Consider the following 70,268-nt stretch of genomic DNA (forward strand, 5'->3'; position numbering starts at 1 on the left):
GTGTAAGCAATGTCACTGCGCATGCGCTGCCACGTGCTGATCGTCGATCGTGAAATCGTCTTGTACACACATCTCGATCCAAGTTCTCGCGATGGATATGCATAGTGCATGCAGCTAGCTGTGTAGTAGTAGCGGAGCCGATAGCCAGGGGGTTTGCCTGCACTGATGATCCAATGGTGTGCAAAATGTGATGGTATTCGACACGTCATCCTCTCTGAAGTTGGGTAAAGTATTTCTTCTCCTTTGCATGAAGTTTCTATCATTTATTGTAACCGGAGTGCGAGCGATTATTACCCATTAAGAGCCACCTACACAATTTCCGAATGACAAATGAGACCTGGAATCTAGATGATAGATATCTCAGTAATTGTCATTCATTGTGTACTGTATATTGATCATGTTGAGGAATTAGCCCCGGAGACCGCCGCCTCCAACGCTGTACGTTGTACGTTGGGGCTGCTGGTCGCAGTTAGTTGAGGAATATGCTTGCCAAGCAGTTAGTAGCTTGGATTTTTGCCGCATCTTTTTGTAGATCTATCTAACTTGTACGAATGAACGATGTTTTAACTTTCAAGCTACCAGGCAGTAATAAGAAATGGGTCACATTGGTCATTGGACATTCATACAGTGTAGTTTATTGGCAATCAATATTAACTAAAGACGATTTTCATATCTGCAAGATAACGTGTCGTGTCCTCCGGTGTTTCGAAGCCCAGCAATTGAATCCAGCAACATGCAGCATCAGTATCACATCAATTTGCTTGATTTTTTTTTATTTTTTTTTATTTTTTGTTTTTTAGATTTCAAATGTTTTGTACTGGTCTACAGCAGACTACACTGTACCCTAAGGTCATTTACTTATTAAAGCTACTGTTCTTTTAAAAGTAGAGAAAAACATTAGATTTGTAGATCGATTATACTGTACTTATTTATAGACGTCTATACAGTGTAGTATTTGCATGATCTGATTTCTGTTTTATAGCATTTACATGATCATGGGTTATGTATTTTGGAGCATTGAAAATACTAGATTTCAAACAGTTGCTGGTGCAGTAGTAGTGGGGTATTGATGACAGTAGCCTAGTACTATTAAATCCTACTGGTACCTCTCTCTTGGGCAATATAGCATGCAAACAAAAAGTATTTAAGCAGTAAACCCAGCTACAACAAGTAGAATCTGTGTTCTACAAGTCAGGGAATGGAGGATGAGTTCAGACCAGAGTAAATTAAAAAGATGATGCTGTGAACTATGGTATTAATTTTCATACTGTCAGTATATTAAAGCAGACACTTTCATTTGAGTTCTATTGTCAAAAGAGCTAGCATACCTGTGACATTTCCAGAAAGGAAGAACGAATGAGAGGAAAAGAAGCTTTCAGATTTCACCACTGAATTACCTGACTAAAGCCTCTAAGGAGGCCAATTTGGAATACCGCTAATTCATTCAAAACAATTAGTGCCACCACCAATTAATGTCAGATGAAGAAAATTCATTGATGTTCTTGTAGAGTTTATTATACTGTGCTTTTGAGTATACCACAAAGAGATACATTTCATTTGTAGCTCACCTAGGAGTAGTAGTAATTCTCCTACAGGTCGTACCTCATTGATCATAGTCCAAGACTTGTACACATACAATACAACGTAATGATGATTTGAAGAGTGATACTTCCAGTGGTAAAATGTGGTACTATTTGTGATGTTATTATACAATATGTCTACACATCAATCTGAAAATTGTAATCATGAAATATATCAGTAAAAGTTCATCCTCTGACTGTTTCCTTGATCATGCAGATTCCATCTGAAATGCTGAAAGCGATGCAAAGGACTGTCGTGGCACAAGGGAATTAGTCTCATACTCTCACATAGTCATGTGTTAGGATTGTGATTGTGGGAAGAGTGAAGGACCATTTTGTCAGTGGAAGACATCATTGTTTGACCCAGAGAAGGACTGGGCAGGAGGAGAAGAAGAGGAGGAGGAGGAGTAGGAGGGTAGAAGTGAGGGAGCTCGTAGCTCTGTCTGAGCTCTTGAGGCCATTTGGGAAGGGGTGGGCTAGCAACCGTCCACCATTGATCAAACCGACGCGCCCCCTTCCTTTGGTGTCGCTGATCACTTTCTCAAGATGGGGCAAACGCCGTGGTCAGCCGTCATCAACCTCAGCAACAGCATCATCGGCGTCAGCGTCCTTGCCATGCCATGGTGTTTCAAGGAGGTGAGTTTGAGTGGACACTCCACGTTCTAGAATACTTTGATGTATTAGTAAAATCGGGCTAATAAAAAGTGAAGGTTTCATTCTCTCTAGTCAGACAAAACAAATATTGTAGTAGAAATGATTTCCACAAATTTTCAGGAAAAATATAATTCACAAACGTGCATTTTATTCAAAGTAAATGAGATAGCATTGTTGTATCAGTCTTCCCATTAGTTTTACAGATGAATTGCTTATGAATTAATTGACTGTTCAAAATAAATATATAAAAAAAAACCAGGATAGACTTACATTCTTATCACATCAAGAGTATATAGAATGTCCAAGATTTTGCTAGCTTCTCTTTTTCTTTTCTTAACTCAATGCAACATCAACTGTTTCTCTTCAGTCTGCTCTTCAAGATGAACTTGACCATATTGTTGAGATGTTATAGATTTAAAGTCGTAAATAGTAATTGATACTGTTATGATTGGGAAATAGGCCCAAATGACTTGGTGGAACCACAGCCCTGTGATAAGTGAACAAGTTCTGTTCCTCTTTACATCATTGTACTCCTCTGTTATATTTTAGTAGATTCTTCACATCCCTTTTCCACAGAGGATTCTTAATCAACTATGCCAAAGATAAGATTTAGGTGTGACCACCATAACAGCCACTGATCTGCAATGCTTCTCAACTGAATGCTTAAATCAAAATGCATCACATGATATATGACTGAATTTAATGTACAGGTATAACCAGCAAGAGCATCTAGCATGCCCGAATTGAACAATATCTGTCATAATTGTAGCTTTTAAAGCATTGTAAGAATTAGCATAAGATCTGAAGTGATATTTGACTTGATGATTGTGATAATAATTGTTGTTAAAATGCTGTTATTGTGATTATCATTATTATCATTATCATTGTCAGTGTTTTAATCATCATCATTTTCTTGTTGAAAGAAGACAAATAGAATGACTAACTTTAATTCTTATCAGAACTTTAAATCCATACTTTTCAAGGCTGTGGGTTGACACCCCTTTTGTTATGACCAGTTGCCAAAAAAATAATCATATTTTAAACATTTTGAATATAACCTTCTAATCCACTGGCCCTTACTTGTCAGTAGAAAATCAAGGAAAAGTGTATTTCAGATCTCCAGCTGATTTGAATGATAAGAATAAGGGCAAATAAACAGATCAGAAGAAATTAAATTGAAATCAGATAAAATATGAGAAAGCTGGGGCCCCAGTTTTCTTGTTTTCTTCTGCAAACAGTGATACTGGTCACTATCACAAATGATTGTTACAATGTACTTAAAACACATGTCATAAAATCAAAACTTTACCACTGGTTTGCACTTTCATCAATATTTTGGGATTAGGCAACTATTAACTCGTATCTTGAAAATTCAGCATTGATAAATAATGGCATGTTTAGAATTATGGGAATAGTTTTCGTGTGAATTATTTCAAAGAAAGTCTGAAGTCACCCTACAGCAAACTAATAATGATAATAATAATAATAATAGTAATAATAATAATAATAATAATACAGGGTGGTCTATGAGGGGTTTCAGCATGTCGCTGCAACATGCCCAAACTCCTGTGCAACATCCTCAAAAGCTAGCAACGTTGTGCACAGCGTTGGTTGTGCAACATCCTCAAGAATTTGCAACAAGCCCAAAATAAAATGTATTCAGACATGTGAAAAACATGTGCAAAACATGACAAACATCAAACCACCTAGTACTTTGATGTTTGTGTGCAAAACATGAGAGAGAACATTGAATGTAAGCAGCACAAAGAGAGATAAGCTGCGAAATATTGCTTACTGAGTGCTCGTGATGTGCGCTCCGCACACGTACATGTATCAGTTTCTGCAATAGTCTCAGATTTTGAGCTTGCAGCATGCTCAAATTTCAAGTTGTGGACCACCCTGTAATAATAATTGGAAAAAAAAAATGATTGTACTGAAAGCTGACATTTTTACATTGCCTTTTATTATCAATATACAGTGTGGTATCATTTTGGCCATATTGCTGCTGCTTTTGACTGGAGCTATCAACAAATTCAGTGGAAATTTGCTCCTGAGGTCTGCCAAAGCAACTAGGAAGAATTCATATGAATTCCTGGGTAAGCTATATTTCTTATTTCTTTGTCTTTATTCCAAATCAGAGTTGAAGTACTAAAAATAAAAATATTGGAAGTGGTGGTGGTTAATTGTAGTGATTTGTTGTAACTCACATATTTATAATATTGATCACACAACCATACTTATCTATTTTATTTTTAGGATATTGAAAGAATTGACACTTTGTATTTCAAGCGAGATGTTATCTATAGCTACAACCATGTACCTGCAGTAGAATTTTAAATCATATGATACATATACCAAACAAAATCTTATACAAAGTTGTATTTCTTGTCTTTTCACAGCAAACCACACATTGGGAGGTTTAGGAAAAATTACTGTGGAAGGGAGGTAAGTGAAAGATGTCTTCTTTCTTTTCTTTTTTGTCAGGTACAGATTTACATGCATGTCGTATGATTAAAAATCTCCATGTTCGCAATTTACTATATAGGCCTGTTTGCAAGTGTGATATGTGATGACTTTGCATATGATAGGTAATGGAGATGTGTCTATTGTATCACAATAAGAAATGACTGTAAAAACCAAACATGCTCACACTGTCATTGCAGGATATTGTCTGTCCTGAATACATACATGTGCAGTATGCCATTTGTTCCTATTTAATAAAAGCACCCCTGTTTACTTTTGTTGTGGTTTTCTCGGGAAAAGAGGCATTTTTCAATCAAGAATTATTTTGAAATCTCATAATAGTGGAAATGTGGGTGATTGATGAAAATCTTTATTCTATGCAAATCTTATGCCCAGTTGAGTTCTTAGTTGTTGAGCTTCTGGTTGGGCAAGGAAGTGGATGTGTGCTGTAGCACTCTGTAAAACAGAGCATGCATTATATCACTTGACATTTTCATCGATGGAGTGCAGGTAGTATACGATATCAGTCGCGGCAATAATGATGTGATGTGAATATAAGAGTGAAATATTATATGCACACAAGAAGGGAATGTTTCATCAGAAGTCTATAATCGGGATAATTTATCTTTACTGTACCTGGTAAGCTATAAAGTGTTAGCTGGTGGGTGCAGGAATAAGATTAAAAATTCATATCGAGAAGTAACAAAGATAGAGATCCCTGAGTAGCCATGAAATGAAATGCAAGATGAATCATGATTGATAATGGAATTCTAAGGCAGACTAAATGTATTGATGGCAACTGCTGCACAAAGTGATAATGTACAAAATACAGACCACAACTTTTGATAGATTTATTTGACTTTTGAATGTTTCAAATGATTTTACTAGTACAGGCAATTTTAGCTGTAATTTGAACATTTTGTTGAACTCACACTAAACCATTTCAAAGCAGGGGAAATTTACTGTGTCCAAAATGTTGTCATATATATGAATGAATTAGTGCCCCCCCCAAAAAAAAAACAAACAACAACAACAAACAAACAAACAACAACAACAACAACCCAAACTAATAATATTTTTGTCTTATGAAGAACTAATAGCAAAATAATGGTGTTTCTTCCTCTTTAGTGTGATTTTACTGCTGTTCGCAACATGCATAGCATTTTTTGTCATCATCGGAGACCTTGGGCCGTCACTGGTGTCAAAATTTATGGATTGGGAAGTAAGTATCAAGCATAATTTTTTTCTGTGTTTTTGAAAGTAGAGTTAAAGATTAATGTCCATATTATGGTTACATTTCTTTATTTAAAAAAAAAAGGAAAAAAAAAAAAGGAAATTGTGAGCCAGAGTCACATGCAGGATGTAGCCTTTTAATTTTTTTTTTGACATTTAAAAGGACTCTACGGTGCCAGTGTACAATTTGTATGCATTTGGCATCTTTGCTTAGCTGACATGGAGAAGAAACCATAACTGTAATTAACGCTAATGCTAGACATTTGTTTGAATGTGTCGCTTGTGTATCACTGATTGATTTCTTGTACATTTGATACTCGTGTAAGATTCTCTTAGTGTATTTTTTATACTCATGTAAGATTCTCTTGGTATATTTTTATAGACGACTGACTGCTGCATTGTAAAAACAATAAAAAAATACATTTAACAGAATCAGTAAACTTTCTTCGTTTTAGGGACATTGTGGTGGAAAGAAAAGAGGTGCAGTGTATCTATCCCATCTCACGAGGAATCCTGTTGATTGCGATATTTTGGTAGATTAACTGGTTGACAGTGTAAATATATTTTGGTACAGTGTAGATATTAAATTCATTGATTGATTGGTAGATGCATGTATGTTGGTATGTAGGTAGGTCTATAGATGGGTGGATGGGTAGAAAATTTGGCATGCTTTTAGTCAGTCATGATTTTACCATATTGTAGCATGTTAGCATGTTGTTGTTGTTTTTTTGACTTGATGCATGACAATCCCTCTGAATACTCCTTGTTCCAGAACACAGAAAACCTGAGAAGAGGTATCCTACTGGGAACTGCTGTCTTTATCATCCTACCATTGACACAAAAGAAGAATATTGAGAGCCTCAGTGGTCTGAGCACAGTATCAATCACTTTCTACCTATTTTTTGCAGCTTGTGTGAGTAATTCTTCTGTCTCGGAATCATGTTTAAACCCGTGTGAGTGCCAGTTTGTGCAGAAAAACCTCTAGCGTTGTACACACTGTCCAAAGTCTCTGGTACAGAGAGGGTTCATGTAAGACGCAGTCACAATATAGGACCAATGCAAATGTAATATGTATTACTCTTCAGTGGTTATCGCTTTGAAATATCAATCATATCCCTGATGATGCAGAATTTAGTATTGCCAAATGCTGCTGCACATAGGATGTCGTGATCAGAAATGCTGGCATGTGAGTCTAGTCGATAATTAATGATGAAGAGTGGATTCCCCTCATGTGAAAACTTGTTGCTATCATGGTTGAGACAAACTGTTCAAAGGTCGTGGTGGGGTGAAGCATTTATTGTGGCGTAATGGGTCCTCAGAATATCTGAATCTCTGATGGGGAAAGTACAATACCACCAGTGTTTCATGTCAAAATAGTTTTCATTCCTGCTTTGATGAATGCTTAAAATGTGACTGCCCTGCCCAAAACTCACAAAAAGTGGGCCAAAATGAATTTCTACTTTTCTCCATTATTATTAAAAAGAATAAGCTGTGGGCATTGAAATGATGTTGATAAAATTGGTCCATCGTATCCCTTTCAAAAAGTGATTGAAATGAGAGAGTGTTAGGAGATGCAGTTTCATAGAAAAGGGAGAAGAAGATCTAAAGATTGATGTCTCCTTTTTGGTTTTGTTTCAATCCGCCAAATTTTGACAGTGGTTAGAGAAAATATTAGTCTCCCAGTTAAGATCAGCTTTAAAAATTGGAACTGGTTGACCCAAATTACATATTTTGGTCCATTACAGAGAACATGGTTTTTTAAGCTGGGCAGTCATGGGTACTCTTCCCTGCATACCTGTCATTTCACAGCTGATGCACATCGTAACATCTTATTGAAGTTTTTTGAAAAGCTGATTAAAATAAGATAAGATGAAATGAAATGAAATGAAATGAAATGAAATGGAATGAAGTGAAATGAAATGAAATGAAACAAAATGAAATAGGGAAGCCCAATGTACTGAAGTCTTTGTTTGTTTCTACCATTTCAGATATGTATTGGCAGTATACCCAAACTGAAGACACTTGACTGGGTGAATGAGGTGACCTTATGGAGGCCCATAGGAGTGTTGAAGGGAATGTCCATCTTTGCCTTATCTATGTGCTGTCAGCCGTAAGTGTGCACGTCTCCCTGTGGTGCTCTTGCTCTAGTCTTACTTCAAGGCAGTCCTATTTCTCTCTCTCTATTCAACATGTATGCGCGTTTGCGTAGCCAACACCACGCTTCCGTCAGCGTGGAATTGAGGAGTGCACAATGATGGTGTGTTTGTGTGTGTGTGTTATGTTTTAAAAAAAATGAAGTTATGTTTAAAAAAAAGTGATTTAGCAGCACAATTTCTTTTTGTATGTGTATGTAATAAGGCACATTTGGATTGGCTTGATTAGGTTAATCAAGATAGCTTTTTCTGAGAGTTATGCAGAATTTCATGTCATTTCTCTGATATAAACATGGTATGATTTGGAAAAAATAAAAATGTACTGTATGTTGGAAAAATGATTCAGCAGCGCAAGAAAGAAGAATACAGCTGCTTTTTGTTGTTGGTGATATTAATTTCATTGTCAATATGGATTTGATAGTGAATGAAACTCTAATAAGAATATCACAAAACAAAAAAGTGTGTGTGTGTGTGTGTGTGTGTGTGTGTATCAAACTCAGTGCAGTATACATGTATTTTGTGTGCTCCTTCTTGCAGAACCCTCTTCCCTGTGTATAATTCTCTCCAAGAGAGAACCCCCAAACAGATGGAGGATGTTGTTTCCAAGGGAGTCAACCTGGTTGCCGGGGTCTACATCACGGTGAGTGTTTATGTACACCTGTTGCAATTTGGTCATCACACATCGTCTGTTGAGAATGAGAGTGGTCTTGAACACTATGGGTTTAGTGACAACTTAACACCCTTATCATTCTCAACCGACGACATGTGGTTTCAGATATATTGCGATGTTGACACTATTCTGCCATTGATATGTGTGTGTCTGTGCTGGGTCAAATTCAGTGAACTCTACCTTAATTTTGCACATGAGAGCTTTTTTGTTGTTGTTGTTGGTTGTTATTGTTGTTTTTTAATGTTATTTGATATCCCCCAAAACTGGGGATTGACTATCAAACAACATGCTTCTCTGCCCACCTCATTTGATAGATTTATCACCATCTTCATCTTCCTCACCAGTGTTGTCATCAGTATCGATGGCAACAGCATCGTTTCCATTATTCTCTTTCTATGGGATTTTATGTGTCTTTACCTCTTTGCTTGCCTTCAATTTAGTCACTGCAGATAATTCACTGGAACCAGACAAGCCATACCAGTATAAAGACTGATACGGAATTAACAATTATTACTTAACTGAAATAAAAATTCAATGAACGTTGTTCATCCTTGTTCACCCCAATGCAGATTGGCCTCTTTGGCTACATCACCTACTACCAGGATGGCGTCAAGGGGGACGTCCTCCTCAACCAGGCCCCCTCCCTGCTCGCCGATGTCCTCAAGCTCCTCTTTGCCCTCTCCGTGGCCATCAGCTTCCCCCTCGTCGTCTTCCCCTGCAGGGCTAGCATCTACTCCCTCTGCTTTCCCAATGTAAGACATTTCACTTGCTCCACCTACCTTAGTTTGCAGGCACAAACCCTTGTTGGTCGTAAAGGAGTCTGCGCCGAGACTACTACATGCACCATCCTGGCACTTGCAGCCTCTCACAACACACGGCCTATGGGACAGTGCCAGAGTGGTGCATGTAGTAGTCTTGGCGCAGAGCCCTTTACGACCAACAAAGGTTTGTGCCTGCAAACTAAGCTCCACCTGCCCATCAGGTGGTGGCTGCACCTAGAAGAGCAGTTCCTCCCCCCCCCCCCCCCAACCACCATCACCATGTTCGCATTGATTATGAGAAACAGTAGAATCAGACAGGCAGAATTGTCTTAGTCCATTCAAAATTGGAAAGGAAATGGGAAAGTAAATAGATTGTTTCACATGTTTCAGTTGCTGAAAATGTGATTTCATAATAACATTCATATTTTCATGTATGTGGTTTTGACAAAACTCCCATCATGCTGTTGATTTTGTGTTGAATTGAGAAACAAAAAATGATGGCATATTGAAACTTCGATTATATCTGTCCATTTCTTACATGAATGATGATTTGTTGGAATGGAGAGGAGGATTTTGAATTTGACACCCCTCCATATTTGGTACTGGAAATTGGGTAAACTTCGCCACTGCCAACAAAAGTTGATATATTGGTTACATTAGTGCCCATGTGTCAAACTTTTCCATCACCGTTTGCTCCCCCATCCTGCAGACAGCTGATAGCAACCCTATAGGAGGTGTCATGTACATCCCGCCAGTCATGTTCCGAGTCATCACATTGTGCATCCTGGGATTCACACTCTGCATCGCCATCCTCATTCCAAACGGTAATCATTGTGCTCTTTCTCTCTCTGAGTATTAACGAAAATGCAACGCTGGAAACAATTTGAATAACTTAAGAAAAAAAAGTACATCTTGTAGATAATCAGAACAATATTTTTAGACCTGTGAAGACAGATAAACAATTCTTAATCTGCTGAAAAATTATGAATTTAGACTCGGGACAAAAAACAAAAACAAAACAAAACCAAATAAACAAACAAACAGAACTTGAATCTAAGGACAAAAGTTGAATGGAGGCCCTGTTAGAGACCTTTTTGGAGATAATTCATTGCGTCACTCATGCAATTCATGATACCTTTGTTTTTATTATTATTTTTCTTTTTTGTCATGCCTTAGTTGAGGTTGTACTGAGTCTGACAGGCTCCACCATGGGTTCAGTAGCTTGCTTCATCATGCCGGCACTTATCTATCAACACACTGTGGGTGTTCCCGCAAGGAACTTGCCAAAGGTAGGACTTTTTTGTTTATTTTTAATTTGTTTTGTTTTGCTTGTGAATATTATTGCCATATTTGTTGCTTTTTCCCTCGAGGTCGAATCTGGTTTGGAGCTCAGGTAAATGTTGAGCCCACTCCCCACACATGCATGCTCATTGTTTTTCTTGTTCCATTCCAGTTCTCTAGCCTCTGCATTGATTGTTTCATTTCATTATAGTTCACTCTGTATTCATAAACATTTCTTGTTTTCCCCATCACTCTCTCTTTCCCCCCTTATCTCCTTTCTCCTGTCTTCTTGTCCTTGTTCATTCATTTTCTCTTTTATCATCATTCTTTTCTCTCTCAAATACATGACGCTGAAACTGTATTTTTCAATAGAAAAAGATCAAGTCTTTATGTGTAACGTTCGCACACCTGACTCAGTCAACAGCCTGCCAAGATGGCATATTTTGCTCAAACTCACAAACCCGCCCAAAACTATTGATAAATTGCCAAATGCCACAGTACGATTTCATTCCTCTTACATACATGCAGCTTGCATTTTGTGGTGATTGAATATCGAGCAGTTTTCCCTAATGGATTTTGGAGTAAATTCTAAGTTTGTGTCATTGTTTTGTGTGCAAAACTCATGCCCGTACAATAATGTAGCTGCTGATCATTTGAAAGGAAATATAATCACAAATTTGTCATAAGATTTACATTATAGCAAAGCTTGGAATTTACTCTACAACTTTGGTCATTGCATTTCCAGCATAACAAAAATGTATAAATTTACTTGGATTTGAAAAAAGAATGTTTTCCTGTAGCATACCTGCATTGCAGAATCAGAATGATTTGGCACACAGGAGTTAAAACCGTGTTGATTAAGGAGTTGAAGAAGTTGAGAGAGCAAATATCTGGTTTTAAGTACAGTTGAACCTCTCGTATCCGGACAAGTCGGGACCGGGGCTCATCCGGATAAGGGATTTGGCCGGATACGGGAGACTCAATGCTTTATACATGTACATATACATACGTGTACACATGTACTGATGTAGCCCATTGTAGTACCACATGTAGTAATGTGTATACTGCAACCTTTTCATTGTTACACTCAGTAACAGACCCCAAAATAGAGGTGTATGTTAATGTTGGAAGTAATATGTAATTCATGTGTGTTTGTGTAGGAGTTCTCAAGGAGTTGGGAATCCCCCTTTCCTCCCGTAATTATTAAAAAAAAAAAAAAAAAATCATGGCGAGATTGCGTCCGTATAATAGAGATATCCGGATAAAGGGAGGCCGGATAAGAGAGGTTCAACTGTAACGTCTTTGCAAAGAAATGTGGATATGATTCCTGGAGCATTTGTCATCTTTTCTCTCTAGGTCCTTTTGATCTTGGGCGTGGCGTTTCTCCTGTTCAGCACCTATGACAACCTTCACCCCAGCCCCGTGGACAACCCCATCCCCGCCCCCAAGCCTGTGGATCACCTTGACAAGCTGCAGCAAGGCGGCGATCTGCCGGTCATAGGGAAAGAAGGCGCAGCGGACAGCCAAGAAAAGATATTGGGTAAATTTACTGGTCTGAGCTTGAGCTTTTATAAATCTAAATAAAAAAAATTATGAATAATAAATAAATAAAAGTGTTGGTTAGTTGTTACATTATTACTTACATCTGTAAGTAGAATATTCTGGGATGCTCTTCCCTGAGGAAGCATTTTTAAGCGAACAACCAACAAATGTTCTATGATAGAATGATGATTTACTGCATTCAATGGAATAGATTTTCAAAGTCTATGCAAGGCTAAACACTACACAATTAATGACATGCAACATGTAAGGACTGTGGTTGATGCAAACAGCAGGTAACAAGCTAAGATGTGCGATGCTCACATAAGGTGTAAGAGCTTCGCCGCTCATTTGGGCTTGATGGTAATACCACACAAATAAGGATACATAAAGACCTTCAATTCTAATAGCCATTATGTAATCATATCAAGGCAGAAAGTATGAGATGGCATCGTATTCAAAACAGAGAAAATCATTCCAAATAAAAAATCATCCTGAGGGTTGCTGTGTTTGTACATGCTTGCTTAGTTGAGGACGTGACTGATTTTGCAAATGTTGGTTGACAGATGACAATGTCATCAAGGACCCAGGTGGAGGAGGTGACGCTGGTCCCGGGGACAAGGCAGAAGTGCAAGTGGAAGGGGAGCAGCGAAAGCATCAAGAAAGTGAGTATGAGTCATATGATAGTCCTACGTTTTCATTAAATGCACTTAGTCTTTGTGAAAGTGGCATGCTTTATTTTGGGTGGCATCAGTTCATGACAGTGTTTTGATGCAGTTGTTGTAAATTTTCAGGAGTTATGCGACTTATCTGTGTTTTGTTCCTGATGTATGGGACAGCTGCAAAAAGAATGGAAGTGATGGGTAAACATTTCTTGACTGTTTCTGTGTGTTCTCTGTATTTACTTCTTATTTTCCTTCCTTCTTTCTTCTTGTCAATCAAAACCATGTCTAGTTGAAGCTGCTGAAGACAAAAGGCAAGAGCCTCCTATTCCTCACGCTCCGGTGGATGTTCCCAATCAGGTAAGATACACCTTTGTAGTCATTCACAAATCTTGTGTCCGGCTAATATGAATGTTAAGCCCAATGCCCACTGTGCTACCCAAGCCTGCAAGCTGGTGGTGAGCTGGTGCGAGCTGTATGGGGCGCTAAGTGTCCCATGGCCTATTTTGTTACAAAATCAGTCATTTTTTGAGCGCATAGGAACATTATCACTTTGTGTTATGCGCTAAATAAGCACTGTCAATTATTATTATTATTATTATTATTATTATTATTTCATTGACGAAATGACCATTTCGTTAACGAAAGATGCAATATTGTCATTTCGTTACGAAATAACATTTCATTACAAAATGACTGATTTTGTAACAAAATAGGCCATGTGACACTTGGCGCCCCATACACCTCTCACCAGCTCGCCACCAGCTCACAGGCTCAGGTCACAAAGTGGGCATTGGGTTTTAGTCAGTCTCTATCTATATGTAGAGAGCTCTGTGTTATATGAGTATCTCTTGTCCTACCTAGCTAATATTTGAAGTGTGCACAAATGTACCATAGCTAAGGAAGTGAAATCTTGGGGAATAAGATGCCATGAAGTTACCATCGAGGAATGCCTTTATCAGATCTTGTGCTTATGATACAAGTGCAAGTTGATATGATCACGGTGTATATCACATATTTCAGAGACTGCACTATCAATGTGTTTAGGACTAGTGCTGAATGGATATGCATACAGATACGTTTGGGTGCCTAGAAACAAGATATTTGAGAGAAATTCAAATGGGGTACTTATAGTCGATATTTGACCAGTCATCGAAAAGAAAAAAATTCCAGATGTGGCCACACAAGCTTATATGAATTATCTGAGAATAAAACACTTCCCGAGTTTCAGCCTATGTTTCATCTGTGTCAATTCAAAATGACCTCATGCTTTTAAAATCATTATCTTTTTTTAAATCATTATAATATAATGATTATATGAAAAGTAAGGAAAATTAAGGAAAATTACAGTCACAGCCTTCACCACATAACCATATTTGTCAAGGTACATAAAAGGTGTTTTGTTTTTATCTTTAAAACTCTGAAAATGCTGGTGGGAGGGCAGAATCCATCCTCTGTGGTTTTTCCGTGATTATTTTCCGAAGTGAAGGAAATGGCACCTTGGTCTGTCACAACTTTTTCATGACTGTCGTGCGCTCCATCGCTGAGTGTGGGGGATCAAAGAAAAAAAGCCCTGTTTGATTACAGTTTATATATTAACTTTTTTTGTGTGGCTGAATGTTCGATGTTAGAGTTTGCAAATGTGCAGTGTCATGTTACCTTGAAGAAAATAGTGAAAATCTTTCTTTTATCTGCTTCTCTTTTTTTCATCAAAGTTGTATCACATTTGTGAGAAGTAAGCATGGTAAAGCTTTCAAATGAAGTATCTCCTTGCCAATGCTCATGGTGTTTTTTGCTTTCTCGCAGCAGGCGATAGTAAAGGAACCCGAAGAAAGGGAGAACAAGGAGGAAGAAGCAGAGAAAGAGGAAGAAAGGGAGAGACCGAAGGAGCAGGAGGATGTGGGGAAGGAACAAGGGGAAGCAGACGAAGGAAAGAAGAAGAGGAAAGAAGAAAAGGAGACAGAAGAAAGGGAAGAGAGAGAAGTCGGAGAGGGTAAGCTGGCGTCGACTGCGATAAAAATGTATTTAGGAGTCTTTCGTATGTGCCCTCCTTTGAGCTTTGAAGGTCCTGTTTACCTTTGGGAGCAATGATTTTAAAAATTTTCAAGATATCACATTTGATGCATATGTGTAGGTCAGTTGTATCACAAAACATCCTGTCATATAAAATTTTTGCAATAAAGCCTAAAATATAAGGAGATATCAGTATTTTTTTCAATAAACCATAACTGTAGACGGTTTAGTCTGGAAACATTTTTATTATAACTATTGTTCACATTTTGTGTATTTAACAATACTTAACATCGATTATATGGATTCAAATTTTTGCAGTGGTTATTCTATCCCTAACTCACATTTTAGAACTATTTTAAAGCATCAATGCTGGTTTTTTGTTTCATCTGCAAATGGTAAATTATGCCTTTAACTCAGTATTCTACCAATTAAGAAGCAGACAAAAACACAACAACAAGATGCTCCCACTCTTTATGTTTTCTTCCCATGTATAAAGTTTCATATAATGGAGCAGTTTGTTATAGGATTCAAAGGATGTTATATGCACCATGGCGATTGTCTGATCGTCAGATTTTTATATCTAGTCTAATCCTCAAGAACTGGCAAACTAGTAGAGAGGTGATTGCCCCTGACGTAAAGTTATTTTGAGTGAAAACAGGGAGAATCAAAGGGAAATTTGTAAGAAAGAGCACAAAGGATATTTTAGAGCTATGAGTTGTTGAAGTGTCAGCACATTTGCCTTTGCAGCCACCTTATGTGCATTTCTCGACATAACATCTGAAGTACGCTCTAGGCAGGGGTGCCAACTGCTATTTTTTGCAGTATTTCATACTTTTTTTCTTTTTTTCTTTTTTGCCAAAAGTACTGTTTTTCCCAAATACATACTACTCATTTCTGTTAAATGGAAATGTAAAAATACTGTCTTCATGTATGATACAGAGATGTCCTCCTTCATCCACAGGGGCCAATGATGAAGCAGCAAAGAAAGAATCCAAAGAGGTACACACCTTATTTCTTCTTCTTATTTTTTCCAATGTTTATATTCCATATTATCTTTACTCAGAGAGGTTAGGAGAAAAGAGAAAGTTCAGCAGTAAATTACTCAATTTTTTTTTCTTTTGTACATTCAAGCACTGCACATATACCATAATCGGATTATCCAACTTAGTAGTATTTACATTTGTGGAATACAAGCTGAATTCCAACTTCTGAGGAAAGGCAATGAAATATGACATTGATTTTAGAAGAGGAAAATGGGAGAACAGGACCTAACCTGGTATGAGATATTTGATATTCCATCCATTGTTTTTGCAATTTAGCTATTTGTCCAAGATTTTATGATTCAAATTTATCATATGTGATGTTGACAGTAGTGACCTATTCTTTTCACTCTCCACTTTTTCTTATATTCTCATCATATTGTGTTCATGTGAAGCACAGAAAATGCTTGGGGTATTAAGACTTCTCACTGACCAGGTTTAGATTTACTTGCCAAACTGGGAAATGTCTTTAATATCAACTGCTCTTTCAAAACATTTTTGAGCTATTCTTTGTCTCAATGAAATATGTATTAAAGTGTGACAATGATGAAAATATTGTTTCCCCTGTCCAGTTTCACATGGCAAGTAATTGAGTTGTCTGCTGAGAGGTGGCTTGAAGATTTTGAAAGTTCCGTCAACCTTGCCTATGTCGACCTCGCATGTTAAGTTGAATATTTGCTTAAGTTGAAGGTCTTTTCATGTCCTCTTGTCTTTATATTCTATTGATTTTTACCTCTCAATAAGTCGAGTTCTGTCTATGTCAAAGCTATTTCCTCAGTCCAAATACATTCAACTTAGGCAAGGTTGACTATGCATTTTCAAAGTGACAAATACCATTTTGCTGAAGTCTGTTGTCAAGACTTCAGCTGTTGAGAGACGACTGGTTACAAGTCTTCTTGTCCCCATTTCTTGTCAGAATGATGAAGAGGCAGAGGAGAAGTTCAAAGTTCAAGAACAGAAGCAGGAAGAGCAGGAGAAGAAATTGGAGGAGTTACAGGTAAACAAAAACAAAACCCCCAAAACCCTAGCAAGTATAAAAAAACTGGACGAGTTACAGGTAACAAAAAGTGAAAAAAAAAACCAACCCAAGGAAATATCAAGAAACTGGAGGAGGTTCAGGTAAACAAAAACAAAAACAAAACCCCCAAACCCAAGCAAGTATCAAGCTGCTGATATTTAGGGTGTGCTTTGGTCTAAGGCCTAATATCGATGATGCCAAATACAAATAGGTGGAGTCATTTGCTGCCTTCATTTGGCAGTTATTTACGGCCCTGAAGAAGGACAAAGTTGGTCCCCATTTGCAGAGATGCATGTTGCTACTTTTTTCTTTGCAGTTTGTTGTACTCATATTTTTTTTTTCGCCAAAAATATTGCAGGTTTCATGGAAAATACTTTTTTTCCTAAATTGTGTTACTACATATGTCTGTTGTGGGAGAGTTAGAAATACTGCTGGAAAAAAAAAAAAAAAATTCTGCAGTTAGAAGGTGCTGCTGAAAAGGTTGGCATTCCTGTATTTCTGCCTAATTTTATCATATATGGTTTTGTTGCCATAGGCTCGCCAAGTGATCCAAGAGAAGCTGATCATCCAGCAAGCGGAGCAGCTGGACATCCTGAAGAAGGAGCACGAGGAAGAGAAGGTGAAGAAGGAGGTGGAGGAAAAACAGAAGGAGGAGGATGCCGTCAAGGCCCTTCAGATGGCAGGGGCCCAGGTGCAGGCAGCCGTGGCCCAGCCCGTAGCTGGGCAGGGACAGCCCCAGGTGCCCGCCCAGGGACAGTTGGGACAGCAGCAACCTCTAGGGCAGCTGGATCTGGGCATGCAGCAACTGCCACAGCAGCCTGCGGGACAAGCCATCGGTGTCCAACCTGTCATCGGTCAGCAGCCGGCCTTGGGGCAAGCACTCGGTCAACAGCCAGCCCTGGGACAGGCACTTGGACAACAGCAGGGCGTTCCCGCCAACCTGCCAGTCGCCGGCCAGTTGGGGCAAGATGGCGGCCAGATGATGGCCGGGCAAGTCGCCCTGGGACAAGCTGCTGGGCAACAGCTTGGTGGTCCTGTTCCGGGCCAACTCGGTGTTGGACAGGTGCCCCAGCAAGTGGCAGGTCAGGTTGATGCAGCAGGACAGTTGGGCATCGGAGGCGGCCAGCCGTTGATTAAGGTCGGTATGCAGGCCCCACAGATGATTAGCATGAATCCGCAGAGACCAGTTGGCATGGGAGCAAACTTAGGATTACAAGTGGGCCAGGTTGGGGCCCAAAAGAGAGATGGTATTGGGCTGCAGCATGTTGGCCCCAATGGAATCAACCAGCAACCGGGGGGTGTGATGGGTGGTTTGCCCCAGCTGCCACAGCAGCAACAACCGCAGGTGGGCGTGGGTCAGAATGCAGTGTTTGATGGCATGCAAATCAGGGAGGGGGCAGGTGCCCCTCTGGGCCAGGGTGGACCAAACATTTTGCAGCAGCCGCAATTACAGGGAAATGTAGCTCAACAGGTTCCTCTTGCCTTGCAGCAACAGCCAGTCCTTCAGCAACAACCCCTCATGCAACAACAGCCCATTCTGCAACAACAACCAGTCTTGCAGCAACAAGTGCCCATCCAACAGCAGCAACTGCCGCTCGTGCAGCAGCCCGCTGGACAGCAGTTGCAGGCGGGCGACAAGCTACAAAACCAACCCCTCCTGCAAGTCGTTCAAGATGCCGGACAAGTTGGTGGCATGGCAGCGGGATTGGCCAATGACGGAGGTGGCCTGGGCAATGATGGACTGGCCAATGCAATCCAGCCCCTCGCGGCGGATGGTGCCGCGCTGCAACAGAACCAGCCACAGCAGCCACAGGTTAGTTGATGACTGTTGCTTTCTACTCTCTTTGCTTGTGGAAACTCTGGAGCCCATAATCACTGAACACACACCAAGGATTCCCCGCAGTGTTGCGGCGAGCTGAAATCCTTGCAGACATGTGCGACAAGATTTGCAACCCTTTCGCAGCATCGTGATTTGTCGCATCTAACATCACCATTCCATCTAAATTGCGAACTCCCTCTTGCATTTCATGATCAGTGTTGCTCTATGTTTTTTTCTCAACTCATCTCTGTACAGCTCCACAACATGTTTCTCTACTTGCAAAAACTCTGTCATTTGTTGGACAGAGAATGTTTGGATCCCACATTTCCGCCGTTACACCTTTCTGACTTGCCTCTCCTTACGTCAAATTGACTTGCCTTTCTGTTTAGCCAGTTGTAGTATTACTGTTTAGTTGTTTGTTTGTTTTTTTCCATTTTCTTCACAGAAAAAATGATGTGGAGAGGTATGTGTGAGAACAACCTCCTTTTTTTTCTTTCAGCTCATAGAATATCCATGGTGAATACTGTATACGCTGAATATTTGACAAGGTTTTTATTTTCCTGAATTTCGCGAATCGGATGCTATTTGCAACTTTAAAGGGTGTGTACAGGTCTGGTCGAGGTGAGGATTTAGCTTTTAACGTTTTGCGAGATATTCAGGAACCACTCTATGAGATGTCAAAGAGCATGCAGTTCTAAGGGGTATCAAAAGTTTATTCGTTAAAAATCGGTTTTGAAATGACTGAGATATCCAAAAACAAGGTGAAACAAAGAGATCCTAATAAAGTTGTGGCATGTCGCCTTTTATTATTAGCTTTTTTTTGGATATCTCAGCCATTTGAAAACCAATTTTCATCAAATAAACGTTGAATCCTTCTTAAAATTACATGCTCTTTCATATTTCATAAGAGGCTTTTCATTATCTCACTTAGGAACGTTCAAAACATGAATCCCCACCTCAACCAGTACTGTACAGTCCCTTTAAAAACACACCACAATATCAACTCTGATTCTGATGTAAGTGTTTGGCATGCACACATACATTTCTGTGTTCAGTACTGTACTCCACAACTGCGAATTTAACCACTCGCAAAAGTGTCGGGAAGTCTCGATTCGCGAAAAATTAGACTCACTAAATATATGGCCTATACAGCATCTTTTCAGGAAGAGATTATTTAGGACAGGGTGGTTCATGACATTTGGCACGTTTTGCAGCGACATCCTACAAAACCCCACAACATTCTGCAATGTATCATGCCAAAAATCGGTGGCATGCTAAAAAAATGATGCTTTGACAGCACCAAAGAGCATCTGTGGGCTGTGTCACTAAGCTTAGAAATCAATGCTAAGTTCAATTCATATTATCTTACGGATAATTTTGAGATGAATCAGTCCTCAGAAGTCAGGAACCCTTTCACCAAGCCATATTAGGAGCAATACCTTGCACCCACCCTTGCCAGGTTCTAGAATACCTGAAGTTGCATATTTGAATGTGTGTCTGTCCTTCCCCCAACTTGATCTGATCTGAATCTGTTTCAAATTTTGGTTCATTGTTTGGCTCGGTGCAGTTCCCATGTTAGTGAAACAGGGCTAGAGCTCGAGCTCGAGAACCCGGCCACAGTGGATTCAAAATTACAAAATTGAAGAGTGCTTCACAGACATAACACACATGCACAATATCATGGTACTTTGTTTGTTTTGTTTTTTCTATGCAACGTGTTAAAATCACAAGTGGTGGACTATTCTGATAGAGTAAATATTTCAGACAGTGGGTTGCATTGTGAATCCAAGTGTGAGTAATGAATTTGCCTTAGTTCCCATTATTCGTAGGATTAAGCATCTTCCATTTCTTCATAAATCTGCAGACTACTGTGTTCACTGCACGTTCCACATTGAGTCATTCCCACAACAGAATAGGATATATGTCCTTGAAACGAAGAATGGCCAACAATTCATTTTTGTTTTGTTTTTTATTTTTGTAAGTGGGTAATTCCGTGAAGTTGGGGCACAAAGTGTGACATTTTAGCATAACTCTCAACTATACTGATTATGCTATACATATATTGTTTATAGGCTTTACATTTGTATTGAGACCATACATTTTCCTGGAAATTTTGCGCCATTCAGACTCAATTTTGATGAAGTTATTAAAACGATATGTAACGGTGTCCTGTAGCATCGTGACGTGTCCATGTGGCATCGTGATAGTTAAAATCTGGTCCTAAAAGACAAATTAATGCAATTAGCTTGACCAAAATTTGATATAATATGCATAATTACTAGATTAGTCAGATAATGTAGCTAAATATCTTAACTCTCCTTTCCACAGTTTTACTTTTACAAGAAAATTACACAATGTGTCACTATGCTACGCGGTGTCCACCAAATGTCACAAAAAAGGACACCGCATAGCATCGTGATACATTTTGTAATTTTCTCTTAAAATTCAAACTGTGTACAGGAAATTTGAAATATTTAGCTATCTCATTCATATCTTGTAAATATGCATATTGCATCAAATTTTGGTCAAGCTAATTGCCATAATTTGTCTCTTAGGACCAAATTTTAAACTATCACGATGCTACATGGACACGTCACGATGCTACAGGACACTGTTACATATTGTTTAATAACTTCATCAAAATTGAGTCTGAATGGCACAAAATTTCCTGGAAAATGTGTGGCCTCAATGCAAATGTAAAGCCTACAAACAATAAATGTATAGCATAATTAATATTGAGTTATGCTGAAATGTATTTTCTAAATATCACGATGCTACATGGACACTGCCCCAGCTTCATGGAATTACCCAAATCAGAAATATCATAAATACAATGTTTCACAGCTGCTTGCAGATGTTAACTGCCGAAAATGTGACATTTTTGAAACAGGGTTTATATTATATAGTATTTCTTGCCATCATGCATGACTACTCGAGTATTTCGGGGGGGGGGGGGGGGTTCTTTTTTATTAGGAAATGATTAAATCACCACCCTATTGCCTTTTTATGATATGATCAAGTCATTAACCTTTTTGTATTTTTTCTGGGTTTTCGAGAAACGTAGGTTCTGAACTATGTGTTTGTTTCTGGAAACAGATGGCATTTATTAGTATAACTTCTTCCAATTTCTCTTGATATTAATGTTATTTCACCATCAAAAGAGGAGGAAAAGATACTACGATAAAACCAGAATAATTTGATTAATGCTGGGTTTGTGATCAGTACTTCCTATGTTTGTGTTTCTTGGTTTGGTTTTATTATTTCTCATGAAATCAACAGTCACTTACCTTTCTTTGTCTGTAGCTCTCTCTCCTCTACCCCTTCTCTCTCTCTCCCTTTAGGAGTATGTAGGTGTTGTGCCTACTCTACAGGTTAAGATTGCAAAGCCAAAGAACATATAGATCATAAACTCTCTAATTCTGTGGAAGTCAGATAAAGTGAACAAGAATTTTTTTCTGAATTTTCTCTGAAGAATATCAGGATATTTGAAAATATACATATCATTATTATAATTTTAATTCACTTCTGGTCACCTCTTTCTTGACCCATTTTTTCTGATTTCCACTTTTCAAAAAAAGAAAAAGAAAAAGAAGAAAAGGGTCATTCCAAGCTCCAGCTCTGTGTAGTTTAAATGCAAACATGCATAAAGTACTGAGTATTTTTCCACTCTCAGTCTGATTGTACAGTTTTAGTAGTCTCATACTTCTTCCTTGGAAGGCCTTGAATATGATTTCTGAGGTGTGTTGTGCGTTAGAAGGGGCAGTGTGTTCAAATTCAGTGAAAATACTGTAAAACGAGGAATGTTCACATGCATTTTAATTTCGCGAGCGAGGAGATTCGCGAAATTAAAATGCACGCGAAAGTTTGTTTCTACACTATATGCATTGAATGCCAGTGGCAATTCGCGAAAATTTCATGCCACGAAATAGGCCATCGGCTCCAATTCGCGAAAAATTCATGCCGCGAATATATCATGTTTTACAGTAGACTGTGATGCACTATGACACCACTGCTTGTTTTATGCCATGCATAATTATGTGTGGATCATAATGCTGTTGATTTCACTTTCATGAATGAGGATCAGCTACGTGCAGTACAGTTAACCTTGCTTAAGTTGACCTTGCATTAGTTGAATAATAGCTGTATTCTATTATTGATTTTAATCCCTCATAAGTCAAATTTTCTGTAAGTTGAAGCTATTACTCCAGTCCAAATAGATTTGACTTAGGCAAGGTTGACTGTACATGTATGTTGTCAAAGCACAACAATAATTACTGTATACGCCGAATATTTCATGAGGTTTTTATTTTCGTGAATTTCGCGAGTCGGGTGCCATTCGCGAAATTAAAGACACGCGAAAATATTGACTCTGATCCCGATGTGAATGTGACATACGCATGTACACTTCTCCATTCAGTACAGGACTCCACGATCGTGAATTTAACCACTCGCGAAATTGTCAGAAAGTCCCTATTCGCGAAAATTTAGACTCGCGAAATATATGGCGTATACAGTATGATACATGAAAGATTGGAATATATCCGCCATGCAATATAAGTGGCATATTGCCCACCATCTTTGCTAAAGTGCAGTTATTATTGTATAATTCATTTTTGTAGAAAATGGCTCTCTTGTGGTATCTAATCATGACCATGTTGCTACTCAACCTTAGCCCAGATGAGTCATACTCAAGAATGTTGAAGTCCTAACTTGCGAGGGCGTCCCTCATTCCACTGATATAACGAGGGGGGGGGGGGGGGGAGGGGCTCTATCTGATTGTATGAGAAGATCTCCTCAAGATGTGTGTTGAAAAGGAGTGTGTAATTTATTCACAATGATTCCGTGGACTGCAATTTCAATTTAAGCTTGTCATTTACTGTACATAGTTGTGAATAAAAATTTTCTACTGAAAGAAAGCAATTGATAACTGTATATCTGTGGATTTCAAATAATTTGTCGTCTTTGAATTAGGATATGTAGACTGCATGCATATGATTTACCTGGCTATACTGTCATTTTTTTTTTTTTTAATGAAAGTAAACTTTACCAAAGAAAAAAACAACTACAAACAATGTGCAGATTTTAGATTGTGAGAGGTATTTTTAATTCTTTTTTTTTCCAAGCAATGGACAAGTTTACTAATATTCAGAAAAAAAAAAAACACCTTTGTGAAGCTTTGCCTGGCATAGCAGAAACTAATCTCTGCAATTTTGATTTTGAAGTATTGAATTATTTAAAGTGATAAGACCCGATTATCTCATCACTAACCATTAGCCACTCTGGAAATAACATCTGTTTATTTTAATAAATGAGCAAATCTGCAAATTGACCAACTCATTAGCTGACCATCAGAGGGTGTGACAAACAATGTATAAATGTGGAATCATTAGGCTAGTAGCAAATTTCTTGGGACCAATGACATCACCTAGTTACATTGAAATTTGGGTGAATCAAATCAGGGTTTTCAACACAGTGGGATGAGAAGAAATTTGGAAGGTGCCAAGGAGAATTACTTTGTTAAAGTGAAAATTAGTAATATCAATTTTCTATTTAAATGGAGTCGACTGTGCTTTAGTAAACTGGCCTTTTTGGGAGGATTGTCCCTAAATATGATGACATCTTGACAACCTAAATTTGCTGGTTATTGGCATTACATGAATAGGCATAGCCCCTCGTACCAACAACAGTACACATTAAAATTATTTCAGTGTGGGAGACTGTACAATAGACTGCTTGATACATGGTATACAAGTATTCAAATTTACCATGTGCCTTAATAATAGAAGTTTATGGTAACCAGAGAGGTACATTGTAGCCTCATTCCTTGGCCAACTTGCAGTAAGAAATCATGCATGCAAACTGGATCATTTCCATAAACCACTGAGTATGCGTGGTGGCTGGATAAACTTGCAACTTCATCCTTAGAATAGAAATATATTAATGAATTGGAATGTTGTGCAGCAGCCAGTTGCTATTAATTGCAGTGCCATTAACAGAAATCTTGTGGACACATGCATTGTGGGTGTGCAACGTTTTTGTTACATGTACGCTACTCAGACCGACATTGTACACACAAAGACAAACTATCAACAGATCAGTTTACCAACATATTGAAATTTTATGCATACCTTTTTAATACAAACTTTCTATAACAAGAGATCTTGCCTTGGGGATTGCCTGACATAGCAACAACTGATTCATACAAAGTATTTTTTTTAATACACTGAGTACATGTACAAGGGAATGGAATAAGCTTGGTACTGTACTAAGACTTTGAGGAAAGATATAGAATATATTTGAATACATTGGTAATGTGGTTATTTGCAGATATGTAACAGAAATCATGATAGTTGATATTTGTTTCAAAAGATCTTGCACTACTGTTTGTCAGTAGACCACTTCTATAATGTGATCAAATTCTGTGCATGCTTTCTTCACTAAAAATTACCTTAACAACCACAAAGCTTGCCAGAGGCTTGCCCTACCTAGCAACAACTAAGTGAATTCCTGCCTATGAAATTTAAAGGGACATTCCAGACGATTTTCATTATTTCACATAATGTAGTACATAAATCGATAATTCCATGTATAGATTTGTGGAATTTATTATGGTTCTTGAGCAGAGAAACAATACTTTGAAAAATCTTAAACAAATTACACTGAACAAGGATGATGACATAGAGGTTCACATATTTCAGAAATGTAGCAGTGTAATTCCATCAGTAATACCGCTTGCTTGCGAGTTCACCTGTGTATAATCTATGCATGCCTTCTTCTTTTCTTCTGCTTCCTTGAGCCCCAACTCATGCATATGGTGACTCTGCCATGTCATCATCCTTGTTCATTGCAATTTGTTCTAAATTTTGAAAATTTTCTTATTCTTCATCCTAATTATCACAAATTCTTAAACTCTGTCCTCAGTATAACTAATGTATAGTTGTTCAAATGCAAAAATCTGAAAATCATTCGGAGGTCTCCTTTAATGGGAGGGAGCAGGTTAATGAAATGCTTTGTTACTAGGCTGTAAGGAAAAAAAAAACATCTGTGAATTGTATAAATATATTTCAGGAATGTTCTATTGATAAGCATGGTATGACCTAAAATTCCTCTTAAAAATTTCAAATTGACACCTCATCAAATAATGCTGTCATCATGGACTGCTCTTCCACAACATTGCACATGTTTTTCTTCCTTTTTTTTTCCCTCAAGTTTAGGTGCAAGATATTTCAATCACATTATCAAATAGGAGGATGGACCACATATTGATGTGTACCTTGATGTTTTGCATGACAATATACAATGTATGTGCTTGAAGTACAATGTCCCTTGCAGCCAAAATCTAGCTCTTGGTGTATAGATCTGCCTTTTGCTGATTTCTTAATGGTGTTGTGTGTGTGTGTGTGTGTGTGTGTGTGTGTGTGTGTGTGTGTGTGTGTGTATGGGTGTGGGTGTGTGTGTGTGTGTGCGTGTGTGTGTGTGTGTGTGTGTGTGTCTGTGTCTGTGTCTGTGTCTGTGTGTGTGGGTGTGGGTGTGTGTGTTTTTTATTTTTCAAGTTCAGACTTCATGGACCATCATGATGTCATGCTTGCTTCACTATTTTCATCTATGCTCTGTGTCCATGTCATTTTTCATACCTTCTTCTTTTTTCCCCCTCTTCGCTGTATTCTACTATTTTTGATTAACAATCTTCACGCTTGCTTCATTGCATATACTCAGGATGGTGTATTTGTAATATGTTTAACAAAGCCTTTCATTTACATTGTATCACAAATTCTGGCTTGCAATTTCTGGCCTTGCAGTGTGTAAACACCAGATCACTGATACTTGAACATAGAAGAACAAGGAATCCGAGAAATTTGCATATGCGTCATTCAATTTGACTCATTCAGAATTGCAAAACTGGCTTTGTATTAAACTAAAAATAAAACGAATGATGCATTGAAACTCAACGAGGTGAAGAGGTTGCGCAGATATTGTTGTCAAGGACCGAGCCATCAATGAGTGTATAGTGATTATGGGCTTCAAGAATTTCTACTATTTATTTATTTATTTTATTTTTTTTTTTTTGCTTGTTTTGCAGTGCTTCTTCAAACTAACATCTGTTTATTGTGATTGAAAGCTACTTATCAAATACTAACGAAAAGCATTGTAAGTGATAATGACTACTTTATGCCTGAGCATTTTGCTTTTTTTCTGTTTGTTTATTTATTGATTTTTTTTTTAAATATAATGCTTGTCAATGTACCTAGATAAAATGCATGAGTAGATACAAATAATTGTTTTATTTCTCAGTGATTTGGCCCAACTACTGGTGAGTCAACACACAGAGGACCATGACAGGTTAATTATTCTCACAAAAGAAGCACAAGAAATGAAAATTATAAATTTGGGTGTACAATTTAGAGGTGATATCCAGTGAGACTACATTCAAGAATACATGTGGTTTTTATTTGCAGTGATAATAACATAATTTCATATTTGAAAAAAAAAAAGATTTGTATAAAGTGCAATGAGAGACTAGTGAGGTGATTTGCCAATTTAGTCTTGTTCTTGCAATGAAAATTTACGTATTTGTGAAAGAAAAGATATAAACTCTGAAAATTCTGTGACTCTGAAATTATTGGTCCAAATTGGATGAAATCTGTTCCATTCAGTTCTTCTGAGTTTATTCTGTTCATAAAAGCCAAGTGAACTTAAATATTATGCAGACATGCACTTTCAACATTGATGCGCATGTTTCCTTCCCACAGGAAATAGTTGAGGGACAGGTTTACATTTAAATAGAAGAAAGCAGGTTAATTAGTGAGTGCAAAAACTTTTACAATCTGCATGTGTTCCTGCGAAGCAGATGTGTGTGTTTATGTGCAGCATCTACAGCTATGCTTATGTTCACAAGCAAAAGCTTTTCTGTGTGTGTTTCCATTGCAGCTGTTGAATGTCTAGCAGGTTTGTCCAATTTCAAAAATTTTTCTTTGGTTTCGAGGATATGCAATTTACGATGCAGATTCTGTATGTTTGGGTCTTTATTTTCATTTCCCATATTTATGCTTGGGTTGTAGCTGTGTCAGTGTTTGAGTTTTATTGTCTTTTCTCTTGGAATATAGACTGATCATAGTTGTAATTACACTTCTATAGAATAAAGATAACTTCCCTTATTCTTATACGTTAAATTTTCATCGATCAGTTGGGATGAGGGACTTATTCTACTACCAAGGGTCTTTCTTTGCCACTAATGTTGTATAAGTTAGACATGTGTATGTAATGTCGATTTTCCAATTCTCCTCTCTGTTGTTAGTACAGCTGTATGTAGACATTTGTTTTAAAATACATGGATATTTTCTATGTACATGGAAACATTCATCAACACTTGTGGGCATTATTCTATAACACTTTGAAGTGAAGTTTGTCGCAAAATAATAATTCTTTTGGTTCTTCAATCCTCTCTGTTTCTCTGCTGTTGGATAAAAAAATGGACTCCATTATTGAGATTTAAAAGCTTTAAAGGGCTACAAGACAGAAATATTGCTGATGGGTAGTATATTACTTTGGAACGGAAGTATGATACCTGTCTGCATGATTGGAATTTTCTGCATGGTATTACTTTATTTTGATTTTGAGGACAGATTAACCCATACTGTTGGTGTTTATCCAAAGGTTTGAGTTTGGATCTTTTTTTGTGTGTGCAGGTTAAATTCTAGCACTGTTTCAAATATCAGGTGTCTGAAGTGGGTGTCTCACAGACTCTTCACAAAGAAGAGTCATATTATGATCATTTGTCAATATACATGAACGTCCATCACCTGTTGTGTTTAGTATACACAAATCATCCACCCATTTCCATCATTCATCTTAAACTCAGTTGATTTTTGATCTGAGGGTGTTACGTTCTTCCTAATACGGTGCCAGATACTAGACAATTTTCAAAAGCTGATGAATAATAAACAAACCAGGTGGTTAGTCTGTTCCTGAATGTGAGAAAAATAGGAACTTGAACTTTAACATTTCTACTTCCGTTGACTGCAGTGATTTTGACTGTAATACTCAGGTTCCCTACAAAGTCTTCTCATTACTTGTGTATCTTCAGATATACACAAAAGTAAGGCACAAAACTTTTTTGACTATTTTCATAAACCTTGACAAAAATATGAAGGATAAAATTTTTGAAGAGACAAGTCCCTGCATTCTACGGTTAATATACCTGAACATCCCATACCCATGTTGACAAGCATACTACTTTGATTGCAGCCGGTGGATAGGCTCCTAAACGCAGGGGATAAAGATGCCCTCCTCAAACCCGATCTCGACCATGCCCTAGCCGGTGTCCAGCAGAGAGTCCTAAACCAGGCCCAAAACGAGGACCAGCAAGAGAGCCCAGGGGATCGCCGGAGGGAGGAGAAGAAGAAAGGGCAAGGGGACGATGGAGGGAACTTGGACGGGGAGGAGGGAGTGGAAGGGGAGGGGGAGGGGGAAGGGGCAGGGGCGGGAGATGGGAACGATTTGGAAGAGCAAGGAGACGGGAAGGGCAGGGAGGTCAATGACCAGCTGGAGGTAGGGGGCATCAAGGAAGAGGGTGGAGCAAAGAAGGCGGAAGATGAGCTGGGAGTGTTGGACTTTGCCGGAGGAGAGGAGGAGGAGGAGGAGGAGGAGGGCGTGAAACATGGCAATGATGGAGATCTTGCTGGGATACCTGCTCCAGGTGATGAGGACATGAATCTAGAAGATGGGGAGGCACCTCAAGAGAATGACCCCTTTAAGGATGTTGTGGATGTTGTAGACGAGGGCGATACCATTGCCAAGGGAAAGGAGGAGGATGTTGCTGCTGACAATGCCCCACCAGAGAAGATGGAAAAGGAGCCGGAAGTTGCCGTCGAGAAAAGAAATGTCAGAAGTAGAGAGGTGAGATAGAAGTAGAAACTTCAGTGACCGATGACCCAAGCTAATATGTCAGGTCCACCCAAAAGCTAAGACTAAAAGAATATATACATACATCGTTTATCAAATTACCCATGCAAAGCTGTATATTGACACTTCTCTATTATCCAACATGTTTTACTATGATAATGGGTGCACCAAATTACTTGCTGTACTCTGAAAATCAAAATCCAGGTAAATTTATCCAAATCAGATATATTTATGATACACACCCCAATTTTAAGCCACAATTAGAAGAATGCATCCCTCAGGATGACATATTTTCAAAATGGTCAGCAAATGGTGTAGGTTTCGATGACTTTTGACCCTGGTCATTCTTGGCTGCCACAGCATAATCTGTGGGTTGTTGGGTTGAGCATTCTGTAAAATGACCTTGCCACTATTACTAACCATAATCTAATCCAATATGCTGTTCATACTATTCCTGGCAAATTGCTCAAAAGTTCTAATCAAATTTCAGCCTGTGTAACAGTGATTACAATTCACAAGGAGAAGATACACTTATTATAAAGTTGAAAAGTGCCTTTAGCTGCGAAATCATCCTCTAGGAATTTTTTACATACAGATACAAATCATGCATCTTTTTAAAAAAACTTTCTTCTTCAATCACATGGTGATTTTTTTGGCAGCCAGTACCGCCGGTAGGTTACGCCACGCTATTCACTTTAAAACATGTCACTGTCACCACGATCATGGTACATAACGAATGGGAATGCAATCACTGTATTCATCATCTTCATCACTGCTCAGATTTACACATTTTGCCTCATTTTGTCTCATATCATATAGATTCAGCCATTTTGATGCAATTGTTTTTATTTGTTTTGTCCTTTTCCTTTGACATTTATGGTGAAGGGACTGAGCATGCTGTTTCCATCTTTTTGCTTTTTCATCCCCTGCATCGAGAATATTTGTTTATTCATTCATTCGTATTCATTTTTGCAAGAAAACTTGTTTCTTGCGAGAAAGAAGTCTCCTGCTTTGTCCAGGTGAAGCTAATGGCGACCTGTCAAAAATTTTTGATGCTTGTGAAAAATAATTCTTCCTCATTAGGGTGCTTGAAAAAAGAAGATGTATGAAGACATTAAAAAATCCAACAGCTTATCAGGTTTACAGAGACTCCAACCCCAAGCACCTTCTCATCCGGAGATTCTCCTGCCTGAAACCCCTAGCAAATATGAGACTCCAACTTGATGTGCGCAAAGCACACATCACGAGCATGAAGCGCGAAGTTCCTTGCGGCCGGGGTCCATGGCTCTAGGGTTCTAGATGCTCTCTCGTGCTATCTTAGAAGGCTTATTTTTCTACAGACAACAGCAATAAGTAAGAAATCATTTCAAGCAGGAGACACAGAGCCAGGGCGGGAGAAATTAAATCTCAAGCGGGAGAACGGGACATTTTGAAAAAAAAAAAAATTGCTTTCGACCAGAGATCTCCTGTTGAAACTGAGAGAGTTGGAGTCTCTGGGCTTAGCTTTTATTAAGAACAAATAGTACATGCAAGCCTTGTTGATGCTTCCGCGCCAAGTCTTCTCAAGTACTCTCAATAACACACGGTACACACTGCTGTTATGTAATTTCATGCTTAGAAGAGTACAGGGCTAAAACGTGAACCAGTAAATTAGTCTATTGGACAGGGTGTGAAGGTCAGTTTCTTCATTCTGTGATTAACCCTTTCTGTGTCACAGACTTTGGACAGTGTGTGCAATGCTAGGGGTTTTGTGTGCCAATTGACACTCAAAAGCACACAAAGGGTTAAAAGAGCTATATTGCTGTAGTAGGTGATGTAATTCCATCCTGAAGGATGGAGTATGTAGGAGTGGCTGACTGCAGAGGTCTTGGCCAACATCTGCTATGAAAGTTGTCAATTTTGATACATTTACCTGTCAACAAAAAGTTGGGGTGCAGCATGGTAAACAGAGGCATGTTACGTGTAGATGATATAATGTCAATTATTTTTAGATTCTTTAGTATCATTTTACTATGCAGCATGAAATATCTTTACACACATAAAAGTGTGGAGAACATACGGGATAGTTGTTACCCCTAAGTACACCTTGTATGGACAAGCTTGTAGAGTGGGACCAAAACGTAACAAACACACCCTTCCCTACCGCACCCCAGCCTGTGTTGAGACTCATCAATTCCAGACCATGCAATTGCAATAGAAGCCATCACCCATGCAGAGAATGTCTTACGAATGAGCTCACCAAGAAAGAAACTTGCGCTTTCTTAGTTTTCCCGAAATATTTGGCATGAAAAATTTTCAAAGGAGTAGTTTCAGAATGGGATCCTGGTCTCAGTGGGGTGTGGTGAGTAATTTCAGAAAGGGGTATTTTTTTTTTTTTTGCCTTCTTTTGGAAACACGCTGTTATGGGCCATAAATATACATGCTGAGATATAATGTGTATCTTGGGATAATCCACATCATTTACCCTTATTTGTATTGGATCATTGGAATAATCTAAAAAAGAACCCCAAAAAAAGATGAAAATTACAATGATAAACTTGTTGAAAGTTTGCTTCTTTGGTGCTTTTGTAGTTGACATAATGAAAGAGAATTGTCTCATTCCTCAGTCAAGTCATATATGTCAGTAAAGAAATTATGTATTTGGATGGAGGAGACATTTATAAGTCCTACCAACCAAGGCACACCCATAAACCAGGCCCAGGACCACTGGGATAGGTCCACAAGAAGTGTACAAGGAACCCCCTGTTTTCATCCCCCCCCCCCCCCCCGGAAAAAAAAAAAAGAGAGAATGAAATTGAAATATATTGATTCAGTCTTTTCACTGATTTCATAAATGCCTTTTCAAAAGTCTTGGGGTTGTTCATGATTGTTTGTTTGTTTGCTTGCTTTTTTGTTTGTTTGTTTGTTTTTTCGGCATTTCTAACTTCTCAATTTTACCCTTTACATTTCCAGGAGGTGTAGCTACGTCAGTGAGAGGTGAAACATCTACCGTTCGTCACATCACCATCATGGACCTCCAACCCCACCCCCTGTGGAGGGCAGGTTGTATGAGTGTGGGAGGAGGGGGATGGGTGTAATGTACTCTGATCTATGCTCTGGCTCCCACTTTGGGGAAGATGGGTGGATAGGAGCCACTGCAGAATGGGGGCAGTAAAACAAAAAACAAAAAAAGGATATACTGTAAACGTCGATATTTTCGCGTGATTGATTTTTTTTGTGTGCTGAGCGGCTCAAAAACATATTCGCGGGTTGTTGAATTCGCGGTGCGCAGTTGCCAATCCATTTGCAATGTGCAGAGAAAATTGTGAAGATATTTTCACGGGTTGTAGAATTCGCATCAGCAAGAAGTGGCGCGAAATATGCAGAAATTGATGTCCCGCGAAAATTTCTGCATTTCCAGTGATGGAGGAGAGGGGGATCAAACTTGCAGCCTTGATTGTTATTGGTGCTCCTCGTTGGGATACAGTGCAGACATTGAGAAAGGAAATGATGGCTAAAGTTATGTGGTGCTTTTTGTATAGATGAGAAGCTGCAAGTCGGGGTTTGAATTCAACTCGTATCGGGTATTAACCCCCGCTCTTTTGCAAAGCATGTTCTGAAATCCATCAACTTTGATCATCATCCTGTAAAGTGGTGATTGTCATCTGGCAGTGCTCAGATGAGATGACCCCAGGATTTGGCTGTGAGAAACAAGAGATTTTGCCTGAGTTGTGGCATCTTCAAAGTGAGTTCTCAGAGTGCTATTCCATGCCATATTCAAGTTGATTTTAATGAATGACATAAAATCGCACAAACAGAATGGCAAAAGTTCCAATAAAATATGATGTAAGATGTAAAATTTATGGAATTTGAGGTGTCAGATGTTTTCACTAGATGTTTACAAGGAGATTAAAAGTCAATTTCAGCCATAGTCAGGATTATTGTGTTGGGAGGCATCCCACAATGCATTGCAAATGGCTGCTACAATCACAACGCTGTCATTATGGTTGGCAACCTGTTTGTACACTAATTCAGTGGTGTTATAAAAAGGTACGAGCTGAAAGGGTTAAATGTTGCATGCACCACAATGAGGTGTGTCCTACCATTCTAGAGTGGATTGAGTATTTCTTATTCTTGTGACGTCTGATTTTACAGATGAATGAAAGTTTTGTGACTCATGTGTGCCTCATGTTCAGATTCGTTCTGGATGGAGAATTTTGACGGATTTGAGCAATGAATGAAAACACCCCTTTTGTTGCTGGTGTTCTGAATATATACAAGTGTGGCCTTGTTGATATTTCCAATCATATGGAAACATGCCAAATCTTACTCGGTCTTCTTCCAGCCGTCACTGTGTGTGTGGTATGCAATGTCATTTGTATGTCTGGAAAATCAATGGAAAATGATTTATGGTATTGAGTTGAGATATGCCTCTTCTCCATTTCAAGGGCAACTTGGGATAGGTTTTGTGTGGGATTAAAAAAAAAAAAAGCCCAAATGCCAACATTTCAACAATTCATTTTTTAAACTCTTTAACTTTGTATGTATTTATTCATTTCTCCTTTTTTTTTTTTTTTTTTTTTTTTGGGGGGGGGGGGCTAACACATCAGAGTAATCACATAAGTCTCATGTAGTCTATCCACTTAGGCACCTACTTGTAGTAACCTACTGTATATTATCCTCAAGTTTTGTCAATTTTTTTTTGGTCATTTTGACTTTGATAGTACCAGGTCAAGAATGAATGAGAATAACATTGTCAAGACATTTAGAGCAAAGTTGTTTCTGCAGTAGGAAATCTGTTACTAGAAATATGCTTGGGCCTTGACATTATTTCACTTTGTCTATGACAATGCATACTGCCCTAAATGTTAGGGACATTCTAGACATCACTCAATATGTTGTAGGCAATGATGTTGGGGTAAATTTGCAATGTCATAATTCGTAAGCCATTATAGGCTTATAAGAATCATTATCGATGGAATAGCATGCCAGAAATTCTTTTATCAGATGAGAGTATCTAAGAGAGATTTTAAATCTTTGTGTAAGTACGATGTATATTATGTGTGTGTATCTTTTCTGCTTTTATATTTGCTTTGTTTGTGTGGTATGTCATCAGTTTTGATGGAGATGTAGTCCCGCCAGTGCCGCAGTGAACAACGATGCTTTGGCTGAAATCATGGTGGCAATCTTACACTGCTGCAATATTTAATGTCTTCATGCACGTATGGCGTTTGACGGATGCCACGGCTCACGAATGAACACGACACATCAGGTTCCATGCTACTACCTTCTATTTGGTCTTGTCAAAGGCGGTGTCACACATGAGTGGCATATCCCAATAAAGACATACCTATTAATAGGATGCAGCTCCCAAGGTTGAAATGTTGTGGTTAAGGTGGCAACCAGGTGCCCTTCTCTATTCATTCAGTCCGGGAGGAGGAGGTGACAATTGATGTATTTCAGACAATGCATGTTACACACTCTCCTTCACTTTGACACACACACACACAAAAAAAAAAAAAATTGTCAATATTTATTCAGTTCTTCATCTTTTTCTTTCTCTTCTTCACCTCTCCTCTTCTCCATCTTCATCCTCCTTTTTTCTTCTTCTTCTTCGTTGTCATCTTCAACTTTTTAAGTGCTAACTGCACAGCTGAACAATCACCAGCACATATTCATTTTCTTCATTCATGTAAAGGTTGCTTTGTTATGTTTTTCTTGGTTGTGCTGGATCTTCTTTAGACGTACGAAACCACTATGACCTTTGACCTTTACTACATGTACTCCTTCTTGGTGCTAAATTGTATGAAAATTTCCCTTGTATTCTTTTTCTCCTGACTTTGGTGAATTGCCAACTAGATGAGTTAAAATAACCACGTAGATGTGTAAATAAAGCTATTTGTCTGTATTTGAATGTACATCGGGCACTGTGTGTGATGGCTCTGTTGTTAAATCATGCATTGAATACTGCGTCGAGGAGATTGGGCGCATTCCAAAATTGATTCATAGAAGTGAAATGGGATTTTGTTGCATCGACGTGAAGTGAAGCAAAAAAAAAAAAAGAAGAAGAAGAGCAGACACTCTGCAGGATACATGTATTACTGAGATTCTCACGTTGCAGGATGAAAGTCCACCGACGCTTTGAAATTTGTGAATCGTATTTTTTCGATGAAAAGCATAGCAGATATCTCTGCCAGATACATGTATGAATACATTGCATTTGGTACACTGCTGTAATATCTTCATTCCATTATTTTGTGTGTCATTTTGAGCAATGACTGGCAATATGCTAGCCCGACCAGATGCTGTGCTATTTATGCAGCAACTGGGCTGTGTATAGTTGGAAATATGCATGTGTATGTTGCAATTGATATACAAATGTATGTGCCTTTGCACTCTTTATTTTCTGCCATGTTCCACTTCTTCAATGCCTTTAGTGCATGTTTTTATGTATTTCTATTCAGTGGTTTCTGCAATGCTTCACCGTTTACTCCTCACAGAGTTATTGACACATTGCTTGAGTTCTGTATTGCTGGTGTGCTATGTCAGTGTCCTACAATAGAGTGAAAACTTATACCGTAAAACACGATATTTTCGCGGCATGAAATTTTTGCGAATTGGAGCCGACGACCTTTTTTGCGGCATGAAATTTTTGCGAATTGGAGCCGACGACCTTTTTTGCGGCATGAAAATGTTTGCGAGTTGCCTCTAACATTCAATGCATACAGTGAAGACAAGAACTGTCGCATGCATTTTAATTTTGCAAATCTTTGCTTTTGCGAAATATGCGAAATTAAAATGCACGCTAACATCCCTCGTTTTGCAGTATTTCGTCGACCTGTTGCATGTATTCTTACCGATGCTTCCATGAGACCAGTTTCAGTAGCATGACTATTGTGTTTTAATATTTCATGTGTGTGCCTTCTAATTGTCGATGGCAACTCCGCGTGGATGCCCAAGCCTTTTTTGCAGGAGGCGTGCCTCACATGTCAGCAATTGAGGACTGAGCAAATATCAGTTGTGGAAACAGAAGCCAAAATATGCCAGAGGAAATAAAGTAATAGCGTATCCCTTGGTACTGTAACCTGAATTTGAGCAATTTCATAATTGCAGTCAAACTCATTAGCTGCTTGTCCACAGAAATATAGTAAAATCCCTTTACAAGTACCTGCCCTGCATAATGTTGCAAGTACACGTAGGTGAAGTATTGCTAAGAAACTCTGCTACAGCCTCTTTACTTTCTCTCTCCTTTGTCATTAGCAATTAAATCCAGTGCTTCACTGCTATTGTTTATGGTGGCAAACTAATTAAGCAAAAGTCTTTGGTGTGGATCTAACCCTGTCTTATGGGGGTGATGTGATGGTAATAGTCTTATGATAATAACGGTGATGATATAGTGATATTGATGATGATTACAAATAGAATAATTGTCATGAGAAAGATAACAATAACTTTTCTCGTGATTGTTCTTATTCACCAAGGCGTAATGTACTGACGATGATGATGATGATGATGATGGTGATGATGGTGATGATGATGGTGATGATGATGATGATGATGATGATGATTTTGATGAATCGTATTGATGATTTTGGGGGAGGTGGTGTTGATTGGAGGGGTAGTTACATGTATAGGGGTAATGATGCTTATCACCATCACTATCATTCATTATTTTAAAATTCAGTCTGATGTTAGTGGCTTTCCATACATCATGCAGAAAAGACTTCACTGATAGAAGTATAACAAGAAGTCCCTTCATACTGTTGTTGCAGGAAGATCATTATAAATCCTGTTGATTTCTTGTGATTGTTCTTGTTTGACAGGAAGTACCGGTAATACTATACATCCAGAAACATTCACGGCATGAAACTTTCACAAGTTGCCACTCGCATTCAGCACATTATGTACAGAAACACTTACACATGCATTCTACTTTCGCGAATCTCAGCATCTGGCAAAATTCACAAAAGTTTCATGTAAGGGAAAATTTCTGCTTTTACAGCATACTTGGACACATGTAGTGTAAGTTGACATGTCAGTGTGGAGCTAGTACAGAAATTTAATGTTACGGGTCTATGTATCTCTTCTGAAACCATACTGAGATTGCAAGTAAAGTACTCTTTGTAAGGTTTTACAATGATTATGTAACATGCTGGTTAGGAATTGCAAATAAAGATATTATCTGTTTGTAATATGAAAGACATTGTGGCACTCTGTTGTAAAAATGAGTACACTATCTACAAATAACTCACTCTACAAACACAGATATGTCCTGTGTGTGCTCTTATTGTTGCCAATGTGAAAATTTAAAATTGTGATCATGTAAACATGCATGTACTTCATCAGACTGGTCATGCGCCACCTTTCTTTTCAAAGTTTTTCATGCTTTAGTCAATGAACCATCCGTGTCCAAAATGTGTCTTGCAACAAACTGATCTGTTGTTTTTTTTTTCTTCTTTTTATGCCTCCGCCACGAAGTGGTGCCGGAGGCATTATGTTTTCGGGTTGTCCGTCCGTCCGTCCTTCCGTCCTTCCGTCCTTCCGTCCGTCCGTCCGTCCGTCCGTCCTTCCTTCCGTCCGTCCGTAATGAATTTTGTGGACAAGGTAACTATCGAAACCTGTTGAGGTATCCTAATGAAACTTGGCATGTATGTGTATTACGGGGTGAAGTTGTGCCTATCAACTTTTGGGTGCACATGCTCAAGGTCAAAGGTCAAAAGGTCAAGGTCAAATACATAAAATTTCACTATTTCCACCATATCTATTGAATGCCTGAAGATATTTTCTTGAAACTTGGTGTATACATGTTTTACCCAATTAAGATTCTCTGGTGAAAGTTTGGGTCATGAGGTCAAAGGTCAAAGGTCAAAAGGTCAGGGTCAAATACATAAAATTTCACTATTTCCACCATATCTATTGAATGCCTGAAGAGATTTTCTTGAAACTTAGTGTATACATGTATTACCCAATTAAGATTCTCTGGTGAAAGTTTGGGTCATGAGGTCAGAGGTCAAAGGTCAAAAGGTCAAGTAAAAATATTAAAACTTCTTTTTTTTCTCCGTACCTTGGAAAATTGTTCAAGGTATCTTCATGGAACATTGTATATAAATGTACTGACTGGAAGTGATTATCTAGAGAATGTAGGGTTCATGGGGTCAAAGGTCAGGGGTCAAAGGTCAAGTGCAAGACTTCAAAATGTTACTATTACCCTCATATTTATGCAATGCCAGCAGGGTTATTTTTTTACACTTGGTGTATGCGTGTGTAACCTAATAGAAATTCTCTGGAAAGTTTTTTTTTCTCTTTTTGCCTCAAAGGTCAAAAGGTCAAAGATCAAGTGAAAGTGCTGAACTAACTTTTTCCTCCATATCTCGGAAGTGGCTCAAGTTACCTTGAAACTTAGTACATATTATGCATGTTCTACCTGAAAGTAATTATCTTATGAATTTTAGGGTCAAGGGCCAGATGAAAATGGTAACAATGTACTATTCAATTCAGAAATTGCACTTTTTCTCCACACCTGTACCTTGAAAATTACTCAATGCCTAAATGTATGAATGGGTCAAAGTCAAGTTAAAGTCCTTAAATCCCTAGATACATGCTCTCCTATTCATCCAATTAAACCTACGTCAAGGAAGGTGAACATTCAACACATTTGTGACAAACTTGTCATTCCAATATTTTGCCAATTTTGTGAAAATGTAATCACACAGTGTCCACATGTACTATCTAGACCTATTGGGAAAATCATGCATTATGGCGGAGGCATACCAGTCGCATTTCTACTTTTGTCCTTCTTGTTGTTGTTTTTTTTTTTTTTCTTTGTAAAGACCAATGTTTTGGTGAACACCTCAGGTATCACACAAAATGGGTTTGTGTCTGAGCTGGTTTCCGAGATTTGAGATCATGTATACTCAGAAACTGGTATCCCTCTTACGGGAAGAAAGCTATTATTGCTGGAATTAATTTCATCTCTACTCTGCTTGAAGTTAAAAATGGGGAACTTTTTAATAATCAAAAGAGAAAACCCATACTATACAGGGGAATACTGTAATGCATTTTTGTAATGCCAGTAACATATTGGGAGAAATTGGAAATGTTGAGATGATTGTATCGTGATTACAGATTATGTTCTATTTTACATTGTCCTGAATATTAAATGTTCATGATTGTATTGTGATTACAGAGTATGTTCCCTTTTTTGTCTTGAGTATTACTAGAGTCTGCAGTAAGTTGATCTTCTGTGTGTCCTGTTCTACGTTTGTTAAGTCTATTGTATAGTTCATAAATTGAAAATGTTTTACTGAAACTGCAGCTCGCCTTGTACAGTATGCATGGTTGTATATTGTGTATACACATTGCTACATGTTTTATGGTTTGTATTGGCATTGCCAAATAAATTGTGTACCACTGTTATTACCCTGTTAAACGAAAAAAAAAAAAAAAAAGTTGATGTAATCTAAGGGACCAAATGTGGCAAGATTTATTGTGTCTTTAGTGTTCTGAATGTAGCACATATTGCCATTTTTAGGACTTGTTCCAGAAATAAATCTACATTTTGTATTGAAACTAAAAGATGTTTTTGTGGTCAACTTCTTTCTTGTTGTGGACTGCATACCGGTATACAACATCTGTTTCCTACTTTTTCTTTTGGAGTTTGACCATCATACAATGTTGACCTTGCATCACAAAACCAACAAAAAGTCACACACCCTGATTTTACAGGAGGACTCAAAATAGGTGGAATGGGTCAAACTAATCATTTTTTAGTTTTTCATACACTTGTATTTTCTGAAAGAACAATTCTACATAATTCTTAAATTCGGGATCATAAAATGAATGGGAAATTGTGTTTTTAGCAGTTTTTTTAGAACACTTCTTTGCAAAGTAGTGTGATAAGGTATGTCTTATATTCCTCTATTTCTTCAAAACTCTTCACATACTTCACTTTCAACTCTAATAACTTTTGAAAAGATCCTACTGCTTTGAAAGTTGGTATTAGTCATGGGTAGACTATGTTTATAGAGCTTGCTCAATATCAGCATAATCTGATAATCCCTTCATTGGTGTTGCTATGAAGTTTTACATGTACATCCTTTTTTTTTGTCCCATTCAATACACAGAGCACAGCTGTAAATTCAGAGCTCCTTTTCTCAGTATACATACATTACCAGGGTATGTGCTTTCTTTCAAATATTTAGACAGGTTAGGAGAGTCCATTTGAGTTGAGTTACACATCATTTTTAAGCTTTAGTCAACTCTTTGAGAATCTGTCCTTGACTAAAAATCCATGTCTGGGTTTTGTGGTGCAGAGTCATAATTATGAAAATGTCTCGATGCCATGCCACTAACATCAACGGGGAGAGTACCATTCCACATCTCCAATGCAGAAAATCTAATCTCAACAAAACAGACCACAGGATGTTTTCACTTTGTATTGCAGTTTATTTTGATAATCAGTATGTACAAGCTCTCTGAGGGTTATATACAATAGATTCTACCTGTTCGAAATGAGTTTGATTCTTGGCTTCACTCCCCGACACAAAGCGGGAGGATATGCTCTCGCACCCACCCACTCACTCAGAGCACAGGTGCAATCAATAGAAATCATCATGGGTCATAGATTTTTACAGCAGTAAATACAGTCAAGTTTCATCCTATCAATCAGAAACATCATAACACACACTATGTTGATAACTTATTATCGGTTATCTACAGTCATACACACATCCATGCAAATACAAAGTATTGGTTGTTGGGTCAGTTTTTTTTCTGACTGGACTTGGCATGTTCTAATTAAAGTCAATTATTTTGTGCAGAAAATCTGAGTCAAGATTATAACATTGCAATGATATTAACATAAACGACAGATATATTTTGTTCACTTGGTAAGAAATAACATTTGTCATGTACTTCCTATTAAAAATGTAACGCCATTAAAGCTGGGCTAGTCCATTTAGTTCAGGGATTCCACATCTCATCAGAGGGGGTTTCACACAAAAGGAAAAAATACGAGCAACAACATGCAAGAGAGCATCTTTTTAAATATAACCATCATGGTATAATGGGTACTGCTGTCCACCTCCCTATTGACATAAGTACATGAGAGGCCATCTGAACACTCAACACCACTACTGTAAAAGAGGACATTTTTGTGGTGTGGACATTTTCGCGCAACCAGAATCCAGCACGAAAATAAAAACGTGAATATTTTTGCACGCTGTATGTTCCACTAATAAATGTCTTGATTCCGTGGAATTAAAAGCAAGCAAAATTCATCTCACCAAGCTGAGTGCAAAAATAACTACTTTTACAGTAATCTGTTTCCAAGTACATTCATTATCCCAGAACATCAGAAGATGTGATACTTCTGTCAGGGTTGAATACTGCAGCTGTGAAAGGGTGCACAGATAAGACTCCTTATTTTCTTCAATCAGTGGACCAGAGCACTGACAATTTTGCGAGTCGTAGGAAAGTCTTGACAATTTCACTGCAACAATTTTTCATCATCCTCTGCTCTGGTCACTTGGCAGTGCAACTGAATGTGGCCTCCAAAAGAAGTTCGTATGAACATTGCGACATGTCGCACAAAAGATACCTTAAAACCAGAAATATTTGTGCATGAAACTTTCTGGAATTGGAGCCTACGGCCGTTTTCACAGCGTGATATTTTCGCAAATTGCCGAAGACATTCAAAACATATAGTGTAGACAAGAACATTTGAGTACAGTTTAAATTTGCGAATCTTGGTTCCTTGCAAAAAATTAACAAATTTTCATGTACAGGAATATTTCTGGTTCTACAGTAGCACTGCCTACTATGTGAGAAAAATGCATCATGCATACACCTTGCAATATCTCATACATCTTTACATAGATCTTTGGTGAATTTCAAGAATTGAGGAGTCTTGGTTGAAAAAGCACTACAGTTTCACTGAAGTACTGTCCAGTCAACCACTAAACGTAACTATAATCTTGCAAACATCTAACATTTTCTATTACTATGCTGAGTATAGAAGTCTGCTTTCAAGTGGCTGATCTGCTTAGAAAAGCACAAAAATATATTACTTTCTTAATGGTAATGCTAAGTGCATAAATAACAAGATGACAACTGAACTCGACTTCAGATATTAGGTTCAGGCAGTCTGAATGCACATCACTACATGAATGATAATTTGATGTGTACTATTCACACTTTGAGATGCCATGTGACAATCACAAGAATGTAATGCTGTGTGTCAATGCCCTATGGTGCCTTAACATGCAGAGCAGATGAAAATAACAGCATATGATATGACAATGAGGATAAGGATGAATTAATAACACTCTATATAAGTGTATGCACAGAAGCCACTATCTACAAAAAGCCTTCATCCGTGACTTGTACAAATGTTTGTGATCGAAGGTGGGAATTACACAAGTACAAGCATGCATACATTACAAATGGATATAACGACATTCTAGCTAATACGGTACACAGTTGTCGGCATTTCCATCCTAATAGCGCGAGATATTACTAGAACTTGTCGGCCACCGATTCCATCCCTTTGGAAAATATCTCTGCGCATAGGAGGTCGCTTCTTGTTTCGTAATGAGGAGAAGTAATGTTCACATTCAACATGCAGAATACACTTGGCTTACATTAGTACAAGTAGATGATGGGGTTTATACACACATTACAGATTATCGCTGATTTAGTACGAGACTACAGTAATGGAAAGAGAAAAATTCTTCTAGTTGTTATCATCAGGATGAAATGACTTTTTGCATTCACAATGACTCTTGAGTTGGAGTGACTTTGTCTGTCACAAAAACCACTCAAAAAATCCTCTCCACAATAAATGAGTCGATCTAGAAGGAAAACATGAAAGTGACCATAAGAATATCTGACTGATGAACAAAAAAGCATCTGACATCAACCTCACACATGATGCTAAGTCTTCGTCAAGAAAGATTTCCAATCCAACATGAGATGTGGGAACATGCATCATCCAGGTAAATTCTGAGGTTTCTAGGATGACTTCCACATGGACAGAAATCCCTGTATGGATGAATGAAAAAATATGAAGTCCACACTCATCTGGAGGTGCCATGATGTCATTTCATAAGGGTTGAAATTTCCAAGTTCTATGATCACCATGTCCTGGCAGGGGTGGGGGGGGGGGGGGGGGGGGAAGGGAAGGGAGTCTAGACGATAGGATCCTTTGCACAGTCTTCCAGCTGAATTGTACTTGGCGTCGACAGCAGCGGCCTCCCACTGTTGGCGCTGCTGGCACCGCTGTTGTTTCGCGGGGTACCGGACTGCGTGGTAGCATCACTGATGGGGGTACCGGGCAGGTCCATGTCGACGCCCAGAAGGGAGGAGCTGCTGAACTGGGAGACGCCATCGATCCCGTTGGCCTCGGATTCCACAAAGACAGCGCTGGGTGCATCCAAGTTGTCAAGTTCTTTGGCTGTAAGAAGTGAAGTGAAGAAAAGGATGGATACTTTAACGGTCATGCGGCTTGTTCAAACAAAACTATGATGAAAGCATATCAATGCAAGCCCTTGCAAGAGATGGAAAATGTACAGAAAAAAAAAAAAAATGATAGATATAACGCATTCATAACTTATCCAAATAACTAAAGGGGCCATATTTCTTCTTTCCCAGTCCAATGTAAATGATACCCAGTTATTTCTCATATCAACATGATTACATGGAAACACGAGTCTAAGACACCACGTGTTGCTGCAGTTTCTAACCCCCAGCAAAACCCAAAACTAGCTGACACATGGCTGAAAAAAGAATACTAGGAGTGATTCAACAAAGACATCCAATCTCTTGAGAGAGAATTGAATAATGTTTCTACCTAACAGAAATAGACATACTTAAAAAAAAACAAAAAACAATAACAATAATAAATCTGTGAGCACACTACAAACAATCATTCATCCAACTGTCTAATGGTTATACGTGATAAACATGGCAACTAAGACTTGATTTTCCATTTTAAAAAAAATAATAATAAACAAATAATATTTTTCCATGAAGTAGTATGGAAAAGGGAAATAGTGACCAGGAGCTGACTGCACTGACCATCATGCTGGTCCATGTCCACTCTATACGTGCCCGGCTTGGGCTCTGACTCAAGGGTCAACACCTCCACTGGGCTGCGGTCATCCACGGTAGCCAACTGGTCTGGGACGGGCTCCACTGGGGCCGACGGGGTCACCTGGTCATTCCCGGCGTTGGCGCCAAGGGCCAGCGCTGCACTTCCCTGTGAGTGGTCAATACCAAGAAAGTCTGATTCAGCAACGATGCTCGAGATTGAACCACCTCAACATAGAGAGAAAGTCTATTTGAGGTGGTCTGTGATTAGATTTTGATTTCAAAAGGTGTTTCCTCTCCATTGTCAATAAATAATACAAACACTTGTCTTGACATGATTAATCCTAACAATCACTTCTATTATCACACACTGTCAGTGTTTAAGTAACCCACACTATCATATTTATAATATGGCACATCACTGTAAGTGTCAACATCACATCATCATCATCATCCTCATCATCAATCATCACAATCATCACTATCACCATCAACAACCATGTAAATCCACGGAAGCACTAATCCAAACCAACAGTCAACTTTTGAAATGCCGTGTCTCGGTCAAACTTGCACTAGAGCTCTATAAAGACCAGTAAGCGTGGGGAGAGAAGGTTGTCCCAATTACATCGATCTTCATTCGCTGCCCACCCACTGGGGTACATTCCAAAATGACGACTAGCGCAGGTCTGCTAGAATAGAATTGCCTTCCAGGGAATATGCGCATTGAATTGCACGCTCATCAGTAATACTCAACCCCAGTCAAAATTCCTCGGCCACATGTGCGCTGTGTATATAGCTGTAAACAATTTACACTCAATTTGCAAAGGATCAATCAGCATTTTGAAACGCTGATCCAAAATGCAGTTCATGGGGTACTGTGTATGCTCAATTATAAATCCCTATTGCAGCGAGCTCTTCAGTATATGTGATTGGTATTTATGCTTCCCCAGTAAATGTGATTTGAGAGAATTGCCGATTGTTAACACACCTTTCTGTACGGTTTGAATCGGTGATTCAAATGGTGTTTATATCAAAGTGAGTTGGGACGCACAATACTTTGCAATGATCATGTTTCAAAATCACAATTACGCAACTACCCCTCCCCCCCCCCTCCCCCCCCCCCCAAAAAAAGAAGAAATTTAGCACATACGCACCAAAAGAAGAGGACACAAACTCGTTATCTCACCAGGGTCTCAATGGACACGGGAGCCGTGGTCTTCTGTGGGGTCTGGAGGTTGTTGCTCCTGATCACCGGTATCCCATCCTCCTCCTCCCCCTTGCCCTTCTTCCCGTTGACGTCCACCCGCAGCTCGTTCTTCTCGTTCACCTCCTGGTACGAGTTGGCCTGCTCGACGGCGGAGGCAGGCACAGCCGCCCCGCCGCCACGACTCCGCAGGGACGCCAGCGAGTTGTTACGGCTTTTCCTGCAGGAAGATGATGGCATATGACTAGAGTAAACCTTGATGCTTTCTCATTTTTTTGTTTTTATCTTGCCACTTCATATGGCACCAGATAGGCCCTGGCATCGTTTGAGCTGGTTATCTAAACTTTAAATAGCTTACCATTTGTGATGCAACTAAATGGAATTGCCAAAATGAGCCATATGTTGAAAACATTCTCTCAGTTTAACACAGGGGATTACAATAGCATCAAAAATTTCCACTTTCACTGTTGTTTGCATCAAACCATGGAGGCTGTCCTCTGTATGAGGTGGGTGATTAAACTGCCGTTACCAGTTATCTCACCTCAGCTGCTACCTACATTGTATCACTTAGTCTTATCACTCCTCTCTTTGAATGAGAAAGGAGTAAGCTCTGTACATTTCAGGTATGTTGATTAAGGCAACTATGAGAGGTTGCTTCGCCTCCATGGTTCAAACTATTGTTCACTTCCACCTGTCATACATGTATATTCTCCTTGATGAACATACATGATGTCCTACCAGTATTGTAAAATGACTGCTCTGCAAAATCAACCAACAAGGATACGACAGAGAGACAAAGGATTATTTCTTGCAAATATTTAATGCAGCAACTGTGACACACATTTTTTTAATATCTGAAAAGAAGAAAAAAAAAAAAAAGAAGTGTTTCTCTTTTTCTATATGGGAAAATTCATCACCCAACACATACCAGAAGAAAAAAGAAAAAATGATAAACAAAAATGGCCATACTTTTTCCTCCTCCGTCCCTCAGCTGTTCCGGAGCGTGACAGAGATTCCCCACCAGTAGCACCACCTAGAAGATCACAAGAATATGTCCAGAGAAAAGATGTGTTACATGTCAAGTGCCCTTGCAGAGCACATTGGACACTCTTTGCATTCCTTTATTTTTCCTTTGGATTTTGTTGCATATTACATAAGTGTCTTAGTACAACCTCAAAATGACACAATTAGAAAATATCTATATCAGGTACAGGTTGTGTGTGAAGGTTAACTTTAGTTTGCTTACAGTCTTGTGAGAATATCCTTAGAATATACCACATTTGATTTCATTTTCATACTTGTATCATGTATTTTTCTTTTTGTTACAAACTTAGCTCATATCTACCTTTTTTTTTTTCCTCTCTATTTTTCAAGTGATGCCAGAAGATGTTTTTTAATGCATTACATTTCAATCTAGCATTTGTAAATTCAAAGACAAGTCTCAAGTTTCTGTGAATTGGAAGGAGAGATAAATAAAAAGTGTATCAGGGCAATCTCCCCGGCTAAATACTGGTTAGTGATAAGGTAAGAGTAAAGATTAGGGTTATGGTTAGGTAAAGTATATACAGTTTGGGTTAGGGATAGGATTAGGTTCAGGATTAGGATTAGGGTTAGGGTCAGGGGAAGGGTCCAGGGTATTGGCCCAGGGGGTAATTGCCCTAGACCTATAAAAAAGACAAGAAAGAAACATACCCTCTGCTCCCTGGACATTAGTCTTGCTGGGACCATTGAGGGCTTCTCCCAGGGGGATAGCCTCGTAGCCTGGTGGAACGTTCTCTTGACTCATCTGTGGTGAGAAATTGAAAGAACAAAATAGACAAAAATATTATGACACATTGCCTATGGTTTGATTAACTATAAATCTGTGTGCAACCTATATGATACATGACTTACACTTGAGTCTTATTCTCTCTGTACCCCACTCCAGTTGGTCGAATCAAATATTCACTAGAACACTTGTCATCCCCAAACCATGAATCACAATTCAACACAACGTTCAGAATTCATTTTATTAAACAAAGTATAAGATTTTTTTTTTTTTTAAATAGTAGAAGTTTCATCTGAATCAAACATTTTTTTTTTTAGTCAGGGGAAAAAAAAAATATCTTCAACAAACAGGGCTATTGGTTGCAACCATTTAGTGACAAGCGCACATCTGTATGCCAACTGTTAAATCCTCCTATCACCAACAACTCTAATCAGGTGCCATGATCCTCATCCTCAATCTCTTCACCCTGTTTTTCCTATCTTACAAAGGAAGCAAAGTAGATTAATCGAGCTTCCTTGATAGGGCTATGTTCTCAGCCACCTACAAATGTTAAGTCACTAATCACAGACTCTGTCTATTGGTATAGGAAATCAGTTACTGCATGAACAGACACGCTTCAACTTGGAACACAGAAAGTCGTCATTCTTGATGATATAATTTCATCCGCAAATTTGAAGCCCACTTCAGCCTTGACAATTGTCACCAGCTTTTATCTGTAAACAGAACTCAATATCTAGGGCGCAAGCAGATCGTACAGGAGTTTGATAATCTATCAGATATGTCAGCCCTTTACTTTATTGCCCAGCACACAGATACCTAGAAAAAAAAAAAAACATTTGTGAGAGGTGATTTGAAAGAATGGCTCACAGAATTGTCATCGTCATCTTGTGGAGCAGGGTTTCCCGTCACTTTACGGAGAGCACGAATCTGGAGCAATGCCCTGAATGCTGTGGACAAATGAATGACAATGTTGGAACACATTTCATCAGTATGACTTCAAACATGCTTAGGTTGAAGAACAAGGACTGTGCATTACTTTCATTTTTCTTCACACTTGCATTTGGCCATTTTACTTGAAGGATGCATTTCTTTTACTCTTTTTCTAAAGGCTCAAATGTATGGTCATCCTCATAAAGTATTCAACTTTGGCATTCATATCTCTCTTTTAACTACTTCCGAATCAATCATCCAACTTTGGTATGACAATGCAATTTAAACACAATCACTACAAGAAATGGGTAAGAATTATAACAATAGCAGGCATACTGTCATGTGAAACATTTGGAACACAGAGACACATACATTCAAAGCTGCCATGCAAAGCACTTAAAAAATTTCAGCAAAGCTGTGAATGGGAGCATAACTTACGTGCTCTGCAAATGGGACAGCAACTGGCCTGGTACCTGAGAGAATCGGCTGCATGGAGGAGAAACATACTGAATGATTTAAACATTCTTCAAGTAATGGACAAAAAAAACCCCAGAGTGATGAGGTTTGTGACGTACAGCCCAATACAAATCAACTTTTTAACCTTTCACTCTGACCCGTCACACCACTGGAATACTTTTTTAAAAACCCTGACAACACTGACTCTGTGAATACTAATGAAAACTGAATTTACCATGCTTTAAGTGACAGCAGTTGACTCATCTCAAATACCAAGGGATAATGAATTTCATCTTTGCAAGGGCAACTATTTACTCCACCAGTCACCAAAGTGTGCAGTCTATTGATATCATACAAGCACATATCCTTTTATTAGGGTGCACTCAGAGCTCTGTGGGAAACCCTGCCACATTAAGTACTAGTACTAACCATGAGGCATATGCCACATACCAAGTCTATGTACCAATTCCACATACACTGTACTAGTAGTACATCTGACATGTCGAACAATATCAAATGCATTATACTCTGCTGGGTAGTAAATTGCAAAAATCTACACCAAATGCATCCACACTAGACTTGTGTGTGAATACTTTCAAGTTCAGGAGAGTCAGTCAAGACTTACCACATCCATTGCAGAGGCAGAGATGTCTGCATGGCAGAATGAGTGTGTCTCTGGCGTCAGACATGCAAATCACACAGTCTGATCCATTGTCATCTGCGTATTCCTCCTCTTCCTCCAGCTACGGTTGGAAACAAGAACACAGGAGTAAAAAATTATTTGAATGTTGCAAGAATTGCCTTGGGTCATGGGAAAATTACACAAATCGTTTTCAGTGTGAAAGAGAAGACCAGCATGATCACTGATACACAAAGAGAAAGAATCCTATAAGATAACTATATGTGGTAGATAATCCTACATTACACTTTCATCACACACATAGACCTTTGTGCACACAAATACAGAATGAAGCAAGATTTGTGTACAAAATATATTCACACAAAATTTTCTAAAGAAAGTTCATCCAAGCTTTCATAATATCCATTCCTGATTTTCAAAACTCTTCTTTTTTGGTCTTCATTTGCACAATATTACTCTGAGTTGAGTTGAAATTAATCTGTAATATCTTCAAACCATACCACAAAACACAAACCCTAGAATTACTTGCCCACCCTTAAAATCATCGGCTGCATAAGGATTCAAACTGCTATGGATTACAGCAAAATCAGAAACATTCACAAATTGGAGCTGACGGCTTTTTCTGCAGCATGAAACATTTGTGCATTGCCACTGGCATTTAATGCATTGTGTAGACAAAGGCTTTCATGTGCATTTTACTTTCACAAATCTTGGTTCGTCGCAAAATTTGCAAAAGTTTCATCCATGCAAAAATTTCTGGTTTTACAGTAGACCACATAGTAGACTGCTGACCTTTGGAGCGTCAGGGTTGTTCTTGTTCTCGATGCCGTAGATCTCCTGGAGGAGGTAGAAGACGCCGTCCACCATCTGCTTCTGTTTCAGGGGCTTGATGGTGTAGGAGGAGTCTGAAGCCTGCTCCAGGGTGGCTACTAGGACGTGGCAGTGTCCGGAGTGCTCTGGAAGAATAACGACACACAGACCAATACTTAGCACCCCCTACCAAAATGATGGCAAAGGGAAACTGACGAGGCACTGCTTTTTGTGATCGGTCTGACAGAATATAGACTACAGCGAAACCGTGCTATAACGAGTATGCTTATCATGGGGTCCTGCTTTTAATAAGGTAAATTCGGCAATCCTGATTTTCTCTTCCCGTGTTTAGCTGGTCTCTTTTCTAGCAGGTTTACAAGAAGGTATGGACTGTAACATGGTAAAAATTGGCGATCCTGGCAACCTCATTGTAACAGAGTTTCCCTGTACTATCAGAAGGGGGAAATTTCATCACAATTAGATCTCTCTATGCCCAGTCAAGCAAGATGAACTTTGTGCATTTTAAATCTTCACATGTTCTGACTAGAAATCACATCAGAGCAAAACATCATAAACATGTCCATATTAGTTTGGTGTACTGCAATTGAAGTGTACACAGAGTACACACTTGTGCATGTGTTGAGACATAAATATGTTTGCACATTTTGATCTAATTTCTCACAAATGACAATACATTCTGCTCGACTATTTGGAGCTTTATTCAACTTTTATTGTCATACATCAATACAAATAAATATCAATATTATATGGTCCAGCTTTGTACATAATTTGATGTTGCACTCACCCTGTTCCCATAGTAACCAGCTGTCAAGACAATACCATTAACATTATCCTATTTGCTTGCACACATATGTAGGTGAGTCAACAAACTAAACACATCCATCCTTCAAGATATTCTCTGAAGAATTCGACGAAAACTCTCTACATTTTGATGTAGCTTGCGATCTTAGGCAGCCTCTGGTATTCTAACCCCACCGAGAAAAACATGGACTTACCTTCTCCTTCCTCGACACAGCACTGTATGACAACGGGTATGACGTCCTTCAACGGGTCGTAGTTGAACTGGGCATGCGGAAGGGAATCAAAACGTGGCATAAATTTTGGGCACAGATGGAAGATTACATGCAATAATAAACATTTGTAAAATTGACAAAAGTGAATCATTGAAGAGCTGGGTAGAGAGGTTAAATACACATAAAACAAATGCTACACAGGTGCAATTGACTGTGGTACAATGCATCTACTATGACACTATCTAGTTCAGTGGTCCAGGACAATTTCATATTCAGACAAGCCCATTAGTGCTTTAGAATACTTGGCACATCTTCTGACCAAAGCTAGTGGACGATATATACAATCAGTGATAAATGTAAAACTTAAAGATTCTATTGTTATTCTAATACTATTCTGTTTCGTATCATTTCAGGGAAAGCAACATTATGTTATGAATACCTGAATACTCCTAAATCAATCAAACCATCAAGTCAGTACAACACCTTCTCAAAACTAGACCTGGAAATATTGATAGAACTCCATTCAATAGAGACAAGCACAGTAAAGCACTAGGAATAGTCAATATATTGCCTAGCTAGAAGAACGGTACTGTGTTTTCTAACAAATGACTCATACAACACAGTCCTTTCATACTTTGATGTAGGAACTTTATCCAAAAAATTGGTACCAGTCTTCATCTTGAATCAACTCAAAAGATTGTAAACTTCAACAGGACATACAACAGAAATTGCAATGGTGAAGGAAACCAGAACTCATCACAGCAAGAAAACTTTTACACATAATATGCACAATGCAAGGAGATTGAGGGGGACAGGGGCTGTATCAAGATGGTTGCTTACCTCTTCCTCATCAAACTCTGAGGGGTCAAAGGTGAAGGCTGGCTGGGCAAAGGTCTGGCTTGCCCCCCTCTCGTAGCGAAAGGTCTCCGACCTCAGCATAGAGTTCCTCGCAGTGTACCTGTGTGATGCACATCGACATACAATTATATCATATTGACACACTTTGTATCCAGTGATACAAGTGACAATCTGTACACACATCAACTGATACATGTTGCTTGGATTAAAGCTAGGGTGGTGGAAGTGAAAAAATATATACCAGTATATCTGATACTGTGTGTAGTCAGATTCATTGCACTATTGTTTGTACTCAATATTGTATAGAATAACCACATGATACAATACGATGAGGACATGTGATACTACATTGTATTATGTAAATTCTGCTTGTCATATACAATACCCGCTCACATTTCATTTCACTTTTAGTGAAATTTCTGAAAGAACTGGAATAAATTTTTGAAGGATAAATCATAGATTTAATTGTTACCACAATCAAGTAGGCAACTTTGAAGATTACTATGTTGTAAATACTACCATAACACATATTGCTTTGCCTTGCATTGATATGTAACAAACTTCCCCCTTAAAGAAGTATATCACTCTAATATCACAAACAAATTTTGAAACATTGCATATCACTGCAGTTATGTGGCATTCCTGCTAAGCGCGGTTCCAAATTATGGAGTGAGCACCCTACCATATTTTTTATTAGGATAATCATACAAATAAGGACAAATATTGAAGGCATGTCAAACTAAAAACTCACACAGCCCTTCCTCCGGTGACCTCTTCCATGGCAAAGAAATAGACTGTGATGGCGGTCTTGGCCTCACTGTCAAAGATGAATTCAATGGAGTAGCGTGTGTTCTGTTGCTCTGGTTCCAGTTCCAGTGGACTGCAAGAATATACAATACAAAAAGAGAAAAATATAAAGATAGAAAAAGAATGTCATTAATAAAGAAATATAATATGAAAATCAGAGATAGCTAATGTGTGCAGTAACAGTTCCTTGTAATGTGAAAGTAGGAGTCACTGCATGAGTTCTGTTCTTCATTTGTTCCTGTCATCTTCTATCCAAAGAGCAGCCTTTCAGCTTTACACAACAGACTCCAACATGACAGTCTTATTGTAGGATTCATTCACACACACAGTCAGATTCAGATCCTGTAGCTACTGCTATTTACTACATTGTGTTTTGGTCATGCACGGTGGGATTTGTTATAAAGTGTTATCCATTCCTTCACGCTTTAAAGCCTCTTCAAGACCAACATGAAGCAAACATAACCAATAGCTTCAAGATTATCTTATTTCCATCAAGATAAACATGTGATATAAATGAGGGTATACTTATTTGAAAGTTTTGTCACATTTGGGATGATCGTAAGTGACTCACACCAAGTTTTCACTGTATTCACATTCACAATTAAATAACAAAGTGCTGGCAATAGACGGCTGGTACTCTTAACACTGCTTCAATCTTGGTTATTGTATGAAGTGAAAAGAATTTTCCCATTGACGCACCTCACAGACTTGACAAGCTTGAGAGAATCCTTCCGGATGTTCACCAAACTTTTCAGTGTCTTTGTGGGTTCATTTGGCTGAGGTGCTGTGTAGGGAAACTGCAACAGGAATTGAAAAATACACAAATCAAATCATGAGTGCATTAATTAACATTATTTTGCTACCATACAATGGCAATGAAAATTTGACAGTTTATTCACATGACAGGTGAAAGATGCCTTTGGAAGATAGACTGGATAATCCATGATTGTGTATATTTGATGCATGGTACATTCAAATGCATTGTGCCACACACAGCAAGTTATCATTCCACAGAAAGCAGGGAGATTCATAATTTAGGATTGCTACGATGTATCACAACTATAGCCTACAGCTGTTTGTAGTCTTTTTCCATGACGAGTTCAAACAAGCAGACACATACACAGAACAGACAACACCAAAGCAGAGCAATTGCTGTGTCATGTTTGAGAGGATCATCAAAGCTTGCTTTGAGGAGTAGCAGCAGTATACTCATGAAAGAATCTACGTAGAATGAGTAAATGTCAAACTCTTGTGGGTAAGATACATACTTTCTTTCAACAAATGGTGACTACAGTAGGTACTTGAACTTGTATAACTGATTCTATGGATGACACTCATGAACAATACTTGGTGTGCTGTGATGTCCTCACAGAAACATTGAGATCTAGTTTATCCATCAGCACAAGTTTACAATCAATGTACTGACATGAAGAATTTCATAAAAAGAGCTCCAACCCAAACAAGAGGCAGGAACACTTACTGGTGCAGGTCTTGAGTTGAGGTAATTCACATCAGTATTCTCTCCAAATAAGTAGGCTTCTGGCTGCGGTGTTTCAAAGCGCTGGCCTCCCATGCTAAAATGGCTCCCGAAGTAACATCCTTGAATGACACAAAGACACAAAATCGAGGTGGAACAAACGGGCTGCATATGTGTAATTTCATTTTTTATCACTTTCCATATTTTGATCTCTGATGACCACTTTTGTCATGACTTCATCAGATACAATTAATGTAAATTACTCTCATTCAAACTGAAGCCTACGGTAATTTTTTTTTTTGACTAATTTTGAACAGAATATCCATTAGTGACTTGAAGTTGAATCAGTCAAATTGTAAGTAAAGCCCACTACACACAATGCACATTGTCATTAGCACATCTGACCAGTCGCATGACTCTAACCTGCAATACTACACTGCACACCATGCAATCAGACCACGTTTTAAAGTGGGATCGGCTGAAACTTAGTCCATCTTAAACTGGTTGTGAAAATTTAAAATATCAAATCTGTGTTGGTGAAAATGTCAATATCGGTGTGGAGGAGAGATTGTGCTTCCTCAGTTAATTATAGGACCAAAAGTTAGGAATCAGCTACCTGTTCAGCAGTCGGCATCATGACATCACAACACAGCAATGCACAATGCTAGCAAAATGTGAAAAGCCATACACAATATCCTATGTCTGGGGCTGTGATGTAACTTGTTCTGTAACGAACCTGATTTCGGTGGGTATCTGTACGCCGAATTTGCCGCTATTTCCACCTGTTGGACATTCGAATTCTGCATACTTTGGAAGTTCCCCATCTTGATGAGACTTGAGTCGCAATCCCAGAACCGTATTTTCCGTAAACACAGATTCTTGCGATATTTGTCCGGTAGAGTCGTCTCTCTACAGAAGTTAATGGCGAAATCTTCCTGATACAAGATGGCGTCTGCGCAACCTTATGACCTGCCAGCTGATTCATGTCAACAAGGCCCTCCCACAGCCTTGCACGATCCAACACCAGGAAGATGACACTTCTTGACAGGCGATTTGTTTGTTTGTCTGTCCGTCTGTTTGTTTGTTTGTTTGTTTTGTTTATACACACTTGTATTTTGATATTGAAAGAAGTGTCAAAACTCTTGAAAGAAACCGATTATCTAGGATAGACATACTTTCCAAATTGTCAAACTTTCAAAAACCATCCTACTTGATATCTGACACTTATTTTTATTTTTATTTTTTTTTTTTGCTTGTCGGTTGATATGTTACAGATAATACTATAGTTACCACAAGGGAGATACCAATAATATAATGTTCATGAGAATTTCTTTTGCAAGACTTATTAACTCATCAATTACACAAGTCACTACTAATCCCGTTGTTTTGACTGACTGTTAGCTTTTTTTTTTTTTTTTCAAGTGTGTGTGGAGCATAATAATGGGGGGACTCTCATTTTCAACGACATGTAATTTAATCCAGTGGATTAACGATGTAAACATATATCAGCAAGAGGTTATTAAGCAGAGGAGTGAAGATATGGGTATGAGTTTTCTTCAATTTATATCCCTCTGTGCGAATAATAAGAATAAGTCCGTCTTGTGTCGGAATTTCGGAGCTTGGGTATTGTTCCAAGTTCATTGTGCCAGTCGGAAACCAGGGATATCCTGGTCGTAGTGTCACTGCCCGGAAAGTAGGTAGATGACAGGTTCGATCCCCGCTGTTTCCTTTTCTCCAACACGTTTGTTATTTCTGTTTCAGCAGTTGCGATCTTAAAATAATAATAATGATAATAATAAATTTAAACAAAAATATAAAAAAAAAAAATCTCTTCTCTTGAATAAATGTCAAATCCAATTCATTTTCTGACAGGGGTGTGAAAAAATGGCACCATCATTATGGAATAATCTCCCCTCGGCATTAGATGTATTATGGATTTTAATCAATTCAAATCTGAGCTAAATAAAATAAAAACTAATCTCTTTAATTATTGTTAATTACGTGAATATGAAGATGTTCGAAAGATTTTGTCTCCATGTGTACACGCATAGACACTATCCTATGGTTATGTATTCTAAGAACGGATTATCATTATCATGTTACAAATTTCAAGAGGGACAAAAACTGATGAAAACTCATATTCCAATAGATCATCCATTGGTTTCACAACAAACTTTCATGAGATTTTTATGCCTGCACTCAAACAGAGTTAATCAATTTTTTGAGGAATTTGAATGAATTAGCGACAGGGGAATTATTGTTATTTTTTCTTTGACGGGGTAATGTTAAGCCTGCTACAGATAAAACAGATGTTTTGTTTTTTTAAGGGTAAAATTGACACAAGCGCACATGCACACATACTTCGAATACCACAAACTATGGCATATTCCATTTTGATTTAATGCCTTCGTTTACCATTACAAGAAGCCCTATGTAAGAGAAATGAAATGCATATATAATGTATATTATTCATCTCTTTTCAGGGTCCTTATTTCCATTTTTTTTTACTAATCTATTCTATTTGTAAAATTTCTATTCTATACACTCTACAACTTGTTATGTCGTCTTTATATCCAGACATGACGACAGATGGAGTTAAGAAAACTTTAAATATTCATGACTTTTGAACTGATCATTCGATTATCCTCAAACTTCAATGTGTTAATAATATAATTCCATTTACTGAATATGTACATTTGAGGTAAATTCTTTTAATGCCATTGCAAATGATAGAGGGCTTTACTGACTTACGAACAACTCCCAAAATGTTCCGTCGCAAGTATACAATTTGCATTTTTGCTAGATACATGGTACCAAATGCCTTTGGCATTTCTTTGGAGGTTAGAACATTGTGTCGAAAAATTCCAGGATATGATTTGTGGGTTTCTTTTAGGGACAGCAAAACGGGGGGGGGGGGGGGGGGGGGGGACAACACCAATTATTTTCCAAAGGTTCCATGATCGCATTTCCTGGCTCATACTGATTATTTATTTCATGAAAATGAAAGGTTTTTGAGTTTAGTTCCCGTCTAAATAAGGAGCTTCAAGCTCCTTGGTCTAAGCAACGGGGCTGGTACTTATTGACCTTGAACCCCCCTCCTCCGTCCCGCAGCCCCATCCCGCCCCCCCCCCCCCCCCAAAAAAAAAGAAAAAAAAACTTTCCGCGGCCCCATGGGATGTGCCTCTCTTTGATTGCACCATGGAGCTACTAACATTAGTAGCTTCATGGAGTTAGTAGCTCCATGGTATAACGCTACCCATGATGTTTTCTGCTCCAGTCGGCACCGAAAGCGCAAAAAATGGTTAAAGGGAAATTCCAGTCCAAATATTATATATAACTTAATCTGATAAAAAAAAAGTAAAATCTTACGTGTTCAACGCCAAATTTGACTGAAATCAGATGAAAAATAGGGAAGTTAATGACATTTTGAAGTTTTGCTAATTTCTGCAAACAATTCTTGTACGTTGAATATGAATATGCAAATGAGTGAGCTAACCAAGTCATGCCCTCACAATTTTCCATTGATCGTGTACAAAAATGAAGAAGTTTCAATGTTTCTATTATTGAAGTCTTAAACATGACGTTATTCCTGATTGAATAACTTCAGAATAGCGATTAGTTAGATATACAAGGATTGGAACCTCGGGCATAATTGCGTTTGAATGGAAAACTGGAAATTTCAAAATTTTTATATGAAACTATATAGTAAGTTGTGACTGGATGACATGCTCGCTTTGCCATTTGCATATTTATATTGACTGTTCAAGAACTGTTTTCTGAAAAAATAGCGAAACTTCAAAATGTCATAACTTCCTTAGTTTTTCTATTTGATTTTGATCAAAATTATACCGTTCAACTCGTAATATTGTACTCTTTTTTTTATCAGACTAACTTACGTTTGGACTGGATTTCCCCTTTAATACATGGTTCCCCTTTAATACATGGTGCATATCCCCTTTAATACATGGTGCATAACCAGTGTCAGTGAGCAATGAATTAATTTCTGTGTAGTCTCCAGATTCCACCATGATCTCTATATGACCTGTGTAAAATTGACATTGACTAATAAATACCGAATGATTTCCTTTTTTATTGTCTTAGTAAAATTGAATTGATCCTCGCCTTTTTGAAGACAGTAGCAAGCTTTTGATTTACATGCTATCATGCGTGAATCGACATTGGGTGGTTTCAAGTTAAGTGCTAGTGCTAGTGCTAGTGCTATCTCAGCACTAGCAGTAGCACTAGCACCGAACTTGAAATTATTGTCACCCAATGGTTAGTCGTGATAACCTTTACGTTGTTCCATTTGACTTGTATGTGGAAGTCAACTTTAATCATAAATATAAACAATGTCATTTTGAGCCACAAAATAATATGAACAATAAGCCCAAATATCAGACCCTCAGAAAAAAAAATGAGATGAAACAAATACAGCTCAGAGAACGTGTGTGCAATGAAAATTATTTTCTTTCTGTTTTTTTTTTCTTTTTTTTTCTTTTTTTTTTTTTAGTAGAAGTATCATAATGAAAATTATATGTGATAGCCAGTAAAACCAGTCATGGATATTACATTACCTTGTATATTTTTTTTTTCCTGCATTATATTGGTCTTTGAAAAGAGACCCCACGGTTACACTCCAAAACGCATCGCTAGAGACAACCGTTATGTTTGGGGATATATGCAAATTTGCGTTTGTTTATGGGATTAGAGGAAGTTTGTTGACAACGTGTCGGTCGGTCGCCGCCGAAAATGTTTTGTTATTCAGTCTTGGAATTCCCACTGTATGCCGCACGTAGCCACCACCCCTACAAAGCAATGGATGAATCCGTTGTACGCTTATAACGACCAATCAGACTAGGTATTTGTCGTCCCACTTATGACGTCATTTGTCAATAAACCTAGCCGCTGGCTGGTGAGACAAATGGAGGTCCCCATACACACACATAGTGCACTGTGAGACTCGGCGACTAGACACACACGAAATAACTACGCTAGCACGACAAGAGAGCTCACACTGTACGCACACACACACATACACACACCTATCATACACACGAAACTTGGTGACGATACCCTCCATGCATCGTTTGCGTTGTGCATAGGGACACGTACGTTGTTTTTCAACGCATTGTGCCGTTGCCGTCTTTCCCGTGTATATCTTTCGGTCGACTTTCGTACGGGTGGGGATTTCTGCAAGAAATCTCGCAAAATGGACGCACTTTTGAAGGAACAAATTATGGTTAATCAGTTCGTGATAGCAGCTGGATGTACTGCTGATCAAGCAAGACAAATGTTGCAGAAAGCACATTGGCAATTTGAGGTAAGTTAACTCGTAATACAAAGTTGCTGCGCAACGACTTTGATCCAATGTTGTGTTTACATTGTGTGTTGTGATCTGTCTGCACACTCGTATATCGCATGCATTCAAGTCGTGTCGGCGGTTTTTGGACCCATGGCCATGCGACATACCTCAGGCTCACGTCTGACTGGATTGCTAACGAGGAGGCTGTATGCTGTGCACGGGAACCGTGTAGGAAAGTAATGCCCTGCTCGAATGCTCATACGTTTCCCTCGTTTAAATGCTTTGTTAATTGATAAAATTCGTGGCTACGTCCATCATTGCCATGACAAGTTCCATTCTTGCTGCGTTTGCGGCAAGATGATCAAATAATATGTTACACATTATATATGATATGCACCCGATGACATGAAATTTTCTCTCTTTTATTATTGTCCAGACTGCGCTCAGTGTGTTCTTCCAAGAAGCAGCAATTCCATCAAACAATCATCAGTACTACAGGCAAGGCGGGCATTCGGTGAGTTGAAGCGAAAGAATGAGTAACGTTAGAGTCTATATTTCAGGATGTGAGAGTTGTGAGAGATATTGAATTCTATTGGTCAGCTTGCCTCGGTCAAAATTTAAATGCGAATTTCTGTTTTTAACCAATGTAGGCCTACCAAATTCCATGAAATTTGTCAAATATTCTAAGAGTAAATGGCGACAGTAACCACAACTAGATTCCAACATGGTTTTCTCATTGCCAGTAGCTGAGATGCCTTGCTTTGATTTCTTCTCGTTCAGATTTTTCAGTTCATTTTTTATCTCCCAAAGAATGATGTCACAAAGCTTCAATGATTGCAAAATTCTGCTGCCCGTTTGCTAACTTTCACTGAAATATGTGATTCCATATCACCAATTTGCTGTTCTTTACATAGATCTAGGCTGCCATTAGAAAAAAAAAATCACTTTATAAGGTGCTGTCTGCCACTTGTGTGACATTGCAGAGAAAAGTCTTAAATGTTTCTTTTTGTGTTGTTCATTTTCCATTCAGATACACGCCCCAGCCAATACACCTGCAACACCACCAAACTTTCCAGACATTCTCACAGGCTTTTCTAAACTGGGAGCAACTCCTACAGACAAATGCATAGGCGGCTCACCTATGCCAATGGCCGCGTCACCCATTCAAACTGTACAGCTCCAACCGCCCAGCTGTTTTGCGAGACCCAGTAACAACCAGTCAATGGAAGTGGAGCCGCAAAGGTGAATGATCCTTTCGCTAATGGGGCACCCGCTAAAATGGCCATCTATTCTCTTTTGGACTGCTTTTTGTGCAGCTTGAACTATATAGGGAAGAACTCTCTAGAACCAAAAAAAAAAAAAAAAAAAAGAAGAAGAAGAAGAGATCATCAATGGAGTAGCAAGAAAGGAGGAACATAAGTTGTGATGCTAATCCCAGAATGTGTATGTCAGCAGCAGTCAGCAAGCAAGAAGGATCAAGGTGGGCCCAATTTCAGCCATTGTGAGGAAGTGTTTACACGTGTAAGATGTTTGTAGATTGGTCTATCTCAGTGGAATCAACTTTTTGCAGCTGATGAGCCTAACTACACTGAACGTAAGTTTTTTTTTTCTGTTATGAGTAGGATAAGCAAAAGATAAATGTTATGGAATCAGTAAGATATGTGTTGCCATGGAGAAGGTTGAGGAATAGTGGAAAAGGAAAAATTGTCTGTTGGTCAGTGTAAGTCCCTGAAGCGACATTGTGTCTGTAATGTCATCAGCATCAATTGCACAGATGAGGGTGTACAAGAGATACATCTTAGTTGTAAGTACAAGTCTGTAACTGTTCACTTTTGCAGTTACAAAAGACTTGAAATGCCATTCATTCAAATGTGGATGCGAAAGTGTGTTGTGCCATAGATGTGTTGGCACTGACAGGTTGTGTGTTTGGCTTGTGGACCCTTAAAGAGGCATATTGAATTCTCAGGAAAGACTTATGATTGTGTTGATTTCTCTTTTGAATTGATGTGGCAGAAGATTCACACAAGTCATCTTCGCGTGACAGAATTAACAGATATTCCCATGTAAGTTGTAATCAGGACAAGTTTATGCAAAGAAGTTCAAATGGTCTCAACTTGTAGAAAACTTTTTGATATTTGATATACATTGTTTGCACTTTTGTTACTGGAAAGTTTGTCACAATATCTAAATTGCAAGTACAGCATGACCTTTCTTTGTTTCACAGTTGAAAATTCAGCTTAGACGAGGGGAATGAATTCACTCAGAATAGAAGCATACTAAGGTAACAGTGTATGTACCACTTGGAAGGTACACATGTATAATCTGTGCACTTAAGTGGTTCTGTTTTCAGCATGTGAACTACAACAGCTCCTGTGTAAATCAGGGAGGTGACCTCCCTGTGTAAATTCACTGAATCACAGTCAGCATGTATGGTTGAAATAGAATTATATTTATAGGAGTGATTACAATAGAGCAATGCATACAAAGTTTTACAGCAGAATTATCCTTGTGTGGTACTGTTCTGTATGTAAATTCGTCCCACTTTCTCCACATTTTATCAGGAGACATTTCAAATTAGAGGCAAAACAGGATACCAGGCAAACATTTTCGCCGAGTTAACCAACCAAAGGGGAAGCAGAGATACAATGTAAATGGACACTGTACGAGTCTCTGTACAGTTTTATGTCAAACCAGTATTGTACATTTCCTCTCATTTCTGTGAATGCTAAGGGCATCTTTACTTAAATTATCCAGAATGGAGTTTATTTTTGGTATTACATAATGCAAATTTGAATAAAGATGTATATTCATTAATTACCTTATGGATTCAAGCCACAAAAATCATTTTTAATCAAGTCTCCCCCCCCCCCCCCCCCCCCGTTAACACACAAACACACCACAAATAGAAAAGATGTTATGCAACTTTGGGTATAGAGAGGATTAGACATTTTGAGCTCATTTTGTTTATGTTAGTTTGTAATACAGTGCACAAACCAAGAGGTACTACGATATACAATGTTTGATTTATTAACTCTGAGATGACAACTTTGTTCTTAACTCTTTACACATGTATCTCACTCTGTATCTCTATTTACTTAATAATGTGTATTTTGTTATACAGAGTATCAGTAAGTAATTTTTGTTCTGGGTATGAGATGCTTATGCTTTATTCATTTGCTTTGCCCGTATGTAGACATTTTGTGAGGTCATTCTGCTTGCACTTTATTGATGGGGATTTTAAGTGGAAGAACATGTGGCATGTGCGCATGACCCAAAATTCTCGGAAAAGTGTTCGGTAAAACCAGCTGATTTGACCTCATGAATGAACTACACCTGTACTGTTATTTCAATGTTAAAGCAGTGTGTATGTCAACATTAGTGCCATGTTGCCTACACTGTCTCCATAATTGTTTGAATACAATAGAGCCTTTGATGGTTTACATGTCATTTAAATTAGAATTATACAACATTTTATACACTGCACCCACAAACTGATAGATACATTTGTGAATGTGGGAATAGATTTTGTTGGTATTTCCCGTACAACATTTGAGTGGGGAAAGTAAAAAAATATTTTTTGTCAAGGCAAATAATTCAAATAAGTGAATAATAACAACTTTAATGTTCTCTTCAGTGTTTTCAAAAGTTATTGTTAAACTGAATGAAGCCAGAGGGGATATGTTAAAGTCATCCCTCATACATGTACATTTATGAAGTTTTTGAGTTATTTGGTCCAGTGTACTGAGCATACATGTTCATGAAAGTGTACATGTGTGTTGGTGTGTGTTTCCTGACATGACTCCCATTTGCCTTCATGGCTGCTGCTGTACTAAAAAATTGTGTTGATTTGTTGTGAACACTTGCGATGTACAGTCGTACGTACATGCAACAGCTTTTATAATGTGTATGTATACCAGGTACCATAAATATGCCAAGCTGCATGTACAACCGTACATTGTTGTATGAGTGTACACGCACCAGTTGATGGAGAGAGCATGCATGTTACAAAGTCTGAATTACAGTATTCAACACTCCAATGCTCCCATGGCTCAAGCATTTTGGGGAAAAAAATGACATTCAAAAATGAACTATACATTGCCTTGGTGATTTCCCATTGATCCATGTTACTTGTTATACATTCACAGGTGTACAACAGCACCTTTAACAAAAATGATCTTCCTGAGCAGCCCCCCCCCCCCAACTTCTTCCGATTACCCATTTTTTAAAAACGCCACACATTGTTCATTGCAGTTTAATGGGAGTAAATGGGGGGAAAAGACAATGCAGCTTGTCTAATAATCACATGCTCAAACAATGAATACACAATTGTATGGGACTTTGCTAATACTGCGGATCGTGTGTGATGGTAAAAAAACATGAGACACATGTCAAAAAAAAAAAGAGCAACTTTAAATAACATCAATATTTTTGTTGGGGGTGGGGGTTGATGAGGGGAGTGGGGAATGTTGGGGAATATTACATTTGTGCAAGTTCCTCATCCTCACTATGCAAGTGGATACCAAGCACTCAAATATTTAAGATTGCTTTCTGTGAAAGCAGTGAATGGGGGGGGGGGGGGGGGGTAAGCGCACTGAGTTGAGGAAAGTGATGTATCACATACGCAAACTAGATGGATGTGAGTCATTCTCAGCATATATGTGGTCCAAGCATTACGGCCAAAAGGCACGCTCACTGTTGACACGTGTACTGTTGATGTTTTTTCCTCCCCCTTACTGCATGTCCTCCATCATGCCTGTTTTGTGTGGAAAGACTCTGAAGGGTTCGATTTATAGCATTAGGTTTTGCAAACACATGCTTGTAGAAGTTATTATTGGTCATATGCAAAGTGAGGTACATTCTGATATGTGTTACAACATTATATTTATTGTACTTACTGTATGGTAATGGCATTCAAGTGCATAAAAGAATTTTGTTTTGTGTTCTGAAAGTTTTGCATGTGATTTTTTTTTCTTTTTTTAATGCGTATATGCTTTTGAAAAAAAAAAGTTACTCTACTAAAAAGTTTTTCTGACTTCCTCACAATTACAAAGTACAGCTGTAGGTCCACTCCAAAATTTGTCAGAAAAAAAAAAAGTGTACAAATTTTATTGCATACTACAATGTACGCAATGTATGTGTGTAATGGGGGGGGGGGGCACAATGTACCGGGCATGCCGTACATTACCCGTCCTTGGCTCCTAGCCGGTTTAAGAAGTTCAAAGTCCAGAATGATATTTCCTTGTGTCCAAGTACAATGTGATGTCAATCTTCCTGTTCTTCTGCCAAAGTTTTGATTTATCATTAAATGAGAGGCCTTTTGAACTTGGATCTTACTGTTATCTAGGTTTTGTTGTCTTATTGTCTAGATGCCTTTAGGACAGCTTCATGAAGTTATGAGAGTAATGGCGTCGGGTGTATCCAATCACATAAATTTCATGTTGCATTTCAAATTTTGTTGAGACTGCCTTTAAAGACTGTGTGACAGGGTGCTGGTATACGAGGGAGGTGAGTGGGAACGATTTGTAGTGATTATTGATACCCCAGAAAAGGGGTGCCCCTTCAGCTTTCAAAGTAAACAAAGAACATCATCATTTTGTTACTCACCACTGCAATCGTTCTGGGTAAATGAGATGAAAACAACAAAACAGGTTAGAAATACAGAAGTTTAAGAGATCAATGACCAGTCACATGTACTGTAATTGTGTCTTTTAAGCTCGTGGAAGTAACAACAAATTAATTAATACATGAAAAATGTACAAGTTTGTACATAATAACTCTGCTTTGTAATGCATTACACAGTAGCTAGTGGTGCAATTTAAACGTGGGATATTAATTGACCTGTGTAGTTTGCGTTTAATTAAAGATAATGTAACATACATCTTTACCTTCTTCATGTCACATGTAAACATTTTATTTTATTTAATAATGTCATTGTCCATTTGAACTGATACACTGTATTGATGTGTAATCATACTTAGGACACAAAATATTATTTGAAGTAACAAAATCTCATGGTTGCCATGAGACTTTGTGAATAAGTTTTGTACTACCTATATATTTGTTGTCATGGTTTCTTTCCCTTCTTTTCTCAAGGTGTACACCCTTGATTTAACTGTCCAGTCAAGTGAAAACATGTCAAATAATGTAAAGTTGTAATTGTAAAAAGACAGAGACGCTATTATGAATAACTGGTGTTCGTACTACTTTGTTCACATATTAAACAACATGTTATGTTTTTATCACAAGCAAGACATGTTAATAAACTGTTCTGAAAACACAGAAATGTCAAAGAACCACTGACTGTGTCATTAAGAATGTATGCTTTCAGAAGAAAAAAAATATATGGAAAATATGTTACAATGCACACTCATGAGTGTAAATGAAGCCACATTTTCATTGTCATGAACAAATTTATAAAATTTGCAAGATGGCCAAAAAGAAAAAATCACAAGGCTATGTTTTTATTTTAGAGAGGAAACCCAAACCCCCATCGACCTCGTTGTAACAGGATTTGCATACTTACAATGTACTTGGTGTACTGTACAACATGTAGGATCATGGAACTTCACGGTGTGCACTATACATACACTGTACCCGGTAGATGATATACATGGCGTTATATGCATTGCAATTTGTAGTGTGGAATTCCCCTCCCCGCCAAAACAAAACAAAACAAAACAAAACACACACAAAAAAAAAAAAAAAAAAACTGTTTTGGCAACACTTCGAGTTTTTTGTTCCTACCAAGCTTAGGGTATCCGTGTATGTACAGTATGTGTGTGTGTTTGTGTCAGTGAGGCATCAGACTGTGCCCCTATAAACTATGATAAACTTATCATTTTATCAGGTTTGCATTCAATCAGATCAATATTAATGCATATGTGTGTGTGTGTGTTTGTGTGTGTACCTGATATTGAATGAAATTCAAATAAAGAATATAAAACAACTATACAGAGACATTTTGGTGATATACTGAACACGCATATCATACACTTCCACACTCCATAACACGTCATGCCATGATGAACCCATGGATTGGTCACGTGATCAGATACTACACGTACTCAAGTAAACGTGTACAATCCGAGTCAATAGGGCATAAAAGTATCAATGACATGCAGGAAGCTTCGAATGCACACACCGTCCACGCAGTGTAATGATATTATGGTGGTTTTTTTATTATTATCATTACATGCAGCATATCAAAACAGTGTAATTCTACATGTCAAAGAAAAAAAAAAAAAACATTTTACGACACAGCTGACAGATTTAACCAGATATGACAAGTCAAAGGTTCAGGGTACTTATTTGATAACTCCTGTTTGTGATATTCATCTCATTGAAGCGCGAGGTATAGTGGCCCACTTTGCTAACCTTTGAAATTTCGACCAGAATTTGTGTTATGACAATTTCAGTCAGTGAGATCGAGACCATGCAGCTACAAGGGTATTGGCTCTCCATTTACGAGACCAGCAGTGACAAGTTGTGTTAGTCGTTACAAGCAGTACTGAAATCCTTGCGTCTGATTGGCTGAGAGCAAATTTGTTGCAGAAATGTGGCAGTTGTCACTGATAACAAGTTTTATGAAATGGGATCCAGACCCACAAAACGAGCTAACTCCATTCTTGTTATTTGCGACGGAAGCTGCTAAAACAAAGAAAATTGTAAGAACATGTTACAAGTTTGGTATCACCGGAAATGTTATATTTTGCTACCTACAATGTACTTTAAAAGCTTCAAACGTGGTGCTTAGCACATGTTGCGATTAAACTCGCCATTCAAAAGTAGAAGCTCGAGATACCCTTATCCAAATAAGTTTGTTTGTTTGTTTGTTTGTTTGTTTGTTTTATTTCAATACGGTTAAAAAAAACACTATCAGCCTCAGGGCTGTTTTTCAGTGAGTCCGTGTTATATCAATTTACATGGTACATCTGTACAAAACAACAAAAGAATATTAATACAAAACTAAAGATAACATTCACAACACGACACGAAACATAGTGACAAAACAAAAATACATTAACAAGCTTCAAGTCAAGCAGTCTGACCTATATGCACTGAGAAGAGAATAATAACGATGATTCAGAGAGGTGGACCACGTTATCTCCCTAGTAGCATGCTGTCATTACGAGTGATGTCTTTTAACGAATGCATGTCATGCATCTAATATTGCAGTTTCATGGATCGCGTCCCGCGTTCAAAACGGAGAAATATACGAGATACAGTCCTCATCATTAAAACTCTTATTATCTACCACCCGTTGCATAACAGGTTGAGAGATAATCGCTACTTTACGATATCAGTCACTATAGCAGCCAATTAATCAGCTTAATTAAGGATTTGTTCTCGTCACAATGGTTACTACTATCTAGTGTGCTTTCACAGTATGGGGCGTATTCTTATGCCTCCGCAACGAAGTGGCCGGAGGCAAACCTGTCATTTTAATATTTTGCCAATTGTGTGAAACTGTCATCACACATTGTCAAGACATTGTACTATAGACCTATTAGGAGAACCATGCATTATGGCGGAGGCATATCAGTCGCCGTAGCGATATATCTAGTTTTATTTATCTTTTTCTTTTAAATTTTATTCAGTGTAGCAGTCGACACTACTGTAACTTGATTTCAGGCAGTACTCCCGTTAGGGTGTTTTAACAACGAAGTTCTCGGGACCGGCGGTTTTCTTTCGTTATAACGAAATTTCGTTATAACCGAAAAGTACAGCCTACATTGTATCATTTAGAAAGATAATAGATGATAATTTCGGGATCTGAATCCTGATTTTGTTGTAACGAGAGTTTCGTTCTAACCGTGTTAGTTAAGAGTTTAAAGTGATAGTTTATAACGTTCGGGAGCAGTGATTCCATAACATGTTCGAATCACCACATTGTTGATGTGTGAATATGGTTCAATTGTATCACAAAACATACTATGATGTAGAAATCGCGCCACGAAATCCCAAGTGAAGAGCTGGATGTACAGTAGTACTTGGAATTTATTATCATCTGAGATGAGTACCGGCATGTATTACTTGTATCTTGTCTGTCTCTCGTGGTGTGGAGAGACGCTGGATGGATGGATGGTCAAAATAGAATGCCAGTATCGCATACTATGTAGGCCTACTTGCACATAGCATACCTGGACGTCCGCTTAAAGGGATCATATAGTTTTGGTTGAGACCTAATTTCAGGTTTCTAACATTTTTTTGGTGAGATAATGAAAAACCTCTTATGAAAGAGCATGTAATTCTATGACGAATTCAATGTTTATTTGATTAAAATTGGTTTTGTGAAATGGCCGAGATATCCAAAAAAGAGTGATTCTAAAAAAGTGTGGGAGCCACACTTTATCACGATCGCTTTGTGTTACTTTGTTTTTGGATGTTTCATTCATTCCAAACCCGAATTCCATCAAGTAGACTTTGAATTCCTCTTAAAATGGTATGCTCCGTACTATACTTTAAGTGTTTTCTTTGTACACTGTATCTTGCAAAGAGTTTAAAGCCCAATTCTCATCTCCACCAATACTGTATCATATCACTGCTCCCAAAGGTAAACAGGCACTTTAATGGTTAGTGCAGTTGGTCAGTGGAATGAGTTACATAAGATCGTGCCCTCGCACGAGAGTTATACCGCTGTACTGTTGACATTTTCTGCGTGTACCGGTATATTGTGTATGTGTGCGTTGCGTGAGCCGAGTGCTTGACACACACAATGTATTCTGTATGTTTTGTTGCTGTTCAGTGCTTTGTATTGTCTGAGCTTCCCGCGTTGTTGTGTCGCAATGGGAAAGATATCGGACGTTTAGGGCGGGGTTTCATTTCCTTATGGTCATAACCGTGTGCGCATCAGGTGTTTGTTGGACTCAGGCCAAATTTAAAGGAGTGAATCCGGTTCAATAATTCATCATTTCAACGCACAAGTACCCAGTTCCCCCCACTACATAGCACGATGTGCCCAGTCATTTCTTTATAATGCTGTCCTTCCTTTTGAAAACAAGAGCATTATACATCAAAACAAAGCATGATGATGACACTTAAAGGGCCTGATATAGACTCTCGAACGTCAAAACACCAATAAAGTGTGTCCTTGATAGGCCCCATAAACTCTTTTTTTTTTTTCATGTC

The 70,268-nt window shown here is 38.3% G+C and overlaps 3 protein-coding genes across 3 annotated transcripts; 2 read left to right on the forward strand and 1 right to left on the reverse strand.

The window, feature by feature from the left end:
* The first annotated feature begins 1,913 nt into the window (after nucleotides 1-1,913).
* Nucleotides 1,914-29,597, forward strand: LOC140231842 (uncharacterized). The gene is made up of 19 exons (XM_072311994.1): nucleotides 1,914-2,216; nucleotides 4,213-4,330; nucleotides 4,634-4,679; nucleotides 5,826-5,919; nucleotides 6,703-6,843; nucleotides 7,919-8,040; nucleotides 8,621-8,723; nucleotides 9,323-9,505; nucleotides 10,224-10,338; nucleotides 10,691-10,803; nucleotides 12,152-12,335; nucleotides 12,901-12,999; nucleotides 13,289-13,356; nucleotides 14,803-14,989; nucleotides 15,971-16,008; nucleotides 16,966-17,046; nucleotides 17,603-18,880; nucleotides 29,132-29,536; nucleotides 29,583-29,597. The coding sequence occupies exons 1-19, from the start codon at nucleotides 2,127-2,129 to the stop codon at nucleotides 29,595-29,597; spliced, it is 3,480 nt and encodes a 1,159-aa protein (XP_072168095.1). The 5' UTR covers nucleotides 1,914-2,126.
* A 14,345-nt stretch (nucleotides 29,598-43,942) lies between these two features.
* On the reverse strand, nucleotides 43,943-55,769 carry LOC140231830 (E3 ubiquitin-protein ligase MGRN1-like). Its single transcript, XM_072311982.1, has 15 exons — nucleotides 55,575-55,769; nucleotides 54,842-54,960; nucleotides 54,061-54,158; nucleotides 53,306-53,434; nucleotides 52,537-52,654; nucleotides 51,679-51,745; nucleotides 50,645-50,808; nucleotides 49,838-49,955; nucleotides 49,195-49,242; nucleotides 48,694-48,773; nucleotides 47,751-47,844; nucleotides 47,028-47,091; nucleotides 46,041-46,278; nucleotides 44,843-45,023; nucleotides 43,943-44,219 (listed from the first exon to the last, which is right to left on the reverse strand). Exons 1-15 carry the CDS (start codon nucleotides 55,660-55,662, stop codon nucleotides 43,954-43,956), a joined length of 1,872 nt encoding a protein of 623 aa, XP_072168083.1. The 5' UTR covers nucleotides 55,663-55,769; the 3' UTR covers nucleotides 43,943-43,953.
* Nucleotides 55,770-59,954: 4,185 nt separating this feature from the next.
* On the forward strand, nucleotides 59,955-62,997 carry LOC140231829 (UBA-like domain-containing protein 1). Its single transcript, XM_072311981.1, has 3 exons — nucleotides 59,955-60,158; nucleotides 60,577-60,654; nucleotides 61,171-62,997. Exons 1-3 carry the CDS (start codon nucleotides 60,048-60,050, stop codon nucleotides 61,384-61,386), a joined length of 405 nt encoding a protein of 134 aa, XP_072168082.1. The 5' UTR covers nucleotides 59,955-60,047; the 3' UTR covers nucleotides 61,387-62,997.
* The last annotated feature ends 7,271 nt before the right edge of the window (nucleotides 62,998-70,268 follow it).

Source organism: Diadema setosum, chromosome 8, assembly GCF_964275005.1.
Source record: "Diadema setosum chromosome 8, eeDiaSeto1, whole genome shotgun sequence".
Lineage (NCBI taxonomy): Eukaryota > Metazoa > Echinodermata > Echinoidea > Diadematoida > Diadematidae > Diadema > Diadema setosum.

Coding starts and splice junctions, on each gene's coding strand:
- LOC140231842 (XM_072311994.1), top strand. CDS start 2,127: ATGGGGCAAACGCCGTGGTCAGCCGTCATCAACCTCAGCAACAGCATC. Junction 9,506..10,223: donor ACTCCCTCTGCTTTCCCAAT/GTAAGACATTTC, acceptor CCCATCCTGCAG/ACAGCTGATAGCAACCCTAT. Junction 16,009..16,965: donor CAAAGAAAGAATCCAAAGAG/GTACACACCTTA, acceptor ATTTCTTGTCAG/AATGATGAAGAGGCAGAGGA.
- LOC140231830 (XM_072311982.1), bottom strand. CDS start 55,662: ATGGGGAACTTCCAAAGTATGCAGAATTCGAATGTCCAACAGGTGGAA. Junction 54,159..54,841: donor TCAACTCAAGACCTGCACCA/GTAAGTGTTCCT, acceptor TTCCTGTTGCAG/TTTCCCTACACAGCACCTCA. Junction 52,655..53,305: donor GTCACCGGAGGAAGGGCTGT/GTGAGTTTTTAG, acceptor TGCATCACACAG/GTACACTGCGAGGAACTCTA.
- LOC140231829 (XM_072311981.1), top strand. CDS start 60,048: ATGGACGCACTTTTGAAGGAACAAATTATGGTTAATCAGTTCGTGATA. Junction 60,159..60,576: donor AAGCACATTGGCAATTTGAG/GTAAGTTAACTC, acceptor ATTATTGTCCAG/ACTGCGCTCAGTGTGTTCTT. Junction 60,655..61,170: donor ACAGGCAAGGCGGGCATTCG/GTGAGTTGAAGC, acceptor TTTTCCATTCAG/ATACACGCCCCAGCCAATAC.